The following is a 72,089-nucleotide window of genomic DNA, read 5'->3' as shown; positions in this document are numbered from 1 at the left end:
TTGCTATAATGAGCATTGGGACTGGAGTTCCATCTAGTGTCTATCTATGGTACTGCACATCCCGTTGCTCCACCATACCTATGGTTGCTAGCTCCCCACCTGGAATCCCAATCTTGTCCACACTTAAGATTCAGGCGAGATAGAAGCCAGTCCCTCTAGCTGCACCCAAAATATTCAGAACATACATTCCACTCCTTTCACTCTCCTGGGAGGAGACAGAAGTTGAGAGCTTCCTCCCAACCATGCCACACCCAGTGACTGCCATGAATTTTCCTACCTGGTTTCACGCTGGCCTGGGGTATAGGAAACTCTCAACTGGTTTCTGGGATTCTCACGAAGGCATCTGGTCCTTGTGTTGTTACATCTGTCTCTGTGGCAGAAGGAGGGTTTCCTATTCTGCCATTTTGCTGACATCATGCTCACCGTCTACCTTTTCAACAGCCATCATCTTCTGATTTGACTGCCTCACCATACCTGAATAATCATAAAACCGACACTTTCAAACAATCGGCACAGCAAGCAGGGTGGTTTGGCCTCAGGATGAAATGATGTGCCACTAGACTGCTCCAGCTTACTGACCAGTTCAGCGGAGGAACGTGCCTACACCTGCTCACATGTGCTGGGGCTTAGCACAACTATTTGTACATCGGCCAGGTGTTGCCGTGGGGTCGCCATCTTAATTTTGAAATTCAAGGGACACCTGGGTAGCTCAGCCAGTTAGGCGACTGACTTCGGATCAGGACATGATCTCACACTCTGTGAGTTCGAGCCCCACGTTGGGCTCTGTGCTGAAAGCTCAGAGCCTGGAGCCTGCTTGGATTCTGTGTCTCCCTCTCTCTCTCTGCACTGCCCCCCCCCGCCATGAATAAACATTAAAAGAATTTTTTTTTTAATTCAAACCCTGAGTCCTCCCTGAATTCTGGTCTGAGCTATGTTAATCCTCTAGCATCTAGGTGATGCTCCCGGGGAGGCACCCCTTGTTTTTGGATTGATTAGCTAATGAGTGAGGTATGACGTCCCTCCCAGCATCATGAGACAAGTCTGATCCATTGACCAGGTGGCACTGATAAGTGGGAGGACCAACCGGGTTGCTATTTCCTACACATTTCAGCCTGTCCTGTTGAGTAGAGGGAGAGTTCCCTTGAGAGGCGCTCATGAGTTGTGAGCTCCTATAGGATCAGAGACCTGGAACCTCACAAAAGGTGTTGTTCTAGGCACAAGCTCTTGTGTGATTGATGGCTTTGCTGCTGTCACAATTCATCCCCCAACCCAGTGGGATATAAGGCATGCCATTCCTGGGGTCCAGTGGCTCAGTGTTTAATGGAAAAGGAGACAGAAAACTAGTATTTGTTTATGGCTTCCCCCAAACCCTCCAGGAGGTCATCCAGTTAATGAAAGACTATTCAACACCAAATCAGTCTGCAGAGGCTCGCAATTTCTGCTTATTAGCACACAAAGGGCACACACTCTTACATTCCTGGGATAAATCCCACTGGGTCATGGTGTGTAATTACTTTTATGTGTAGCTGGGTTGGTTTGGCAGTGTGTTGTTGAGGGTGTTGGCACCTGTATGCATTAGCCATGCTGGTGTCTCATTTTCCTTTCTTGAGATGTGTTAGGTTTTAGTGTTTGAGTCATGTTGGCCTCATAAAATGAGTTGACGAGTGTTTCCCCTCTTCTTTTTCTTGTTAAAATTTGAAAAGCACTGGCCTTAATTCTTCTTTGAATGTTGGTTGGAATTCAGCAGGGAAGCCATCCATACTTGCCTTTTCATCCCTTCGCATGGGTTTCTGCAGAAGGACAGTGTTAATGGTGATGAGGTCTAGTGTATCCGTGGCTTATATTTTTAACGTTTATCTATTTTTGAGACAGAGCAAGCAGGGAAGGGGCAGAGGGAGAAGGAGACACAGAAGCCAAAGCAGGCTCCAGGCTCTGAGCTGTAGGCACAGAGCCTGACGCAGGACTCAAACTCACGAACTGTGAGATCATGACCTGAGCTGAAGTTGGACACTTAACCAGCTGAGCCACCCAGGAGCCCCTAGTGTGTCTATGTTTTATGAACTATACTTTTTGTGCCAAGTCTAGATCTCTTTGCATAGCCCTAGGTACTGACGGTTTTATCCTGTGTTTTTTTCCAAATGATTTTATGTTTTGTTGTGGTTATATTAAGTCTGATCTGTTTTGAGTTAACTTCTGAGTAAGGTGTGAAGTTTTTACAGCAGTTCATTTTCTTCCCCTAGGGATGTCCAGTTACTCAAATACCATTTGTTGCAAAAGCTATTCTTTCTCAGTTGAATTGCTTTTATACCTTTGTGCAAAGTCAGGTAGGCACTGATCTATTTGTGTTCCATTGATCTATGTGTCTGTGCCTTTGCACATACTGCCCTGTCTTAATTACTATGGCTATTCAATGGGCCTCTTTCCATGGAGAATGACTCACCTCCACTTTATTATTTTTAAGGACAAGATACAGATTCAGAGAAAATATTTGCAAAACACCTATCTGACAACAGACTACTACCTAGAATATCTAAAGACTCAACAGTAGGGATGCCTGAGTGGCTCAGTCATTAAGCATCTGACTTCGGCTCAGGTCATGATCTCAGGGTTTGTGAGTTTGAGTCCCACGTTGGATGAGCTCGAACCCTGCTTCGGGTGAACACAAGCCTTGCTTCAGGTGAGCCCTGCGTGTCTCACTCTCTCTGCCCCTCGCTCACTTGTGCCTCCCCCCCAAAAAAAAATTAATAACACAAAAACTCAACAGTAAAGAACTTCCTTTGGTATTTCTTACAGCACATATCTTCTCACAACTAATGCTCTTTGTTTCCTTTTGCCTGAAATTGTTTTTCTTCCTACTTTCATCCATGGCAGGTATTTTCGCCAGATGTAGAATTGTGGTAACAGTCTAGACCGTTCCTTTCCATCTTTTGGACTCCATGGCTTCCGATGCAAGTCCGTACAAATTCAAATTGTTGTGCCCCTGCATGAGATGCAGGTCATTTTTCCTCTACTTTCAGGATTTTCACATTTTCTTTGGTTTTCAAGAATCTGTCTGTGATGTGCTTGTGATGGTTTTCTTCATATTTATCCTACTTGGAGTTTGCTGAGCTTGGTGAGCCTGTAAAACATATGTCTTTCACCAACACAGTGTTTTTTGTTTGTTTGGTCACGTGCCCCAGGGTCTCCCGTGATTATTTCAGTTTAGCAGCTATCCATGAACTGGGGCAGGGTTTATATTTAGAATTTGATTCTCACACCTCTGTGGTTCACTCACTTGTTTACTCACTTCTAGGTTCCCCCCATTTAAATCTCTGGCTGCTTTTCATCCCTGAACTCTGATCTGTGGCACCCCTAGGCTGTTAGGGCTACAATTCCCATTCTGTTTCCTTAGCCATGACCGTGGGGCTTGGGAATGCTGTCCAAACAAATCAGCACATTCATCATCATTACCTCTTCCAATTGCAGGATTGTTTTGCTTTGTTTTGTTTTCTTAGAAGCTTTTGAGACAGTGTCTGCCTCTGGACCCTTTTCAGTAACTTTAACAGTTATGTTTTATTATATCCAGTTTTTATAATAGTTGTCTACACACAGGTATATGTGGCCATGTCGCTCCTTCGTCATCACTGGAAATATAAATGTAGATTAAAGACATAACTAGTTATGAGTGAGATCATATCTTTCCATATAGAGACGGGCCATTTTATATGTGTGCGTGTGTGTGTGTGTGAGAGAGAGAGAGAGCTGTCTGCTTATAACATGTTTCCCGCTTTTATAATTGGAATTTTAGTCTAATATCTCACAATTTTCACATTTAAATCTATGACCAATTTAGAAGCTATTCTTGTTTATGGTGTAAGGTATGAATTTCATTTTATTTTTTTTCCCAAGTGACTAGCCAGTTGTTCCAAAACTACTTACTTATTTTATATTTTTTTTACAAAAATTTTAATGATTATTTATTTTTGAGACAGAGAGAGACAGAGCATGAGCAAGGGAGGGGCAGAGAGAGAGTGAGACAGAATCAGAAGCAGGCTCCAGGCTCTGAGCTCCAATCCATCTTCTGGGGCACCTGGGTGACTCAGTTGGTTAAGCCTCCGACTTCGGCTCAGGTCATGATCTCGCAGTTCATGGGTTCAAGCCCCACACTCGGCTCTGTGCTGACAGCTACCTCAGAGCCTGGAGCCTGCTTCTGATTCTGTGTCTCCCTCTCTCTCTGACCCTCCCCTGCTCATGCTGTCTCTCTCTTTCTCTCAGAAATAAATTTAAAAAAACATTTGAAAATAAATAAATAAAAATCCATCTTCTGCCCTACTTATATCAAATTTCTCCATGTACTTGAGTCTATTTCTGGGCTTTCTACTCTACTCCACTGGTCTGTGGGTCTGTTCTTCCACTAGTACCATGTATGTTTGTAGAAGCTTTATGGTACATTTCAGTATCTGATGGGACTAGTCCCACCTCCCTGAAGCTTTTCTTTTAGTTTTGGTTATTGTTGCATTGGTGTTTTTTCATATAAACAGCACCATCAGTTTATCAAACTCATTAAAACGCTATTTGGTATTTTATTGATATTTTATTAAACATATAACATAAAGAGAACTAAAATATTTATGATATGGAGTTATCCTATTCCATCAGTCCAAGTGTACTTTTGTGTTTTGTAGGAATGTTTTAATATTTTCTTCATATAGATTTGATACATTTATTTTTAACTTTATTCCCATTTAATATTCTTTGTTGCTATTATAAATGGGGGGGGATTCTCTACTATTATTTCCTTTAGCTAGAATGAATACCATTGATTTTTTAAAAATATTCTCCTACTTTACTGATATTTAATAAAGGTAGTTTTATCATTGACTACCTAGGGTTCTCTATGTATACTACCACATGATCTGCAAATAAAGCTAAGTTCTGCTTCTTTTTGAAATTTCTTATGTCTCCAATTGATTTTTCTTCTCTAATTGCATTGGCTAATGCCTCTAGTACAATGCTAAAAAGAAGCAGAGAAGGTAGGAATCCTTTATTTGTTCCTGATTTAGAGGAACATTAGAGGCATTTAGTTTTTTCCCAGTAAGTAAAATACTAGGTTTAGGGCTAAGATATATATGTTAAGAATAATCCCAAAAGCTAAGTGGGTGGAGACAGGCATTGTGATAAGAGCCTGCTAAGACTTTGTGTCCCTGATCACCAGATCAAAATAAAAACAACATGGGAAATTATTGTAAGCCTGCGAAAGGGCCTTTAATTTGAATAGTGGACAGGACTATGGGAGGCTTCCAGCTACAATGATGCTTTCTTCCTGCTCAGCTCAGAGATTTCTTGTTCCACTCCTCATCTACACTGAGGACTGTCATGACTATCTAGGCCAGTCCTGAAGAGTGACAAATTCCTCAAGCCAGCTTAGGCACTGTAGTTTCTGAGTAACTTACTTATCTCTAACCTTGTCATAACTGACTTCCCCTTCACCCTGCTGATAGCTATGCCTTGACCAATCCTGTCTAGTGCAGCAGTGTTTAGCCTGACAATCACACTCAGAGACCACAACCTGGCTCCAAGTTCGTTAGACTGTGTACAACACTGCACGCCCACACTGGGTGCATCTCAAATGAGAGCTTTCACCCCCCCACTCCACCCCACACAAAGTGGCATACACCTTTGTAAGGGATGAGATCTAATGCATGGGTGCACCTGACATAGCATATAGGGAATCACTTCTTGAAAGAACTCAGGAATGGTGTTTCTAGGATCCCCAAGAAACAGGAAAGCTAAGGTCTCTGCTCCGCAGCATGTGTTTGTAGTTTACACTGTAGTCCACAGGCTAGCTGTGGTTTGCCATTCAGAGTGTGTCTATCACAAAAACAAAACAAAACAAAAAAGTATGTTGCTTGGTAATACAAGTGACAACGCACATTTTCATCACCCAATTACTTTCCAGGAAGATAGTGTTAGCAGGACAAGATAAAGCCAAAGTCGCTTTTGAAACCATGGGGAAATGGTTCAAGATTATTTTTAATCCCTTCTCCCCATTACGTCACATATACCATATTTTTATACTGATACATCTTTTTCACCCCTGAAAATCGTAAATTTTTGTCTTAGATTATTCTCAAAGAAAGTCACTCCCATAGAGGTGGACAACTCATAGGCCATAGTGGCTTTGTAGAAATTGGAGAAGAATAGGTGGGTCTCTCTCCAGACCCCTAACTTACATGTTGGGAATCTCCCGTACTGGGCATGGGACACAGAGCAGGAGGTGGGCTCCCATCCCAACAAGTTTTCCAGCTTTGAGAACACTCAGATAAGGGAGTCTGTGCAGTAATAAGACAGAGTCCCTGAGGGGCTTAAATATTCATAACAGAGGGAGGCACAGAGTATGGCAACAGTAGAAATATCTAAGCATTTAATTGGACATACTTTGTGAATTACTCCTGGGATGTGTTCCGGGAAGCTAAGAACCAAAGAAGTCTGTGAACTTTGATATAAATTGGCTGGGGAATTTAATACAAGACACCTGAATGTATTCAAATACTGGGACCATATAATAGGAGAGACTTCATGACCAAATATAATGCCAGATATTAATTTTCAGGAACATGAAAGTGGTATTTAGTTAAGATAATGCATGTGGGGGTTTCAGTAAAAGCATTTCAAAATTATTAAATTTATTCTTTAATTTCCATGTTACAGTGCTTCTGTTTATATTGCTTCTGCCCATTTCATTATAAATCCATGTCCACTGTACATATCTTCTTTTCATGAATGATGAGCTCTTTTGTAAATATTTTATCTTATTTTTATTTTAAGTAAGCTCTGCACCCAATGTGGGACTTGACCCCAAGATTCAGTTGCATGTTCTACCCCACTGAGCCAGCCAGGCACCCCTGGGTGATGAGCTCTTGATCAAATGATGTTTTAACAATGAGCTGTCCTACTTTCACCCATATTGTTGTAGAATGTCACATAATTCATGTAGTATTTTGCCTCAGGATGTTCTTTTCTCATCTATAAACCCAATGGTCACCCACACTTTTTTCTGACACTGGTGTTCTTCAAAAAGCCATGAATCTGATGGAAAGAGGAATCTTGATTTCAGTTTTGCTTGGAAGCAAGGGAATCACAGCCTGAAGATAGTGGAATGGTTCAGGATTAGTTGAATCCCTATGAGCTAAAGTTTGCAAGCATTTTAGGAGACTTGGAGCTTCCAGCCTGAGAAGGTCACTTTTGTGACTATACTGTCATCTTTGTGCACTACTCCATTGATCCTAGCTTTGAGGTAGTTTTAGGATTAAGAAAGATTATCCTGAGGCCAATACATCTTTCACAGCTAGTTTAATTGAAGAGCCACAATATTCCAAAATAAAAGTAGCTACACTGATTACCTGCCATTTGAGGAAATAGAGATTCAGAGAGATTTAATGACTTAATAAGGACCTCTAAATCTTTTAATAGCATAAGACCAACAAAACAAAACACAAACACAAAATAACAAACAAACAAAGCAAGGCATATCCTCCAAATAAAACATTACTGTCCTGGGGTACCCGGCTGGCTCAGTCTATAGAGCATGCAACTCTAGATCTTGGGGTCATGAGTTTAAGCCCCATGATGGTAGAGAGATTACTTAAATAAATTAAACTTTAAAAAAAATTGCTGTCCTTGTAGAGTTTAGTTCCATGTGAATATAGATTTTTGTTTTGCTTGTTGGCTGCTATATCATTAGTTCTTATAATACTGCTCTGGCACATTACAGGTGATCAGTAAATATTTGCTGTTTTCCAGATTCAATTGCTTTTTTTTTTAATCTTCACCACTATTAGGGCATTTTTGTTACAAGTAACAGAAACTCACCTGAACCAACTTAAACAAAAAGGGGGCCTTATTTTATGTTTAATGGGGTCTCTCCCAGATCCAAACGATACAAGCAAGAATTAAGAAGAAACCAAAACTAGGGCTCCACTGTCATCAGAATTATCTATTTCTTATCTCCTGTCTTCTCTGTGCATCTTCTTTATTCTTTCATATTGTACAGTCATTTCCTTTGCTTCCCCAGCAAAGGGGAATATGCTGGATTTTTAATGAACTGTTCCATATGTCAGCCAGACTGGCTGGAATCTCTTCATTTTATTTTGAAATTTTGAGTATCTCACTTGGCCCAGATTGATGAGTTATATTTCCCTGCACTAAGCAACTATGGCTATGAATGAAGCCATATTATAAAAACCTGAGTCTTACTCCACCTGTGTGGATGGGATAAGACATTGTTCATTAAGACAATAATGTAAGTATCTACTTAAACAGAACTTCTGGATCTTACCACTATTGATATCTCCCTGTAAACTGGAAGATGGTTGGCAGCATCCTCAGCCTTTACCCACTAGACTCGAGTAGCACACTCTACTCGGTTGTGACAACCAAACATATCTCTATACATTTCCAGGTGGGTCCTAGGAGACAAAACTGCCCCCATTTGAGAACAAGTATACTAAAATCACTGTCCTCAAGCCCATAGAGAATGCAAGTCCACTGGCAATAACTATATGGATTAATATTGGAAGAACATTCAAATGTTTTCAAAATGAACTACAAACAGGGGCACCTGGGTGGCTCAGTCGGTTAAGCATCCGACTTCAGCTCAGGTCATGATCTCACGGTTCATGGGTTCGAGCCCCACGTTGGGCTCTGTGCTGACAGCTCAGAGTCTGGAGCCTGCTTCAGATTCTGTGTCTCCCTCTCTCTCTCTGCCCTCCCCTGCTCACACTCTCTCTCTCTCTCTCTCAGGAATAAATAAAACATTTAAAAAAAATTTTTTTTAAATGAACTACAAACACACAAACTACCAAAACTGAATCACAAAGAAACAGAGAATCAGAGTATAACTTGTAAGGATATTGAATAAGTAATCAAAACCCTTCCAACAGAGATGCTTGGCTGGCTCGGTCAGTACAGAATGTGACTCTTTATCTCGGAGTTGTGAGTTGGAGCCCCACGTTGTGTGTAGAAATTACTTAAAAATAAAATCTTAAAGGGGCACCTGGGTGGCTCAGTCGGTTAAGCATCAGACTTCGGCTCAGGTCATGATCTCACGGTTCATGGGTTCGAGCCCCACGTTGGGCTCTGTGCTGACAGCTCAGAGCCTGGAGCCTGTTTCAAATTCTGTGTCTCCCTCTCTCTCTCTGCCCCTCCCCAGCTCATGCTCTCTCTGTCTCTGTCTCAAAAATAAATAAACGTTAAAAAAATTTTTTTAAAATAAATAAAATCTTAAAAACAAACAAAAAACAAAATACAAAAACTTCCCAACAAAGAACTCAGGACCAGATGCCTTCACTGGTCAACTGTACCAAACGTTTAAAGAAGAATTAACATCAATTCTTTTCAAACTCTTCCAAATAATTGAAAAGGAGAACCACTTTCAAATTTGTCCACAAGGTCAGCATTATCCTAATACCAATGAGGGACAAACACACTACAAGAAAACCACTCATCAATATCCCTTATGAACACGATGCAAAACTCCTCGACAAAATACTGCCAAATTTAATTCAACTGAATAGTAAAAGGATTATATACTATGACTACGTAGGATTTATAGCTGGAATGCAAGGATGGTTTAACCCACTAAAATCAATCATTGTAATAAACTGCAGTAACAAAATGAGGCGAAAAAACACATATTCATCTCAATTGATACAGGAAAGGCATTTGACAAAATTCGATATCCTTTCATGATTAAAAAAAAAAACTAAAAAACTAGGAAACCAATGAACAGAAGGAAACTACCTCAATGTAATAATGGATACATGGTTTTTTTTTTTTTACAAATAGTNCTAGAGGTTTGTCAATTTTGTTTACTTTTTCAAAAAACCAACTCTTGGTTTCATGGATCTGTTCAATTGTTTCTTTGGTCTCTGTGTTGTTTATTTCTGCTCTAATTTTTACTATTTCTCTTCTTCTACTGGGTTTAGGGCGTTCTTGTTGCTCTGCCTCTAGCTAATGGATACATGTTAAAAGCATGCAGCTATATCATATTCAGTGGAAAAGACTGAAAGCTTTTCCTCTAAGATCAGAAACAAGCAAGGATGTCCTTTTTTACCGTTTCTATTCAACATAATAATAGAAGTCCTAGCCAGAGCAGTTACGCAAGAAAAAGAAAAAAGAAATAAAAGGCATCCAAATCAGAAAGGAAAAAGACATGATCTTATATGTAGAAAACTCTAAAGATTACACACACACACACCTGTTAGAACTAATAAATGAATTCAGCGATATTGCAGTATACAAAAGATATTAGCATTCAGTCAATGGACTGAGTAAAACAGATGGCCCTCCCTAGTGTGGATGGGCATCACCTAGCTCATTGAGGACATGAATAGAACAAAAAGGTAGAGGAAAGGAGAGCCTATTCACTCTACCTGAGTGCTTGATCTGGAACATCAGTCTTCTCCTTTCTTCAGACTAAGACTTACATCATCAGCCCTCTGGTCCTCAGAATTATGCCACTGACTTTCCCAGATCCATCTTGTAGATAGCTGATTGTGGGATCAGATCATTTAAATAAACCTCTTTATGTGCAATGAGTCTCTCTTTATGTATATGTTCTGTTGGTTCTGTCCCTCTGACAGCTCTGACTACTACAGATTGCTATTACCAAAAACAGAAACAAAAAAAAACCAAAATAGTAATTGTTAGTGAGTTTTAATTTCTCTTGCCCACCGCTGGTAGAATGTTAAATGGTGCAGATGCTTTGGAAAATGCTATGGTTCCTATGGAAAATGGTAGAGTGGCTCCTCAAGAACTTAAATATAAAATTATCATATGAACTACCAATTTCACTTCGGGGCATATGCCCAAAAGAATTAAAAGTAGGAACTCTAACAGATAATTAAACATCCATGTTCATTGTAGTGTTAGTTACAGTAGTCAAAAGGTGGCAGCAACACAAGTGTCCTATCAGTGGATGCATGGATAAACACAATGTGGTCTATCCATACAATGGAATATTATTCAACCTTAAAAATAGCATTCTGACACACACTCCAACGTGGATAAACCTTAAAGATATTATGCTAAGTGAAATAAGCCAGTCACTAAAGGAAAGATATTGTATTATTCCACTTCTGTGAGGTACTAGAGTAGCTAAATTTACAGCTAAAAGTATAATGGTGGTTGCCAGGGGCTGGAGGAAGAAAGGACAATGGAGAGTTATTGTTTAATGGGTACAGAGTTTCAGATGGGGTGAAAAAGTTCTGAATATGGATGGTGGGGTTGGTTGTACAACAATGTAAAGGTAATTAGACCACTTGGCCATGCTACCTGAGTAACATTGTAAATGTACTTAATATTCCTGAACTATACACTTAAAAATGGTTCATACGGTAAATGTTATGTCATGTGTATTTTACCACAAGAAAAATCATGAACTACAAAGAAACCACTCAGTTCTAAGCCAAATGGGTCTGGTGCCTGAGGAAGTCTTACCTTTCAGAGGAAATCTCACCTTCCAGGGATTAGATACCACACTGTCTGTGTCTTCTATTGATCCTGCTTCTGATCTGATCAGGAACGTACCAGGCAGAGGCCAGGCCACAGCATGCACAGCATTGTAGACAACATAAGTACGTGCAGACATGGTCACTTCAAGATACTGTAAGGGGGCGGTGCATGTCCAAAAAAGCATTCTAGGCGTATTTGTACTGTCCCAGTGGTCCCTCCAACCTTCGAGCGCTCAAAAGCTAAGTACCAGAGAAACTCTTATGAAGAATGTTCTCTGGGTATCTAGAAGATTAGATTCTCCTGAGGAATGTCCCAAATTCAGGATGATCTTCTCTGACGAAAAAATATCACAGACCCATGAAACCCACAACCATTATGAACCGGGGGCCTCAGACTAAGGGGAGGGGACCCACAACTTTGCTCTTCTTGCGTCCTGGGCTGTGGAGGCCTCACAGTCAGCAGGGAATCTGTATCTCCATGAATGGCAACCACTGTAGCCGCTGGTTCTGCTACTCTGGTCAATGGGTTATCAAAGGCCTCCTGTGGCATCTCTCACTGACAGAGATAGTCTCTGAAAAGGCAACACAGACCCCTTTCTTGACCATTTCTCCTCTCCGATCTGAGAGAAACGATTCACCTCGCATGTCATCTGAGGCAGCAAGTCCGACCCGGATCCATCCAAAATGTAGCATCAGCTGGCCCATGGCCTGGAGCAAGGAGTCCTCTTTGGGGCCCATTGGACACGGCGATAGGTATTGGACTTTGTCACTCAAAGTGAAATCAAAGGGGAATGGGAAAGAAATAAGAGACATTTTGGGTTTTAAATAAGTAGAAATTAATTGCAATGAAATAAGTATTGCCATGAAATTTAAAAAATCCCTTCTTGGCCCTTACTATAAATAGATTTAAAATATTGTAGAATTCATTTCAAACGAGGTACAGGTAGGTTCAAAAGAGGAAAGCAATATAATCAGCCTTCCTTTCTTCCTGAAAGTCAAATGCTGAGGTACAGAATTTTCTGGCACCCCAAGTCTACCACAACACATTGTTGTAGGCTAACCTCAAGCACGGTTGAATACTAACATGCTATTTCTGCTTCTGTAAATCCGCTTGGCAAGCTTGTACTTCCCTGTTCTGGCTGACCACACCCACACCCTGTACGCAAGGTCACAGAACTCAGGGTTTGGTGGTCTTTCCTACAATCACACTGCTTCAACATGCCTAAGGAGTCCGTGAACATCGTATCACCTGGGGAAATTTGTAGAGCTCAAGAAGTGCCCCGTCTAGACAGAGGGGTGAGATGGCACCTGCAGGAACAGATGCGGACTCACCGTCTGCCTCTGGCAGCTGTAATGGTCCCATCCCTTCCAAACTGCCACCTTACAAAGCTTTTGGAGCCTTCTCAACACTGTGGTAGACATCTCTGGGCAAAGATAAGGGTCCCAGCTGATCACATCCACAGCAAATTCTAGAACCAGGCCCTGCTGGACGTGTTTGTGAAGCCACCTGCAGCAAAAGGAGAGGACTTTCAAGGAACTTTACCTTCTAATTGGAGCACATCTCATGGCCATAGTTCAGGGGGTCTCTAATGCAGGCAACAGCCTCCCCGGGACCCTTACACACATATGGGTCCACTTAATTCTCTTGATATTGCAACTTCACTTCCATGTGTTCATATGTCCTCAATAAGCTGTCAGACTCCCATAAACTAGGCAGAGTCTTTTACTATTTCAGTGAATACTAGGACATAGGATGGAACTTACACAGTGACTGAAATGGAGAATTAAAAATTCCACTTGTTAGAATGCTTGTGTACTTAGCNAAAAAAAAAAAAAAAGAATGCTTGTGTACTGCTGGTGGGAATGTAGGATGTGACAGCCCCTGTGGACACAGCATGGTGATTCCTCAAAAAATTAAATACAGAATTACCATATGATCCAGCAATTCCACTTCTGAGAATATATCCAAAAGAACTGAAAGCAGGTTCTCAAAGACATGTTTGTACACCCATGCCCATAGCAGCATTATTCACAGTGGCGAAGGTGGATGAATGGGTAAACAAAATGTGGTTACAAGGAAGCATTACTCACCTTAAAAAGAAGGAAATTCTTCTTCAGGGGCTCAGTCGGTTGGGCATCTGACTCTTGATTTCAGCTCAGGTCATGATCTCATAGTCTGTGAGATCAAGCCCCATGCAGGCTCTGTGCTGAAGGTGCATATCCTGCTTGGGATTCTCTCCCTCTCTCTCTCTGCCCCTCCCCACTCATGCACGTGCAGACACACACACACACACTCTCTCTCTCTCTCAAAATAAGTAAACATTTTTTAAAAAACAAGAAGAAAATTCTGACACATGCTAGAATATGGAATAACCTTGAGGCCATTATGCTAAGTGATATAAGCCAATCAGGAAAGAGACAAATACTGTATGATTCCACTTACATGAGATTACCCAGAGCAGTCAAATTCATAGAAAGTAGAATGGAAGTTGCCCAAGGCTGGAGAAGGGGGAATGGGAAGTTACTGTTTAACAGACACAGTTTCAGTTTTGCAAGATGAAAAGAGTTCTGGAGATGGATAGTGCTGACGGGTGTACAGTATAGAGAATGTACCCAATACTACTAAATGTCACACTTAAAACTAGTTATGATGGTGAGATTTACAGAATGTGCTTCTTACCGTGAGTTTTAGAATGTTTCCATCCTTGAACAGATATTTATAGCAGTGTTTCTTCAATGCACTACCTTCATGCACTCGTCTGAAACCATAATTTGCAGAGAGTCTGAGAGGTGCTGGTGTGATGTGGGAGGCAGAAGACCAATGGGACAGGAGAGGGGGGTGGTGAAGAACGTGGGTTCTGAAGCCTTCTGCTGCTGTGTGGATCACATGCCTGCCCTTATCAAGTCTTGTAATTTCAGTGTGCCTTTGTCTCCTCGTCTGTAAAATGGGGATAATAATAAGACTTTGACACGTGGAGATTTGGGAGAATGAAATTAGTTAATATTTCTAAGACTCTCAGAAGAGTTAGTGCCTAGTTCACAGGGACACCTAACAGTCACTCCTAGGCCCCCCTGCTGCTCATCTCTGGACTCTTATAGGGTAGTGAAGACCTTTGACTTTTATTTTACTTTTTTAATGTTTGTTTATTTTTTGAGAGAGAGAGAAGGAGAAAGAGAGAGAAAGAGCAGGGGAGGGGCAGAGAGAGGGGGAGACACAGAATCTGAAGCAGGCTCCAGGCTCCGAGCTGTCTGACATGGGGCTTGAACTCATGAACTGTGAGATCATGATCTGAGCTGAAGTCAGACGCTTAAGTAGAGCCACCCAGGCATCCCAAAACCCTTGGCTTTTAAATGTATGCTTGAGTCTTTCCTGATGATGGAACCTTATTTCCTGAACCGGGAAACCTCCTTTAGATAGGCTTCTGATGTTGTGTTTTGTTATGTACCTGCCTTCAGACACTGAGTTCCACCCTCACTGCCTACTGGCATGGTGCCCCTGTACCATCAGAGGCATCAGCCTCGCTCTCATCTGCAGGCAGAATCCTCACCCAGGTACCCGATCACCTCCACCCACGAACATGTGCTATCTCACCTGTGAAGCCAGAACATGGTAGGCACATGTGGATAGGGACCATGTTTCTTCCACGCCTCACTGTGCATCTGGGCATGCAGTGAGACTGGCATGTCGTCTGTGCTCAGTAAATAGGTTTAAATGAATAAAAGAAGGAATTTTATAAATGGAAGCAGGCTTTAGTATGGTGATCACATTCAACCTGACAACAGAGTTTCTGAGAAAAGATTATGGAGTAAAGAAGAGAGAAGTTCCAGGGTGCCTGGGTGGCTCAGTCAGGTAAACATCCGACTGTTGATTTCGGCTCAGGTCATGATCTCACAGTTCGTGGGATCGTGCCCCAAGTAGGGCTCTTCGCTCAGCATGGAGGCCGCTTGGGATTCTGGCTCTCTCTCAAAATGAATAAATAAACATTTTTTTTTTTTAAAGAAGAGAGAAGTTCAGAGTCTGGATCACACACGAGGAACATGCAATTTTGTGAAAGGGAAGAAAAATAACATTTTTACCATTAGGGGTGTTTGTCTTCCAAACTACAAAGAAAAAAAAAACTCTCGAAAACAAAAAGATGGAGTGGGGAGGAGGGGGAGGAAGGAGAGGGAAAGAAACTCTGTAGTTCACTGGGGTAGAGCATATGACTTAGGTCTAAAGTTGGCTTCCTCCTCCATACCATACATACCAAGCATACTGTAGGCTGGTGCAGGAGACGGAAGCTGTAGGAGCCAGGACATTCAAGTGAAAAGAGAAACATTCGTCAGTTGTAGTTGATCCAAGAGGAGAATGGCTTAGAGGAGTAGTGACAAAAAGAAAAGCCACCAATCTATGTATTGCTCCTTGTTTCTGCTAGTCATGTCTCAGAGAAGCACACCAGAAGATTACCCCCTAACTTCCAAGAACGTCCCGACATCCCTGCAGAATCCCACCTTGATTCCCGATGATTCTGCATTTTGCCTCTATTTCATTTTGAGGTGCCCATTGATGCTGGAGCAATTCACCACACTCCCAGTCAAAATGCCAGTTCCCTAGGGCCAACCCAGCCCTCAAAATGCCTTCTACAGAACACAGTAAGCTTTGCTTCCTTTGTTTTTTGTTTTGTTTTGTTTTAAACCCTTCATTACCTTCCACAGACCCTGCACCTTCCGCCTCCCCATCCTTTTGGCACATCACTTGGTCCTAGCTTTGTTAAGAACACATAGGCTTGGGGGCGCCTGGGTGGCTTAGTCGGTTAAGCGTCCGACTTTCGCTTAGGTCATGATCTCGCAGTTTGTGGGTTCGAGCCCCGCGTCGGGCTCTGTGCTGACTGCCAGCTCAAAGCCTGTTTCAGAGTCTGTGTCTCCCTCTCTCTCTGACCCTCCCCTGCTCACGCTGTCTCTCTCTCCTAGAAATAAATAAAAATAAAATAAAAAAAAGAACACATAGGCTTGTGGAAAGAATTCCCTCTATGTCCTCTTATCTACACAGATTTCCCTGAGTGTGCTCTTAAATGACAGCTTTCTTTTTTTTTTAAATTTTTTAATTCTTTTTAATGTTTTATTTTTGAGAGACAGAGCATGAGTTGGAGAGGGGCAGAGAGAGAAAGGGAGATACAGAATACAAAGCAGGCTCCAGGCTCTGAACTGTCAGCACAGAGCCTGACGTGGCACTTGAATCCACGAACCATGAGATCATGACCTGAGTCAAAGTCGGACGCTTAACCGACTGAACCACCCAGGCATCCCAAGACCTAAGCTTTTATAAATGATTGCCACTCTCTATTTCCATAGCCTCATCTCTTATCTTTTCCTCAACCTACAGACATATGCCTTTTAATCCAACTCAACCCAATTGAAAATATTACCTTTTTTTTTCTTTTTGGGAATCCGGGAGCACATGATTGGATTAATCACAGTCCATGGTCCAACCATACTGGAATGGGGGTCAGGGGGAGGAACAAGGATATGTAGACTCCTCTATTTGCCCTGGTTTTCTATTTGTGCCTTCAAATCAAGGTTGTTGGGGAGGAAAAGTTTTCCTATACCTTTCAAATGTTCTTGGAGCTGGAATAAGAATTGAATTGGCATGAGACAAACAGGACAAAGCCAAATTCAATTTCACATGTACAGGAACCCCACCTACATGAGAGTTTCTAAAGCAGAAAGGAAAAGTGAGGTATATGTGCCATCCTGAGCTAAGAATGGGATAGGAGCCTGAGACTTCAAAGGGGAGAAGAACAATTCACAGGACAATAAAAAGAACAGATGTTTGGTAATTAGATTTTTGCCCTGTCATACAGACAGTTCATTTAGATAAAATTTATCTCCTATAATAACTCTAATTCTGGAAAGATGGCTTGTGGCTGCCTTAACTAGCCTTGATGTTTATGCTTCCTTAAAAACTAAAAGCAACCTTCTCAACAATAGCTAAATCTTCAGGGTCCTGTGGGACCCTGCATTCAACATCGAGAAAGCTCTTAGAAGCTAACTTTACGTCTATCCCCCCTTCCTCCACAAACTTAAAAGTAAATAAGGAATCGCTCCTCACAATCCCAAGTGCAGCTCTTCCTGCCCACAGGGCCTGTGCTTTTGTTTTAATAAAATCTCCTTTCTGGGAAGCGCCTGGGTTGCTCAGTCAGTTGAGTGTCCAACTTCGGCTCAGGTCATGATCTCACGGTCCATAAGTTCAAGACCCGTGTCAGGCACTGTGCTGACAGCTTAGAGCCTAGAACCTGGTTCGGATTCTGCGTCTCCCTCTCTGCTTGTGCTGTCTCTCCAGGATTTCTATTAGGAAAGACTGAGAGAAATCAAAATCATAGAGACAGAAAGTAGAATGGTGACTGCCAGGGCTGGGTGGAGGGAGGGAAAATGGGGAGTTAGTGTTTAATGGGTACAGAATTGCAGTTTAACAAGATTAAAAGCATTATGGAGATGGACGGTGGTGATACCTGCAAAGCATAATGAATGTATTTAATTCCACTGAACTGCATATTTAAAAATGGTCAAGATGGTAAATTTTAGGTTATGTGTATTTTACTGCAATAAAAAAAATCGGAGGAAGAAAAGCAAATAAAAAAAAAAAATCAAGGTATCCTGAATTGGGCACATGACTGGATACAAAGAAGGTTCTGGGCTCCTACTTGTAATTATAACTTATAATGAGCTAAGCTGAAGAAACAAACATGTGTGTTGAGAATTGGTGAGTCATTTCTGGTTGTGGTTTCCTACACACGAAGCACTCACAGGACAGGAACTGATCCTAAATTAAAGTTCAGCATCATGGGGGCCTCTAGTGCCCAATCCCACAGGAACAGAGCAGGACCAGGCTGGCTGAGGCCTCCCTGGGGGCAGTCAGGAAATCAGGACTGTGTCTGGAAATTCCCCCTCCAGGATCTCCTTGTTGCAGCTGGGACTCCCAAAGGACACCACCCTTTCCTCACAGGCAACTTCCATCCAGCACTAATTAACCACTGGGGGCCAGCTCTTTGCAAGCAACTGAAACAACCTGCAGAGGAAAGTTGGACTTCAGCTCTGTGAATGTTGAAAGAGAGGCTCATCCCTCTTCCCGGCACATTTCCCCGGACACTGCTCTCCCCAGGGCCTTGATTTCACAGCCATTGCAATGAGATGCTTTCCAGTGTCGTGGAATCATCTCCCTCCAACTTGTGCTTCAAGTGTCTGCTCCCAGGCTATGCCAGCCCAGGGGGCTTTCCAGGAGAGCCTGGTACTGTCCCTTATGGGCTGAAGCCTTTCCCTGGGCATTGCAACCTCATAAAGACTGTTACTGTCCTGCCTGTAGTATCTTTTCTCCCTGCGCTTGAGGTCAGAAGCTAAGCTTCACACAGACTTTGTCTCTCACGTCAATCGGCCTTCAACAGATGACCTTGTTGCACCCCCTGACCTTTTGTCATATTTACCTTTTGTCAGAGGAGAGCTGGTTTTTTTTGTAAAATTGATGAACTCTAACTCCTAATAAGTCTGGTTATCTAGAACCTTTCACGTGCAAGCCATACAGAGGTAACCAGGGTCTTGCCAAACCCATTTTCAAATCAGCCCATCTTTTATTTGCTCAAAACTTCAGGCATACCATGATGACAGTCAAAAACTGCTGGTTTGGGGGGCACCTGGGTGGCTCAGTTGGTTAAGCGTCCAACTTTGGCTCAGGTAATGATCTCATGGTCCGTGGGTTCGAGCCCCACATCGGGCTCTGTGCTGACAGCTCAGAGCCTGGAGCCTGTTTCAGATTCTGTGTCTCCCTCTCTCTGACCCTCCCCTGCTTCCTCTCTGTCTCTCAAAATAAAAGACATAAAAAAAGAAAAAAAAACCTGCTGGTTCGGGCTCATTATAATTTTTAAATACGAGATATGAGTGATACATAGGCACATCCTGCCTTTGTTTTTTGATATATTTGCCAAGAAGGATATCAGACCATTTTTGTTCTTTCCTAGGTCTTTGCGTATAGACAAATAAATTACTTTTGAGCCAAGTTATGTGAGGACATTACAGGCTTCCCATAACTGATGCTCATATACCTGCTATGTCATACCTTTCAGAATTTGGTAGCCTAGGTGGCTCAGTTGGTTAAGTGCCTGACTTTGGCTCAGGTCATTATCTCACGGTTCGTGAGTTAGACACCCGCATCAGGCTTTCTACCATCAGCACAGAGCCTGCCTTAGATCCTCTGTCCCTCTTTCTCTCTGGCCTTCCCCTGCTTGTTCTCTCTCTCCCTTCCTCAAAATAAATAAATAATAAAGAAAAGCTTTAAAAAATAATTTGGTAGAAAGATCAGTTTCCTAAAATTGTAGGCAGAGACATGACATGAGGCCAGGGTTCATTTTATGTAATATCTCAACCATTTATGTGCAGGAAGCTGTCCTCTCTCCCCAACTAGAGAGAAAGCAGGTGAACACAGGCCTACACCTTTTCCACTTCTCTCTCCTGTAGGGCCTGGGACAGTCCCTGTCGTCAGCAGGTGTCCAATGAACACTGAATAAATCACATAACCAGAGAAGGAATGTTGGCATTGAGACCACGACCACCATTTTACAGTTGGTAAGGTGAGGCTACGGAGATGTGGGACACATGTGTTCCAGGCACTGCTCAGTAGGGACCCTGGTACCTCCCTCAGCACAGTCAGAGATATAATCATGGCGGCTGCCAAGATTACACCCAGGCATCGAACCATCCCATGGAGGTTAGGAAGGTGACTTCTGACCCCAGTCACCCCGGGATCACCCTAAACTCCAAGCTTAAAGAAATTGTTAACAAAAGGGTTCTAACATGGAGATTAGGAACCCAGAGCCCCAAACACTCAGCTGCAGCATGACTCAGGCCACCGCCAAAACTCTGTTTCCTGGCACTTTCCACCCCATCACATCCCAGATGGTTCTTCAACATCTTATGGCATTTTAAAAAATGTTTATTTATTTTCGAGAGAGAGAGAGAGACAGCGAGCAGGGGAGAGGTAGGGAGACAAAGACAGAGAGAGAGGGAGACAGAATCCTAAGCAAGAAGGGGAGACAGAGAATCCTAAGCAAGGCTCTGCACTGTCAGCACAGAGCCCAACACAGGGCTCGAACTCAAGATACATGAGATCATAACCTGAGCCAAAATCAAGAGTTGGATGTTTAACTGATGAGCCACCCAGGTGCCCCCATCTTGTGCCATTCTAACCAACCCTCAAAATATATATTCAGAATAATCAGAGGATAAGGTGGGTCTGCTCCAAATTAGGACTTAGATTCGTCAACTCTCCCCTCAGTCCTTGGGTGAAGGCAAAATGGGGCAGAGAGTACTGAGGAAAGACATGGCCAGGCCTCTTTAGTGAATGTGGATCTGTGGATGCTCACACTCCAGCTGGGCCTTGAGCTAACCTGGAAGATTCCCAACAGGAGAAACTCTTACATCCCTGACCTACAGCACGGATGCAATCCTCTGGAGTAGCTGATTCATTTGTGATCTACAGAACACAGCCAGATTCCCTGTGGGCTGCCTATAATCAGGAGCTTTGGGAGTGCACTCTGGTGGGGACCATAAAATCCCCACACATCCATAGAAGGGACAGTGTTCCAGCCCAGAGGATAAGAGAAGAGACTGTGCCACTCTGGACCCCAGGTATTGTCCCCACACCCCAGAGCAGTGAGATTTGAGTAGGTCACTACCCTTAAGTCCATAAGCATACTTCCCAACCTTGCTAGTCCAGGTGTCCACGGGGTGATCACACTTGCTGTCTGACCAGCCTACCACATAGGGCTGCAGAAAGGTAAGTCAGGTCATGTATGGGACCTCACCTTCCACACATGGCATGATGGTTTGCTTCATGCAACACCCCCACGCACCTACAAATAAAATCTCAGGGTCACCCTCAATTCCTAACTCGTAAAAATTGTTAATGGAAGGGTTATAAGAAGAGCAGGCTGCTTTGGGAAGGAGCGGGGACCCACCACTGAGGGTTAGTACATGGCGGGAGCATCATCACTTGCAGTGGTGCTCCAGGCAGGTCTCTCCCGTAGGTGGGAGGCTGCATCTCTTTGTTTCACCTGCCACGGTCCTGCTGCCCTTGCCCTGCTCCGGGGGAGGGGGGGGAGGAGGGAGAGGGGGGCAGTCATGGGATCTGCAGGCAGCCCCGGAGGAGAGACGTGAAGGCCAGCGCCACAACCTAGTGAAGGAATGAAGATCCGGCACAGGCAGCCAGGCGAGGCATGGGGAAGCAGGAAGGGAGAAGAGGCTCAGACACCAACCGCCCCCGGGATGTGAGGTTGGCAGATGGACACGTGGCGCCACCTCACCTTTCATCTAATGGCTCCTCCAAGTGCGGGGAGGGCCTGGCATCCAGGTTTCATTCTGTCAGCACTTTGCAGGATCTCTGATGTCGTTGTAAGGAAAGGACGTCACAGCTCTATTGAGAGCTGCCACCCACTGGCTTCCAGGTCAGACGGAAGGACCGTGCCAGGCACTTTGAGCTGCCTTCTCCCTCATCCTCCGTTGTACAGAGAAGGAAACTGAGCATGAGCAGTTTGCTCAGGAATTAAGTGCACTTCTAGACTAAAGGTGAGCCAGAGCAGGATCAGGAGGCATCAGCGTCCCTGTCTTTCCCAGCAAGTGGCAGAAATTCTAGAGAATGGGACATGGGCCTGCATGGTGCAAAGTCCTATATACACAGAACGGATTTTTGATGTTTTCATGTAAGGCTCCTGAACCAAACACTAGGCAATGTGGGGTTTTAAAGAAAATACTGAAAAGGCTCTTTCTTGTCTTACATTTCCCAGTGTCCTCCCTTACCCGCCAGGCGCCATTTTCCCTCACATCTTGCCATTTGTTTCCAACACATGTCAATTCTACTGGCTCCGACTTGGCTTTGAATGTATCAGTTTTTGAGTTTAGTAAGTGCTTTCTGGATGGCAGTAGTGTTCCCAGCAGACAGGGTCAGTTACATTCTCTGGTGGCCCCACAGGGACGAGCTGAGTGCTCCAAATGCACCTGACCAATGGTGACATAAGCAAATGGATGAAAGTCTCCTCATTTGTGCCATTTTGCTTTACTTCAATTTGTATGAAAGTAGCTGCAGATGTTTCTCAAGAATTCAGACTATACGGTACAGATCAAACCCTACAATACAAAGCATAGAACACAAATTCCCTATAGAACATGATGAGACCAAAGAACTATCCAGTGATCCAACTGTTTCCAGAAATTTCTATTATTAAAAAAATTCTGCTACATCCTGAAAACTTGTTAAAATGAGGCAAAAATTCATCTTGAGAAATGATATCTAATGTAAGATTCTGGCAAAGAAATCATTCAAGGGGCACCTGGGTGGCTCAGTCAGTTAAGCATCCAACTCTTGATTTTGGCTCAGGTCATGATCTCACAGTCTGTGAGATCGAGCCCCACGCCAGGCTCTGGATTGACAGCACGGAGCCTGCTTGGGATTCTCTCTCTCCCCTCCCTTCTCCCGCCCTGCTCATGCATACCTGCACTCACTCTCTCTCTCAAAAATAAACATTTTTTTAAAAAAAGAAATCATTCAAAGCCAAGAGGTAAATAAATTACTGACTTACCTACAAATGAAGTGGGAAATAGAGGATCAGGAGGAAAGGATGAGGGCCAGCGTGTAATGCTGATAAGGTCAGGCTAAGGTCCTGAATATTTTATTTTCTGTTCCAAATTGTAGACAGGAACTACTCTGAACCTAAAATCAAAGTAAGATTTCCATCGACTGAACTTTGTGCAAATTCTTCATCCCAGCTTTCTGAAATCCTTCAGAATTCAGACTGCCTGGGGGATAAGGAAATCTTGAGAAATGATAGCTTCTAGAAGATACTAGAGAGAACGGCACATAGAGAGTGAGTAGACATTTCCCAAGTGATTCCAGGGGCCAGAACAGAAGGCAATGATGATGACAAAAATCAGCTAACACAGGGCAGCCTGGAGAGTGGAACCACTATTAGCGCTGCCACTGTGGGAGGGCCACTTATTTTCGCTGCGTGTCCCCTGCCTCCTGTGGAAGAGGGACATTTATCAAATGACTGCAGAGGAATGCTCTGAGGGATACCAGAGCCTTCTGTTTGCAGAGCTAAGCACAAGGAGTGCTTGGCGAGTATTAGCTGTTTGCCTTCCCCATCTGATTGCTGCCAGGCAAGGAGAGTCCAATGTCTCCAGTTCTGCTAATTTTTCAAGAAGAGGTAGAATCCAGATTTTATATGAAACCCTTGATTTATAACATGTCAGCATATAGGAAATATTTTGTACAACATTAAGGGTCTAAACCAGATAAACACACCTGCAGGCTGTGTCTGGCTCACAGAGCCAGTTTGTTCCTCTGGTCTATAGTGGTCACAGGTCCTGGATCACATGGACGAGGACCACACAATTTCTCCTCCTTCATATAGTTGAGGAAATTCCTGTTGACACAGAGTCCTGGACTTGCCTATGACTCGACACTGCCTCCTTTCCACTCTGCTCACTTAGCAGCACCTTCAAGATACGCTTTAAGCCATGATTTTACTTACTAAAAGCATTCATTAGTCACAACAAAACACTTCTCCAGCACGACGTCCACATATTTCACTGGTAGATTTTGGCATGCAATACCTTTGTGAAAGTTCATTCTTTGACTACTTTGTGGAGCACTGACCACGTGCTGATGATTTTCCAGGCACAGGGCACATAACATAGAATGGCGTGGACGCGTGTGCTCAGGAGGGCAAAGCCTTGTGGGGGAAAACACACCATAAACCACTTAACTAACAAATGAGATAACCTTCCGCAGAGGTACAAAGATGATAAATCAGCCATGTGAAGGTCCGGGTGGAGAGAATGCCAGGCCAAGAGCAGCCAGTGCAAGGGTCCTGCCCAGAGGCGGGAAGGGCATGAAGTCCCGTGTGGCTGGCAGGACACGTAGTCAGATAAGCAAGTGAGAACCTTCTAAGCAGAAAGATCTGGTCAACTGAAGAGGGCATGCTGGCTGATCGAGGTCAAAGATTCAGTGATGCTGCCTCCAGCACACAGCACCTGAAGACCAACCACAGAGGTCCTCTGTAGCAAGGTAGTAGAGGCACAGCCCAGGCTCAGATTCAGATCATGGGTGCCACTTCCTAACCCTGTGGTCTTGAGCAAACTACTTACTCTGAGTCTCTGTTATTTCATCTCAAAAGTGGGAATCATACAAGTCACTGTTTTGTAGGGACTGAGGGAGATAGTGTCCATGAAGTCTTCAGCACCGTGGCACGCAGTAAAGCACTTGATAAAAAGCAGCAATTAATACAGGCACAAAATTCTGTTCACTTATCTGATTCCAAATAACCTTTGATCTGATTAAGATACAGCAGGTCCAGGCTCTGCTGGGATTTCATCTTCTCCCTCGTGTGTGGAGCCTGTTACCTCCTGAGCCACAGTGGGATGTCCAGGGGGAAGGAGAATGGGACAGGAGTCACCGAGTTCCTCCTGCTTGGCCTCACCAGTGACCCGGAGCAGCGGCAAGTCCTCTTCTGGTTCTTCCTGTGTACCTACCTGGTCACTGTGGCTGGGAACACACTCATCATCCTGGTCATCGGCTCTGACCCCCACCTGCACACCCCCATGTACTTCTTCCTTACCAATCTCTCCTTTGTTGACCTCTGCTTCACCACCAACCTGATCCCCAAGCTGCTGGTCAACCACGTAGCAGGAACATGGACAATCTCTTACCCCCACTGCCTGACCCAGATGTACTTCCTCATCTCCTTTGCTAACCTGGACACCTTTCTGCTGGCTGCCATGGCCCTGGACCGTTACGTGGCCATCTGCAAGCCCCTGCAGTACTACGCCATCATCACCCCCCAGCTCTGTCGGGGAATGACTGCGCTTATGTGGATGTGCTCTGGCCTCATCTCCCTGGTCCACACGCTCCTCATGAACAGACTGACATTCTGCTCCTGTGCCCGGGAGATCTCACACTTCTACTGTGATGCCTACCTGCTGATGAAGATCGCCTGCTCGGACACGCGTCTCAATCAGCACATGTTCCTAGGCGCCGTGGTCCTGTTTGTGGCCCCCTGTGGCCTCATTGTGGTCTCCTATAGCTGCATAGCTGCAGCTGTCCTCCAGATTCCTTCCGCCCCAGGAAGGCACAAGGCATTTTCCACATGCAGCTCCCACCTGTCTGTGGTCATCCTGTTCTATGGAACTGTCCTGGGGGTATACATTCGACCCCCCAACTCCTTCTCAGCCCAGGACACGGTGGCAACCATCATGTACACAGTGGTGACCCCTATGCTAAACCCCTTCATCTACAGCCTGAGGAACAAAGACATGAAAGAGGCTATGGGAAGACTCTTCAGCAGGAGCTCAAAATCTTCTTAGTGGTGGCGAGCACTGGGCTGATATCTGGAGAGGTCCAGGATGTCAGAAAATGGAACACGTCGGTGCCATTGACTCAACAACACCCACTTCCACGCACTGACATTATTTTTTGAGATGAAAAAGGCTAAAATTAGAGGAAATTTCTATATATTCTTCTATCTCTGAGAAACTCGGGCTCCTTCCAGCTCTTTCCTCTACCATCCCTAAGGTGTGGCTATCATCCCCATGCTTCTAAGGTGGATGCTGGGGCTCCATCCATCTCTTCCTATCCCAGGCAGGCAGGATGAGGGGAAGAAAGCCAAAAGACTTGCCACTTCGAAGGACTTTCTCAGAAGCTCTGCACAGCTTCTTCTGCTCATCTCTCAAATGTCTCCTTCCAATGCCAAGGCAGGTTGGGTAATGTAATTTTGTTATTTTTTGCTGCTGCTATTGTTTTTGTTAGGTGTAAACACACCACCACCTCCAATAAAATAGGGTTCTCTTAGAAAGGAAGAGGGGATGGATAATGGGCAGATAATTGGCAGGTGTGTGAAAGTACTCAAGACTTACTTTGCTGCATTTTATAGATATGAAGCCACTTAGTTATTTTAGGGAAATAAACCTATAATATAGGTTTTACGTGTGTTTTACACATTGATCCCCTCTGGATGGAGACTGTGTCAGGAGAAAAACCTGATAATGCTCCCACACTGCTGAGGCTGTGACATTAGCAGAAGGACCCCCAATTGTACACATCAGAGTGATGTTCCCTTGCAGGGAACAAAAATGAAAGCGTTGACATTCAGTTTGTGTGAGACTTTAACCAACTGAGCCATCTAGGAACCCAGTTTTTTTGTGAGACTTGAATTGTTCCCAAGGAGATGGATTTGATTTCATCTTGAATTTTTTTTTTTTGTGGAAAATGAATGTCAGAAGTGTGAAAAGTTAATAGAAGGAATACTCCCCAACTCCACCCCTACCCCCAACTTAGAATGGAGTCGGGAGGCCAGCAGCGGGAGCACTCACACCCTACCACTGCTGGTCAATCGCAGCCCCTACATGTTGAGCTACCGCTTTACTATCCCAATGGAAGCAAGAAAGGTTGCCCTCCTCCCCAGGCAACAGCCCAGCCAATGAGAAGTCACCATACTTCCAACTCCTAGCTGGAAGTCCCAATGGACTTTTTGTTTACAACAGCCCCTTTGAACCCCCCTTTCCTCTATAAAAGGGAGGTCCTCCCCTTTGTTCTTCCGACTGGCCTGTGGTTTCGCCATAGCTTGCTCCTCCCAGTTGCAATTCTCTACTTTCAATTAAACCCATTTTTTGCTGGTAAAATAACTGGCAGTTTTATTTTTTAAATTTAACAGGAGAAAGTTCATATTGTTCAAGCTGCACAATATTATATTGATATATTGATACATGTGTGTTAAAATAAAGCACAAAGTATTTTAAATAAATCATCAGCGTCCAATATCAACTGATCCATGTTAAGGGGCCTTGGCAGAGAACATGTTTCTAGGCTCAACATACAATTTATTGAGTGATTTGACTGCATGAGACTTCTTTACAGAAAAATTAATAAAATAAATGCCTACCACATAAGTGGAAAGATGAATGACAAGAACACGTGCAAAGTCACAGGACAGAAGGTTATCCTACACCTACACACATACACACACACACACACACACACACACACAAAATGGCCGATGATCACAACAGTAATATGCAAACATAGTCATCATCACTGAAAATCAAACAAATGGAAAAATAAAATAACCCTAATGTGCCCATTTTTTCTGACATGACGGTTTTTAAAAAGAATATGGAATATCCCCAGGGGATGCATCAGGAGCTCTACCACTGCTGATGGTAGTGTAAACGGAGACAAACTTTCTCAAGGGAAACCTGGCTCATTTTACCGAAAGGCTTAAAAACACATATACCTATGGCCCAGCAATTAATATTTTGTAATTTACCATTAAAGAAATGATTGGGGCACCTGAGTGGCTCAGTCGGTTGAGCATCTGACTTCGGTTCAGGTCATGAGCTTGTAATTCCTGAGTTCAAGCCCCACATCAGGCTCTGTCTGTCTCCCTCTCTCTACCCTTCCCCTGCTTTTGCTCTCTCTCTCTCTAATATAAAATAAAAACATTTTTAAAAAAAGCTTAAAAAATTATCTACCAAGTTGCTTAGGAGTATTCCTCAACCTATGGTTTATAATAGAAAAATCAGAAATTTTCTTAAGTGTCCATCAATTCTGGAATTATTAAATACTATTAAATCCACATCCTCAAAACCAAGACAGATCTATCTGGATATCACAAGATAGCAAGGACACAGTTTTAAAATAACAAGTTACAGGACAGCATGAGCCAATGTACATGTATATTATCATGCATAGAAAAAAACAACTGAGGGGCACCTGGGTGGCTCAGTCGGTTAAGCGTCCAGCTTCAGCTCAGGTCATGATCTCACAGTTCATGGGTTCTATCCCCACGTCAGGCTCTGTGCTGACAGCTCAGAGCCTGGAGCCTGCTTTGTATTCCGTGTCTCTGTCTCTCTCTGCCCCTCCCCAACTCATGCTCTGTTTCTGTCTCAAAAATTAACATTTTTAAAAAGTAAAAAAAAAAGAAAAAACCATCTCAACAATGTACACAATCTGGAGGATGAGTATCTCTTTTGTATAGGAATCATGGGTATTTTTCATATTTTTCCATTGTTTTTAATACCTGAAATTATGAAGGAGTATATGTATTTCTGTTATTATAAGCAGTAAAAAAAAAATCAATGAATTCATATATATATATATGAAATGACTTTCCCTTTCCAAATATATGAGCATTATAAAGGTATAGGAATTAGAAGTAGAGTCCTAGTTCAAGAATCAAAAATTGATGGACTAGAAAATGAAAAAGACCCTGGGGCCTTAGTCCATTTGGGCTGCTTTAACAAAAGTATCATAGACAGGGTGGCTTAAACAGCAAACAATTCATTTCCCAACCTGGAGGCCGGGAAGCTCAAGATCAAGGCAACAGCAGCAGATCTGGATGGTATCTGGTGAGAGGCCACTTCCTGGTTCACAGGCTGTGTCCTCACATGGTAGGAGAGCTCTCTGGGGTCTGTTTTATGAGGACCCTAAGCCCATTCATGAGTACTTCCACCCTCATGACATAATCGCCTCTTAAAGGTACCACATCCAGGGGCGCCTGGGTGGCTCAGTCAGTTCAGCGTCCAACTCGGTTTTGCCTCAGGTCATGATCTCACAGTTTGTGGGTTCCACCTGGCCTCGGGCTCTGCACTGACAGTATGGAGCCTGCTTGGGAATTCTCTGTCTCTCCCCCTCTGTTTCTCCCCCTCTCTCAAAATAAATAAACTTAAGAAAAAGGTACCACATCCAAATAGCATCCCACTGGGGATTAGGTTTCAACACGTGTCTGGGGGGGAACGCAAACAGCAGTGCAGACCAGTCGGCCCCTGACCACCACCCCCAAATTCATGTCCTCCTCACCAGCAAAACACATCCGTTCTGTCCCACCAGCCCCAAACACCACCATTAGCTCCAGATGGGAACCTGCCAAACCAAATAGGGTCTCTGCTTCCAAAAGACATGGTGGGAGAGGCCTAGGATGGACATTCCCATCACAGAAAGGACAAACAGGAAAGAAGAGAGGAGTGCCAGCTCCCAGGTAAGTCCAAAACGTGACGGATCAAACAACATTAAACTTAAGGCTGGAGAATGACCTCCACCTGCCCCCTGCACCGGGTCCAAGCCCACTAGGGTTGCACCCCCACTCACCAGCCCTCTTGTGCTTACAATTTTCCCAGGTGGCGACCGGCCTCCACCACTCTCTCTATCTGCGGTTCACACCTGCCTTTTGGCTCTCTTGGGCTGGAATCTCAGCTGCTGGCTCCGCTGGTCTGGGATCAGGATGACCCCCACCCCCACGGCTCTGCTCTAGCAGGGCGTCCACCCTGATCTCTACAATGGCCCCACCCTCATCACAGCCCTCTGAGGTGGCCCGGCTGTGGCCCTCTGCCCGGGGTCTGCCAGGCGGCCCCATGGTTGAAATCTAAGTGGAGGCAGCCATGCTCCCACAGCCGCACTGGGCACTTGGCACTGGGCACCTGCAACACTAGCAGTCCTGGGCGGGGCACCCAAACCCCCCTGGACTGCAGAGGTGGTCCCGCTCGTGCAGTCACTGTGCCCTTCAGGCCCTTGAGCTCTGGGCCTGTGAGGAGAGTGGCAGCCTTGATTTCTGAATTGCTTTCAGGGTCATCTTCCACAGCCTTGGCCTCTGCTGAGATGGCAGAGCCACACTAATATCCTTATCGAAGCCTGGCCACACCCCTAGTGTTCTCTCCCCAACAGGCTTTCCCATTTGTTTGTTTGTTTCTCATTTGTTCAGTATGAAACCTTTAAAAACTTTTTTAATGTTTGTTTATTCTTGAGAGAGAAAGGCAGAGTGTGACCAGGGGAGGGGCAGAGAGAGAGGGAGGCACAGAATCCGAAACAGGCTCCAGGCTCTGAGCTGTCAGCACAGAGTCCCATGCAGGACACAACTCACAAACTGCGAGATCACGACCAGAGCCCAAGTCGGAAGCTTAACCGACTGAGCCCCCAGATGCCCCTGTTTTCCAAACCTCTTCTTTTTTATTTAACAATTATATCTTTAAGGGATACAATCATCCTGCTTACAAGGCAAAATGTGCTAGTCCCTTCCCCAGAAAATGAGGTAAACTCCCTGAGTGATGTTTACTCAACTCTTGATATCCCGTTGCTTAAATGTTATGTTGTAGAATTAATGCTTAAATACTGACAAAGTCAATACATCTTAGGCGACAGGACAAAAGAATAAGAAAACACAGATGTTTCCTTAATATGTACATATATACAAACACATCTGTAACCAAATACGAAGGAACTACTCAGGACAAGTATAGAAGCTCTGCTCACTGGAAAGATCATCCTTCAGGGATGTCCCAGAGAGAGGCTGTAGCACGGCAGCTGTCCACTTTCAGGCAGTGCGTGCCTACCGTGCAAAATCGTCTGTAAAGCAGGCCATGATATGACAACTTACTGTATGACAAAGATGACACATCTATGGAGCGCCTGGGTGGCTCAGTCAGCTAAGGATCCGACTTCAGCTCAGGTCATGACCTCATGGTTCGTGGGTTCAAGCCCCATGTCAGGCTCTGTGCTAACAGCCAGCTCAGAGCCTGGAGCTTGCCTTCGGATTCTGTATCTCCCTCTCTCTCTGACCCTCCCCTGCTCACATGGTCTTTCTTTCAAAAATAAATAAATAAAACATTAAAAAATAAAAAGATGACACATCCAATATGCAGAAGGAAGAAGAGATTATCCATCAAAGATTCCTATCAAAATCGGCTACCAAAATTTAAGTAAAAAGTTTATTTCGGGGGTGCCTAGGTGCTCAGTTGGTTAAGCATCCAACTTCGGCTCAGGTCAGGATCTCACAGTTCGTGAATTCAAGTCCTGCTTTGGGCTCTGTGCTGAAAGCTCAGCGCCTAGAGCCTGCTTTCAGATTCTGTGTCTCCCTCTCTCTCTGTCCCTCCCCTGCTCACTCTTTGTCTCTCTGTCTCAAAAATGCATAAACGTTTTTTAAAAGTTTCATATGACAAAATTCTAGATGGATTGATAACAGAAGAGTAATTAATAAAACCAAAGAAGTCATAGAAAAATACAAGGAAAGATCTTCAGGGAAGGCCATTGTAAGCATGTCACCAAATCTGAAAGCATGAAAGAAAGGAATTGATCTAATGACACAAACATTTAAAAATGAAATGTTGGGGTGCCTGGGTGGCTCAGCTGGTTGAGTGCCGTACTCTTGATTTCAGTTCAGGTCATGATCCCAGGTTCGTGCATCAGGCTCCACACCGAGTACGGAATCTGCTTAAGATCCTCTCTCTCACCCTCTTTCGTTGACTCATGGTTTCTAAACAAACAAAAAAATAAACTAAAATAAGAATGAAATGTTTACAAAATGTTATTAACTGAAACTTTGTGTCCATTGAAAAATAATCCCATTGCTCCTCAGCCCAGCCTCTAGTAACCACAATTCTGCTTTGTCTCCATACATTTGACTACTCTAGGAACTTTATGTAAGGGGGATCACATGATACCTGTCCTCTTGTGTCTGGTTTATTTCACACAGCATGACATCTTCAGGTTCATCCACAGTATGCCACATTACAAAATTTCATTTCTTTTGAAGGCCAAAGCATGTTCCATTGTACATACATCCCACATTTTGTTTATCCATTCATCTCTTGGTGGACACATCTGAAATATCTCTACCTTTTGGCTATTGTGAATAATGCTGTTATGAACTCCAGTATACAAGTATCTTTTCTAGTCCCTACTTTCAATTCTCTGAGGCATATACCAAGAAGTGAAATTGCTGGGCCATCTGATAATTCTGCTCAATTTTTTAAAATGTTTATTTATTTTGAGAGAGTGCATGCACGCAAATTGGGGAGGGCTGAGAGAGGAAGAGAAAGAACCCCAAGCAGGCTCCACACTGTGAGTCCGGAGCCCAACATAACGCTCAATCCCACAAATCATGTAATCACGACCTGAGCCAAAATCGAGAGTCCAATGTTTAGCTGACTGAGCCACACAGGCGCCCTGTGTGTAATTTTTTGAGGAATGACCACATTTTCCACAGTGGCTGCACCATTTTCCCATTAGCACCAGCAATGCCCATAGTGTTTTGTTTTTGTTTTTTGTTTTTAAGTCAGCTTCACACCCAGCACAGAGCCCAATGCAGGGCTGGAACTCATGACCCTGAATATAAGACCTAAGCTGAGATCAAAAGTCGGACACTTAACTGACTGAGCCACCCAGACGCCCTGGTTGTAGAGTTTTTATATATTCTGGATATTAATCCCCTATCAGATATGTCATTTAAAATATATTCTCCCAGGGGCGCCTGGGCGGCTTAGTCGGTTAAGCGTCCGACTTTCGCTTAGGTCATGATCTCGCGGTTCGTGGGTTCGGGCCCCGCGTCGGGCTCTGTGCTGACTGCCAGCTCAGAGCCTGGAGCCTGTTTCAGTCTGTGACTCCCTCTCTCTCTGACCCTCCCATGCTCACGCTGTCTCTCTCTCTCTCTTAGAAATAAATCATTTTAAAAAAAATAATAAATAAATAAATAAATAAATAAAATATATTCTCCCATTCTGTAGGTTGCTTTTTTACTCTCTTGACATTGACCCTGGAAGCACAAAAGTTTAACTTTGAGCAAGTCCAATTTATTTTTTTCCCTTCACTGCCTGGGCTTTGGTGTCATACCCAAGAAATCACTGCCAAATCCAATGTCATGAAGCTTTTCTTCTATGTTTTATTCTAACAGCTTTATAATTTTAGCTCTTATTTTAGGTCTTTGAGCCATTTTGAGTTAATTTTTGTATATGATGTGAGGTATTCTTTTGCATGTGGTTATCGAGGGTCTCAGCACCATTTGATATAAAGACCGTCCTTTCTCCACTGATCTTGACACTGCTGTCAAAAATCATTTGACTCTATATGTGAGCATTTGTGTCTGGATGCTCTATGCCATTCAACTATACCACTAGCTTTATGCCATTAAAATACCGTTTTGCAGTAAGTTTTTAAACCAGGAAGTGTGAGGCTGCCTACTGTATTCCTTATGAAGGTGCTTTTGGCTATTTGAGGTCCCTTAATATGAATTTTAAGATGGACTCTTCTATTTTTGCAAAAAAAAAAAAAAATCCACTGGATGTTGACTGAATTGCACTGAATCTATAGATGACCTTGGGTTGTGCTGACAACTATAGTAAGGCTTCTGTCCACACACAGGAGATGCCTTTGCATTTATTTGTATCTTGTTTAGTTCCCTCCACCAGTGTTTTATAGTTTTCCACATACTAGTCTTCCACCCCTTTGGATACATTTGTTTCTCAGTATTTTATTCTTTTGGATGATACCCTAAGTTGAGTTTTTAATTTTTGTATTTGGATTATTCATTGTTAGTATATAGAAGTTCAACTGATTTTATATGATGATTTTCCATCCTGCAACACTGCTGAATTTTCAGTACTTCTAATAGTTTTGGTGAAATCTTTAGGGTTTTCTACATATAAGATCATCTCATATGTGAACAGAGAAAATTTCATTTCTTTCTTTCCAATCTGGATGTTATTTCTTTTTCTTGCTTCATTGCTCTGGCTAGAACTTCCAGTACCGTACTGAATAAAAGTGGCAAAAATGGGCCTCTTTGTCTTGTTCCTGATCATAGGAGAAAAGCTTTCATTTTTTCACCATTGAGCAGTGTATTTCAGCATAGAGGATGATGGTTTTTTCATATATGCCTGATTTCCTTAATGGTATTTCCTATTTTTATATTTCCTATATTCTATTTTCTATATTTTATTTCTAGTTTGTTAGCTTTTTTTCTATCATGAAAGGGTGTTGAATTTTGTCAAAAGCTTTTTATCAACTATGATAATCATGTGGGTTTTTTTCCTTTGTTCTATTAAAGTGTTATATTAACTGCTTGATTTTCATATGGTGAACCATCCTGGAATGCCACTTGGCTATAGTGTCTAATCCTTTTAACATGCTGCTGAATTTGGTCTACTATTTTACTGAGTCTTTACATTTACTCTTACAAGGAATATTCATTGGTCTGTAGTTTTCTTACACTTTTCTTACACTTTTTGGTTTTGCTATCAGGGCAATGCTAGCCTTATAAAATGAGCTTGGAAGTATTCCTTCCTTTTCATTTTTTAAAAAAACTTTGAGAAGGATTAGTATTAATTCTTTTTAATTTTTGGTGATACTCACTGGTGAAACCATTTGGTCTAGGGCTTTTCTTTGGTGGGAATTTTACTGATTCAATCTCCTTATTAGTTCCAATTCTGTTAAGATTTATTCCTTTACGATTCAGTCTTGGTAGATGTTATCTTTCTAGGGATTGGCTCATTTCATTAGGTTATCCAATTTATTGGTGAGCAATTGTTCACAGCATTCTATTATAATCCTTACGAGTAAAATCTGTAGTAATGTCCCCATTTTCATTTCTGATTTTAGTATTTGAGTCTTCTTTCTTTGTCAATATAACTAAAGGTCTGTCAATTTTACTGCTCTTTTCAAAAAACCAATTGTTGGCTACATTGATTTTCTCTCCTGTTTGTCCATTCTCTGTTTTATTTATGCCAACTCCCATCTTCATTATTTCTTTTCTTCAGCTTGCTCTGGGTTTAAATTGTTCTCCTTCCCTTAAAGCACAAAGTTGTTGATTTGAAATCTTTCTTCTTCCATTTTTTTCTTTTTGGATGTAAGTTTTTATAGTTACCAATTTCCCTGTTAGCACACCATTCCTTATAGAGCAGATGTAGGGATAATAAACACTCTTAGCTTTTGTTTATCTGGGAATATCTTAATTTCTCCCTCTCATTTTTGAAGGACTGTTTTGCTGCATATAGAAATCTCAGTTAACAGGTTTGTTTGTTTGTTGTTTTCAGCACTTTAAATATCTTTTCCCTGCCTTCTGGCCTCCAAGATTTCTTTTTCTTTCATAGTAATATCTTNTCCGTTAAGTTCCTCCTAATCCTCCTATACGTGCAAACATATGTTATCTGTCCTTCTTCTCTGCCTGACTTAATTCGCTCAGCATAACACCCTCAACTTCCATCCATGTTGCTACACATGGCCAGATTTCATTCTTTCTCATTGCCATGTAGTATTCCACTGTATAGATAAACCACAAGAGAAAGATATAAAATTAATAATCCAAGTTTCCACCTTAAGAAACTAGAAAAAAAGAGCAAATTAAGCAAAGTAAACAGAAGAAAAGAATAATAAGTAAAGCAGAATGAAGTTGAAAATAGGAAATCAATAGCAAAAACCAATAAAACCAATAGCTGGTTCTTTTTTAATGTTTTCTTAATGTTTATTAGTATTTGAGAGAGACAGTGCATGAGTAGGGGAGGGCAGAGAGAGAGGCTGAGACAGAATCTGAAGCAGGATCCAGGCTCTGTGAGCTGTCAGCACAGAGCCCGACACAGGGCTCGAACTCATGAACTGTGAGAGTGTGACCTGAGCACCTGACCCAAAGACAGATGTTTAACCTACTGAGCCACCCAAGTGCTTTCAATATCTGGTTCTTTGAAAAGATCAACTTTACCAAAAAGCCTCCAGCCAGGCTAAGAAAAAAAGAGATAGGACATGGATTACTAATATGGGATATGAAAGAAGGGACATCACCACAGAACCCAGGGACAATAAAAGTATAATAAAGGAGGGGCGCCTGCGTGGCTCAGTTGGTTGAGTGACTGACTCCAGCTCAGATCATGACCTCATGCTTCACGGGTTTGAGCCCTGCATCGGGCTTGGCTTGCTGCTATCAGTGCACAGCCTGCTTTGGATCCTCTATCCCCCTCTCTTTCTGCCCCTCCCCCTAGTCGCTTTCTATCTAAAAAAACAAACATTTCCTTAAATACTATAAAGTATTTAAAGTAAAGAATACGATAAACTCTATGCAAACTAGTTTGATAACCTAGATGAAATAAGCCAATTCATTGAAAATTACAATCAACTAAAACTCATGCAAGAAGAAACAGACAATCTGAATAGGTCTGCATTTATTGAAGAAATTGAATCAACAATTAAAAAGCTTCTAGAATAGAAAGCACCAGGCCCAGATGGGTTCTACCACACACTGAAAGAAGAAACTATACCAATTCTCTACAATCTCTGTCAGAATTAATATAGAAGCAGAAGGTATACTTATAAATGTGTTTTATGAAGACACCATTATCACAATATCAAAACCCAACAAAGAAACCAGAAGAAAACAAACTACAGACCAATATTCCTCATGAAGATCAGATATCCCAGATATGCAATTCCAGTTCAACATTTGAAAATCAATTAATGTAATCCATCATGTCAACAGGCTAAAGAAAAATCACATGAGCAAATGCATTTGACAAACTCTAATACTCATTCATGATAAAAACTATCATCAAACTAGTAACAGACTTCCTCATTTTAATAAAGAGTATCTATAAATCCCCTACAGATAATTCACTTAACGGTGAGAAACCCAAAGCTTTCCAAGGATCAAGACCAAGAGGTCTAATCTCACTACTGCTTTTCAACATTGTATTAAAAGTCATTAATACAAAAGACAAGAAAAGGAAATAAAAGGCATATAGATTGGGAAGGAATAAAACGGTCTTTGTTCACAGATGAGTGATTCACAACCTCAGGAGTTATCCCGGTGAAGTCTGAAACTGGCCCCTTATATGAAGGGCAAGGAGAGACTGAAGCCCCCTCCCCACCCCAAACTGGTAGGTGGCAGTTTTAAATTTTTTTTTAATGTTTTTTTTTTTAATTTATTTCTAGGAGAGAGAGAGAGACAGCATGAGCAGGGGAGGGTCAGAGAGAGAGGGAGTCACAGACTGAAACAGGCTCCAGGCTCCGAGCTGGCAGTCAGCACAGGGCCCGACGTGGGGCTCGAACCCACGAACCGCGAGATCATGACCTAAGCGAAAGTCGGACGCTTAACCGACTAAGCCACCCAGGCGCCCCGGTAGGTGGCAGTTTTAATAAGCAAGGTAACTTACATATAAGGCTTGTCTTGAGCAGCCACAAGACTAGTAGATCTCTGTATCCACCTGCCAGCATCTTAAAAGTTTACAGACAGGCCTTAATAGGGTTCAGTCACATATCCAAGCCAGAGGGTCTCAACAATGCACTTAAAATGGCTGCTAATATGAGAATAGTAGGCATAATGTACATTCCAATGACAGGGGAAGGAGTGAGGGTCCTCTGATTGCCTGGGTCCAGCTCATGAGTCAACTGGTGGCCATGCCCTGCCAATGACCTCCAACAATGACATGAAACTCTATATAGAAAACCCAAAAGAACTGACCAAGAAATTCCTGAAACTAATAAGCAATGAGAGCATGGCTGAAGGATACATGGTTCATATAAAAAGCCAATCAGTTCCTCTATATGAGCAATCAACAAGTAGAATTTGAAATAAAAAACACAATATCATTTACATTAACACTGCCCAATATGAAATACTTAGCTAAAATCTAATAAAATATGTACCGTATCTATATGAAGAAAACTATAAAACTCTGGAAAAAAGTGAACAAAACCAAGGGATAACTAAAACTAAATATATGGGGAAATATTTCATGTTTGTGGAGAAGGAAGACTCAATCTTGTCAAAATATCAATGCTTCCCAACTTAGTCTACAGATTCAATGAAATCCTAACCAAAATCCCAGAAAATTATTTTGTGGGTATTGATAAACTGATTCTAAAGTTTTTAAGGAGAGGCAAAAGACCCAGAATAGCCAACAAAATAATGAAGAAGAACCGAGTTGGAAGACTCATGCTCCTCACTTCAAGACTTATTAGAAACCTATAGTGATCACGTTAATACAGTGTTGGTGAAAGAACAAATAGATCAATGGAACATAACAGAGATCCCACAAAGAGACCCACATAAATACCACCAACTGATCACTAACAGGGAGCAAGGACAATACAATGGAGTGATGACGGCCCCTTCAACAAACGGTGCTGGAACATCTGGACCTCCACATGCAAAACGATGAATATAGGCACAGACCTTGCACCCTCCACAAAAATCAACTCAAAATGGATTTCACAGTATAAATGTAAAACATAAAATGATAAAACGTTACAAGATAACATAGGAGGGGTGACTGGCTGGCTCAGTCAGTGGAGTGTGTGACTCCTGATCTCGGGGTTGTGAGTTCAAGACCCACACTGGGGGTAGAGATTACTCAAAAAAATAAAATACTTAGTAAATTAATAATTAATTAGTTAATTAAAATAAAAGACAACATAAGAGAAAAATAACATGACCTTGGGTATGGTGATGACTTTTTTGATACATTATCAAAAGCGTGATTGATGAAAAAAATAATTGATAAGCTGGACTTGATTAAAATTTATTTAAAAAAATTTTTTTAATGTTTTTATTTTATTTTATTTTTTTTGAGAGTGAGAGACTGAGCATGAGCAGGGAAAGGGCACAGAGAGAGAGAGGGCAAGAGAATATGAACCAGGCTCCAGGCTCTGAGCTGCCAGCACAGAGCCCAACACAGGGCTGGAACCCAAGAACTGTAAGATCATATCCTGAGCCACAAAGCCTGACACTCAACCGACTGAGCCACCCAGGTGCCCCCTGGACTTTATTAAAGTTTGAAACTCTGCTCTGTGAAGCACACTGTCAAGAGAATGAGAAGACAAGCCACAGACTGGGAGAAAATATTTGCAAGAAAATATACAGCAACTGATAAAGGACTGTTATCCAAAATATTCAAAGAACTCTGAAAACTCAGGAGTAAGAAAACAAACGGCTGCATTAAAAAATGGGGAGGGGGTTCTGGGTGCCTCAGTCAGTTGAGCATCCAACTCTTTTTTATATAATTTTTTTAATGTTTTATTTATATTTGAGAGAGAGACAGTGTGAGCAGGGGAGGGTCAGAGAGAGAGGGAGACACAGAATTAGAAGCAGGCTTCAGGCTCTGAGCTAGCTGTCAGCACAGAGCCCGATGCGGGGTTCGAACTCATGAGCCGTGAGATCATGACCTGAGCTGAAGTGGGACCCTTAACCGACTGAGCCACCCAGGCACACCGAGTGTCCAACTCTTAAATTTCAGCTCAGGTCATGATCCCAGGATCGTGGGATCCTGCCCCATGTCAGGCTCCACACTGAGCATGACGCCTTGCTTAAGACTCCCTGTCTCTCTGTCGCTTCCCCCACTTGTGCTCCCTCTAGAAAATTTTAAAAAATAATAATTAAAACAAAACAAAACCAAACACTAGTCACCTCTCCCAGTCTCTGCAGACTGATTCTGAGCTATTAGCAGTGGATTAGCCGGCTTGCTCTCAGCCTAGGGATCACATAGAGGTGAAAACTTAGATCTCTTAGGTCTTTTCTGAACGTGCATCTCGGTGGGGCCTCCGGCTGCTTCACCAGCTGCTTTTAATGTCTTGATTTTTCTGAGAGTCTCACCCCAGCCCCTCCTGGGGGCTTTAGATGATCTATCTTGTCTGTAGCCTTCATTTCTTGCCCCAGGTATCCCTGGGACTGTGGTCTACTTACAGTTTTCATGAGCAATGTTCGCGGCTTCTCCCCACTGGAGATCCGAGTGAGGCAACACAGAGCCCGGTACTTCTGGTGTTATGCCCGAATCACGAGTCCCCAGAAACCTCCAAGGAGCCGGCACCGATGCAAGTACAAAAGGGTCTTTATTACAAGCTTGAGCAGGGGCTCACCTGTCTACTGGCACAGCAGCAGCAAAGGGAAGCCCCGAACAGTGGGGAGCAGGGTTTTTATGGGGTAAGGGCGGGGGTGTTACTGTGCACACATTGTACGTTTTGCATCATTACGTAAGCACCAATCATAATTGTACAATACCCATAGTAACAGCATAGTAACAGTTTTGACCATTCAGTATCTGCGAGGTGTCCATTACTTTTGGCGGGACCCAATCATGACTGCCGGAGACTGAAACTGCACAGATCATCCTTGATGGCAAGGCCCAGGGAAACACCTGTGTGAAAGGACTGCACAGATCATCCCCGATGACAAGGCCCAGGGAAGAGACTGCAATGCAGTCAGAAGAACCCCCGGAAGAATTCTTCTTCTCTACTTTGTACGTTTTACTCTCACTTCTGCTGTTAGTCTATTCTAGGGTTAATATGAAACCAGAATCGCCCAAAGTTCCCCCCTTTCCTCCAAAATGTAATGTACCTAAATATCATGTCTGCCCCCTCAATCAGATGTTGTCTAATAAATATTGTAGCAATTAGCAAAATTGGAGACAGTCCAGTATGCATTGGGTCTATGAGAGACCTAGAATTCATTTTCCTTGTATGAGTCTAATTGCCAGTAAGAATACATATTATGCCATAAGCAGAGACAAAAACAAGACTTACTAGTTGTGGAGGGCTTTCCCGAAAAAGTGTTAGAGAAATATTTGCCTGCTGACCTCAAGCCTGTAAGGCAACTTATGGATTGTTCTGGTCAAAGAATGAGATTGGTAAATGCAGAGACCAAATTCTAGTTGATCCACGTAAAACATTTCCATACGTCATCTATGATAAATGTTGACATTGTTCTTTCTTAGTAAGGGGTTGTGAGAGTCTGTTACCTACAACTGAGGGTACAAGTATATCCTGTTTTTGCATGCCCACTGAATTTAAACAATTAAAGGGCACTGTGATCTCATGTATTCTGGCAATATGCTTCACTTATCCTTAGATACCCTGTCATACGTAGTAAAGAATATGTAAAACTTTGTTATGACTACCTGGTTAAATTTTATTGGTTGAAGTGGAAATTACATACCATGAAATCACTGTTGCCAAGAAAACTTAGAAATGTTAAGTCCTATGACTGTACTCAAAAAATGTAAATTGTTTAAGCATGATTGTTTGAATTTGCTATATAAAACCCTAAGCTGAAAAATAAATTTGAGCAGTCCACCTGAAGAGGCTGGTTCCATGTCTTCTTTCGCCGACGCCAACCATCACTCTCCGGGCCAAACCTGGCTTGCAGAGGCTGGTCCCCTGCACATGACCTTTGAGCGTCTTTTAAAATGACCAATTATGAGGTGGCCTCAGAGAATCTACATGGGGCATATGCAAGCGGTGATTGATTGGCAAGTTTGTACAAAGTAACTACCTGCAGTTCCCAGCCCTGACTCGTCTCCAAGACTACAGGAATGTTACACGTTTCTTTTGATTGGCAGATCCGAGGGCGGTCAGAGGGTGGCTTCAGCTGAGGCTTTTCCTGGAACTGGGTCTACCTGCAGCCTGAGGTTGTTTCTAATGGAGGACTTAATTTCAGGCTCCTCACTGGCAGCCCCCAAACCTGCCAGAACCTTATAAAAAAAAAAAAAGGCTGCTCTGGTCTCTCCCTGTTGGAGAGAAGGAATTGGGAACTCCACTGCCTCCTCTCCAGACCAAGACCTGCACTGGGGATAGGGGAGGGGTGAGAAGACAAGCAAAAATGCCACAAAACCTCCCACATTCTCAAATGTGGTTTTTACTTGGAGTGTTTGGTTGCTGAAGATCTTTTACTGTTTGCCAGAGCCTTTCTAAGGCTATTTTGGCCCATTACTAGAAGGGTTTTTTTTTTAGTTTTGATTTTTTTTAATGTTTATTTATTTTTTAGAGAGACAAAGTGCAAGTGGGGAAGGGTCAGAGAGAAAGGGAGACAGAATCCCAAGCAGGCTCCAGGCTCTGAGCCATTGGCACAGAGCCTGACTCGGGGCTGGAACTCACAAACCACAAGATCATGACCTGAGCCTGTTGGACATTTAACCGACGGAGCCACGCAGGCGCCCCAACAGGTTTTTTTTTTTTTTTTTTTTAAATGTTTCCAAAGAGGATTGAGGGCTTGGAGCTTTGACTCTGTCATTTTGCTCACCTCCCTCTACTTTGACTAGAAATCATAGACCACTCAATATAGGAAAGGAAATATATAAACAAAAGAAGCAAAACTGTCATTCACATGTTTTAGAATGTTCCAAAACAACAAATTCATTACTGTAATTTATAAGGGGCTTTAGGCAGTCAGCTGTAGACAAAACCTGTACTTTACAAATAATATTTTTAAAAAGATACCTTTACAATAGCTTAAAAAGTAGGAAAGACCTAAAATTAAACTCGAAACTTTGCAACTGAAGAAAAGATGTGAAGAGTTATTTCTTAGACTGAAATAAAGGGAGGTACACTTTTAGTTAGGACACAAGGGGTAGTTCCTCAGATCAGAGGGCTGAAAGCTATCTGCAGAGGAAGAGCCCATAGGGACAAAGGCAAGGAATGAATGTGTCTGTTTTTCAGAACCAGCAGCTCCCACCAAAGAAACATACGGCCAGATGTTCCAGGATATTCCCTTGCATGAAGCAGTTTGGAGCTGAGCAACTGTGCAGAAGCCCCAAACTGCCCTAATGTTACCTTTAGCTCGTTAAAATAATACCATCTCCTCTCGATATTGGAAACAAAGGCAAAAGAAAAATAACTCAATTTCCTTACAACTTACAGCTCATTAACAGGTCGTTGGGACAAGCAGGGAGACTTTCCTCTGGGAGCTCAGCTGCCTCAATGCTGCCACTTTGCCAAGGGCAAAGGGCAATCTTAGCCAGATCCCCCCCCCCCCGCCCCNATATTCTAAGTATACCTTAACATAAAAATTCCTTTGGAAACTTCAGGTTTTACCTCCGCCCCCCAAATACATGTTAGCAACCATCCTCCAAGCATACAGCCCACTGACTTACATCTGAAGGGTCTCAAGACTGAGGTTTTATTAGATAGTAACAAATGACCTTTTCCCAACAACAGCTAGCCACCTCCAAGTCCTGGAAACCTTGCTTCCAAAATTCCTTGGAGACTTATGCTATCTCTAACACCCTCCCAACTTGAAAGTATATAATCAGTCACCTGTCACAACCCCCGTGCAGATTTCTGCCCCTGGGTTCTATTCCGTGCTTTAATAAAATCACCTTTTTGGGGCACCTGGGTGGCTCAAGTCGGTTGAGCCTCAGACTTCAGCTCAGGTCATGGTCTCACAGCTGTGAGTTCCAGTCCCGTGTCAGGCCTCCGTGGTGACAGCTCAGAGCCTAGAGCCTGCTTCAGATTCTGTGTCTCCCTCTCTCTCTCTCTGCCCTTCCCCCACTCCTGATTTGTCTCTCTCTGAAAAGAAATAAACTTAAAAAAAAAATCATCAGCACAGAGCCTGATGCAGGGCTCCAACTCACAGACTGTGAGATCATGACCTGAGCCAAAGTCAAGACACTTGACTGAGCAACCCAGGCACCCTAATAAACATTTTTAAAAATTAAAAACCAAAACAAAACACTTTTTTGCACCTAAGACGTCTCAAGAATTCTTTCTGGGCCATTGGCTCCAAACCCCAACATTTCCACATCGATGTACTCCTATGTGAGGGTTTTGGGCTTTTTTAAACATAGAACATCTGCACTACCATGTTGACAAGCTATTTATGAGCTAGGTATTCATAACTGAACCAAACTGCCTAACAAAATATGTATTAAGTTCCCTAATGTATCAAGCACTCTGCCCCTGTCCCCTAGCACACTGAATAAGAAGCTTCCTGCACTAACCCCAAATGGAGACAGTGCTTTGAGAATTATCTTCCCCTCTGCTTACCTGCTGCAAGTAGTAAAAACTTTGTTCCAACCAAGAGACTTGGACTCGTCTATTGACTCATGCACTACAATGGGGAAGAACCGTTGTGAAGGGTAAAGATACCACAGTACTGGATTGTGAGAATTAATATTGTGAAGACTTCAATTTTCCCAAGTGAATTTACAGATTCAATGAATCCATTGTCTCAGAATTTTTATTTACAAATTGGCAAATATTCATGTGAGTTGATTACAGCCAAAACACTGGAACAAAAATTCATAGGATACTTATTCTATCTTATCAAGATTTCATTTCCTACTACATTAACATGGGGGGGGGGTACCCGTGACCCTATTCCTTCCTCTAACTGCCTCCATACATAACTCAAATACTTCTGAACCTGCTCTTTCGCTTGTTCCCCTAACACTTACCTTTAAAAATGCTATATAATTGTATCCATGTATACAATTGTATACTATATAATTAATATATATAAATAATTGTATTATATATAAATAATTGTATTCTTCTGTTTGCTCCCTCCTGCCCCCAACTAAAAAAACAACAAACAAAAAACAGTTATCGAAAGCAATTAACTTAGTTTCATTCACTGACGTATTTCCAACCACTTACACTGCCATTTGGCACATACCAGGGACATGATACACTTTGGTTGAATCACTGAAGGGAAAATAGGTTTGTTCTCGATGGTTGTCTACTTGCCTTACTATCATTATACTTACTATCATAAGACACCACTCTCGGTGATTTTCAGTTTNCGACAGCCGCCGAGAACTACACTTCCCAGAATGCTTGGGTCCTCCCTTGAACTACATTCCCCAGAAGCGTTGCGGCCGTCCCTAACCCGCCTCCTTCCCCACCTCTCCGGACCTGCGCGGGACGCTGGGTATTTGCTGCCAGAGCGAACAGCTACGGGGTTTGAAGTCGGCCCAGCATCGCCCGGGGAGAAGTCCCGTATTCAGGCTGCTGTCCTCCAGGGCAACGCCGGAGCCCACGCCTGCGGAGCACGCCCGGGGAGGCGCGGTCTCCAGAGCCGCCGAGGTCCTGGCGAGGTGAGCGGCAGAGGTTCGGTGGAATGCGGGAGGGAGGACCGGGGCCTCTGAGGATGCGGCGCCGGGGCGCGGGGCACAGGCCCAAGAGGCGGGAGCAGGGCCTTTGTGGTGGCAGGAGGGCCAGGGGCCGGGCACCCCGGGATGTGTCCGCCGGCCCGGCACCGGCCGTCCCGCGCGGACGGGCCCCGGACCGCGGCAGGTCGGGCACTCGTCCCCATCGGCCCAGGCCCCGGCCACCCTCCCGCGCCCTCCCGACCGGTTCCCAGCGCGCTATCTGCCCAGCTACCGGCTGTCAGTGGACGCGAGGAGCTGTGTTTCCGCCCCTCACGGCGCCACTGCCCTCGGGGCGGCGGGCGCAGAGATGTGTTTTCCGCCAGAAGTGAGTTGTCCGCTTCCCCCCGCGGCAGAGCCTGGACGGGAACCCAGTTTTTCGGTTTCGGTGCCCGTTCCTTCAGACAGCAGCGCTCTGGCCGCCGCAGGAAAACTGATGTCCTCCCTTTCCGAAGCAGTTTTCTCCAAAAGTCTGGAAGAGATTCCTTGATAGGAGGGGAGTTGGGTGGGGAAAGCTTGCGGTGGAGAAAAGTTGTCCCATGCAGGCCGTGAGGTTGGAGCAGGTGTTCCGGAGGCGCGCGGTACGGATCCCGGTGCGCCCTCCCCGGCGGTGTGAACTGGGGCAAGGTGCTCCTTCTCTGCCCTCCCTCTCCTGATCTGTAGAATGGGGGTGCTGACAGTGGCAGCTGCGTTGCGGGACTGGACGGTGTTGGCTGTCCCTGGCATGCGGTGAAATTCAGGGAGTCGCTGCTGCTGCTGCCACGAAAGTCTACGCCCTTTTTCTCTGAGCCAGAGTGACCTCGCACTTCTCTGGTCCTGTCTGCTCCCAGCTCCTTCTGACTTCCCTCCCTGAGGGCAAGTGCGGTCATTCTCAGGGGGCGTAAGGATTTCAGAGTTGGTGCTTCTGATGGGTGGCAAGCAGAAGGGCTTCTCCCTCCTGGCTCCCTTTTTCTTCTTTCAGATCTGCCTTCCGGAGGCTCCACCCATCCTGGGGGAAGAGCCCAGAAAGAAGACATGGCTATTGGACAGAGGGAAGCAAGGCCTCGGGTGAGTTCATTGCTCCCTAAAATGTAGGAACAGGGTTTTTGTTTTTTGTTTTTTGTTTTTTAATCCTCAAACTGAAATTCTCTACTCAGTACAGTCTTCTGCAGGACCTGAAACTCAAGCCCTTTTTCCTGGTTCACCTTGTTAGATGGCGGACTGTGTAGGGAATGCTAACCTCCCTGCCAATGCATGTCTAACGTTTCTCTTTTCTTTTCCTAACAGACACTACTTTTTATTCATTAATCTCAATTCAGTGTCTGATTACTAACTTGACAGGTAAGAGGCCATGTGGGGGCAGAACAAACAAACATGCACACTTGGCAGTTCTTTTCTGGCCCTGCTTCCTTGGCTCGCCCTGGTCTTCCTCCCTACCCTTGGCTTTTTTCTTTCCACTCCTGAGTTTCCCATTATACTTTCCCTAGGTTTCTCCAACTCATCGTCTATAGCATTTTTTTTCCTCCCTCTTAACCTTGTGGATCACGTGCCTTGCTTCTGCATTCTCTTGAACACTGTTCTGCATTCTCAGAAAACTGCCATTGTCATCTTTATGGTGTGGAATGGGGGAGGGCCCATCCCGGAGGCCAGCGCATGAACAAGGAATGGCCGTGGTGGAGGGGACACAGTCGGAGAGGTCTGTTGATTGCAAGGGCAGAGAGAAGCCTCCTCGGGAAGCAGCCAGGAGGATCCTATGGGGCGTCAGTAGTGGAGAGGCAGGGTGTGAGGTGGCTAAGAAGCGGGGCTTTCCAGCCAGCCTGCCAGGTTTGAACCAGTCTCCTCGGTTGTTGTGTGCGGGCCTCAGACACAAGGCTCCTCTCTCTGCCTGTTTTCCTCACCTGGAAAGTGGGGCTCACAGCCACGCCTGCCTCACAGGGCAGGTGAGCGGATCACGTGAGTCCGTGCGCGGCAGGTGTTTACATCGGGGCCAGGCCCTTCGTGGATGGTCACCGTGTGGTAGCTATGGGAGGTGACTGATGTCCTTGCAGAAGTGCTGGGACAGATGGGCGCTGCCGTACCGTGTGTCCAGGACCCGGGAAATACGGGTCCTTCCATTACTCACCTCCATCTGGCAGTAGCAACTAATGTCGCCGGGGCACTTCTTGAGGGCTTTGCCTTTGTTCTCACTCCCGTGCCTGCGCAGCAATTATTATCCCCATTTTATACATGAGGAAACGGAGGCTCAAGGAAGCCCAGTGACCTGAATTCAAACCCCAGTGTGTCTGGCCTCTGGGTTCATGCTCGTTACTGTCCAGCCATCCTGCTGGTGCCTCCCTCAGAACTCGGGGCCGACCCAGCCCCTGCCTTACCAGAGCCCTTCCCGCTGTGACCAGAGTCCTTCCTACTGTGACCAGAGCCCTTCCCTGCTGTGACCAGAGCCCTTCCCCACTGTGACCAGAGCCCTTCTTGCTGTGACGCTGTGTTTCGGACCCATGAAACGCGCTAGTGTCTGATCTTCGGCCCAGGGCCTGCCATTGCATGTTCGAGCTGCTTTTCTCTAAGGCTCCCTCTTCCATTCCACCGGAGCCACGTTGCTGTCTTGGCCAGAATCTTCTCCATCCGTGTGTGTGAGTGAATCCACGTGGTGTTCTCTGTAACCTCACCTGCTGCCCATCTGTCAGCTGCACAGCCTTGTGTGTAGAAGTCCGTGACAGGGTGTTTAAGACCAGAGAGAATATACCGAGTGCTGGGTTAAAAGAGAACTTGAATTATTGTCCTGCCTCTGCCACTAAGAAAGTATGTGACCTGGGTCTTGACTGCCCTGGACCTTCTGGTCCTCATCTCTAAAATGAGGATTGAACTGGAAACGGCATACGATCCTGTCCAACTACACAGTTTACTTTCATTGGTTAAATCATTGCACCCAGTTTTCTTGTCTGTCAGTTTGATCATAAATTCTTATGAGGGCTAAGATTATATCTATATTAACTATTTCTAAGTTATCTTATTATACATGTTTTGACTGCTCATGTTTAAAATTTCAGAGAACAGGAACTCCTGAGTGGCTCAGTCAGTTAAAACTCCAACTTTGGCTCAGGTCATGATCTTCTGATTCGTGAGTTTGAGCCCCACGTTGGGCTCTGTGCTGACAGCCCAGAGCCTGGAGCCTGCTTTGGATTCTGTGTCTCTCTCTCTCACCCTCCCCTGCTGTGTGCTTGCTCTCTCTTTCTCTCTCTCAAAAATGAAATAAACTTAGAAAAAAAATAGGTAAAATTTCAGAAAATGAAAAATATACACATAAAGAAGAAAGTGAAACACTGTTGCCCCAGCATCTAGAGAGAGTTGCTGTCGCCCCTTTGGCACACGTCCATCAGAATCACTTTCTATTCACTTTGGTTTTACACTGATGTATGTATTTGTATGTACATAGGTCTACGTGTTTTACCATTTTAACTTTTTTATGGTGACAAAATACACATGACATTATCACCTTAGCCCTTTGTGCATTAAGTATGTTCACACTGTTGTGCAGCCATCACCACCATCCATCTCATTCTGTAAATCATCCCATTTCTTTCTTAACCCCATGAGGTTGGCGTGGAGAGGCAGGTTTGCAGAGTGGTTAAGAATGAGGCCTTGGCCATCGTCCAGATTGAAATTCTACCTCTACCCCTGAGCAGCTGAGATATTGTGATTCATAGTATGAAATATATATTTGGTCTTCATCTCTGTTCCTGGCATGAAGGAGATTGTAAGGGTTTTGGAAGCTAAATGATGAATAATAGTTGGTTTTTATTCTTGAGATAACTTGAGAGCTAGAAAGGTGAAATTGCTATGTTTTGTTGTTCCTAACAAGCCGTTTCAACCAAGCCAGAGTTGATATGAATGAGCTGACTTTTGAAAAGCCCCTGAAGATCCAATCCAATCAGAGGAGCCAACGTTGATTAGAGGGTTCGAACTTTCAGGCCCTCTATGCCAACCCAGGGGCCATTCATGCCTGCGTAATGGCCAGTGATTTGATCCGTTGTGCCTCTGTAATGAAGCCTCCATCAAAACCCAGAAGGACAGGGTTCAAGGAGCTTCTGGGTCGGTGAACGCTTGTCGATGGGGAGAATGGTGCATCCAGGGAGGGCGTGGAAGCCCACACCCTTTCCCACATACTTTGCCCTGTGCACCTCTTTGGTCTGCTCTCAGGAATATCCTTTTGGAATAAACCAGTAATCTATTAAGTAAATGTTTTCCTGCATTTACCACTTGAGCGAATTAATTAAACCTGAGGATTAGTTGTGGAAACCTCCACAATTTATAGCCATTTGGTAAGAAGCATAGATTACTCTCTGGATTTGGTATTGGCATCTAAAGTTGAGGCAGTCATGTGGGACTGAGCCCTTAACCTGTGGAATCTGGAATTGGACTCTCCCTGGGTAGATGGCGTGAGAATTGAGTTAAATCATAGGACACCTAGCTGGTGTCACACAATTGCTTGGCTTGTGGAAAACCCACAGGTCTGGTGTCAGGAGGAAAGCAGTATTGTAGTGTTGAGAGTCCTTATGCAGGGGGAGTGAGTTTTCCTCTATACCAGCTGTTTGGCTTGCACAAATTTCTTGTGCAAGATGGGGGCGATATAGTACCTGTTCTATAGAGCTGTTGTAAAGAGAAGTATTTACGCTAAAGGTTAATATAAATCTCTAAGAACAGAACTTGGTCCAAAAAAGCTTTCAATGAATGATAGCTATTTGTATTTCCATTTATTATTGTCCTCTGGCTTCAAGATAGTGTCTTAAGCTTGTTAACCTAACTTAAGCCTGCATCAGTGATTCTTTAGGTTGTACATTTTTTGCTCTCTGTAACATGATAAATACCTTGGATGTGCCTTTCTGCACACTGTTCATTGTGATACAAATATAGTAATTGATAATTTAAAAGATAGGTATTTAAAGATTTTAAATGTGCCTATTATCAAATTGTCATCAGGAAGGTTATTCTAATTAACATTCCCACTAATGTCCTTAAGTCCTCCCCACATCTCCTTATAGTGGTTAACACAGGGCCTGGTTAATACTTCATGCTGCTAAGTATAGACTTGTCACTGGCTGATTGTTCATTAAACAAGTGACCCAGAACCATGGGAACCTAGAATAACATCAGAGGCATTTCATGGGAGCCCATCTACCTCCCTCCCCACTGTCACCCTTCTCCACTCTGTGTGATGGGAGGCCCAGGGTGAGCTGGGATGGCTTGTCATTGCAGGTGTCCGTGACATTCGAGGATGTGGCTGTGCTCTTTACGCGGGAGGAGTGGAGAAAGCTGGGTCCTTCTCAGAGAAGCTTGTACCAGGAAGTGATGCTGGAGAACTATAGTAACCTGGTTTCATTGGGTAAGGAAATCTGCCCCGTGGATGAAAAATTCAGAAATTAGCATAAGTTGGATAAAAGCCCCAGGTCATCAGGAACTTCTTTTGAGGGGTACCTGGGTGGCTTAGTCGGTTGAACACCCCAACTCTTGATTTCGATTCAGGTCATGATCCCAGGGTCATGGCATCAAGCCCATGCTCAGCATAGAGCCCATTTGGGATTCTCTCTCCCTCCCTCCGCCCCCTACCCCATTCACGCTGTCTCTAAAACGAAACCGAACAGTAACAAAAAACAAAAGAACCCATCTTTAGTTGAGTTTTGCCTTAGGTTTGTGTTAGATCACCATAAATAAATCTTAAACACATTTTCCCTCTTTAGGCCTGGAATTGCCCCACATATAGAAATGAAGGAGAGGATATTGATAATCCTCCCTTTTCCTCTCTATAATTGCACATTAGAGGTTTCCTCAGAGTTCGGGTGTCATTTCACTGATGTTTCTGAGGTTTGCGCGCACCTCTCTTAACAGAGGGCTTTGTTCACTGGACCTACCATTTACCTTTCTTGCTTGGCTTTCCCAGGGGTCAGCAAGCTCTTTCTGCAAAGGGCCAGTTAGAAGATATTTTAGGCGTTGTGAACTACATTTGGTCTCTGTAACATATTCAGACTCTTTTTTTTCCTTGTCCACTGGTCTTTGCTCGGAGGGCCATACATAAACAAACAGCTGTCTAGACTTTGCCTATGATACATAGTTTCCAGACGGCTACCATCTTAGAAAGGGAGCCAGATGGGTGTTTCCTCATTTTCAACAAGCTACTTTGTTCAAAATCCTTTCCACATACCTGTTTACAAGTACTAATTGAGTCTGCACATTTAACATATTCCCTCTTCTATGGAAAGCTAATGTTACTCCATTAATCAAAGCTGAAGATTTATCGTATTTCGCTAATATACACTATTGCGTAGCCACGTCCTCCAGGTCCCCACAACATGCCCTCACATCGTGGGGCACAGCTGGAGCAGCCCCCTAGAAGCTCTTGCGCTCAGGTCTGCAATGCCTCTTTGAGTCAAAACAAAACCAAGCCTTTTGTGTGTGTGTGTGTGTCGCTCTCTCTCTCTTTTTTTTTTTTGTCTGTGAGTAGGACTCCTGTTTTCCAAACCAAAAGTGATCTCCCTGTTGCAGCAAGGAGAAGACCCCTGGAGGGTAGACAAAGAAAGTCCTGGAGGCCCCTCTCTAGGTGAGTGGCCGGGACTGAGGAGCCCGGGAACTGCTTTGGGCAGCAGACCGTTTACTAAGTGGACGGTGGGGCTTGGAGATGCTGGTGGGGGGTTTCTCAGGGGCCTCTGTCTTCCAGATGTGGTGGTGAGGGGACACTGAGGCCCCAGGTGGGAGCCGCCTCTGTGATAATTACCTCCCAAGTGAATCTCTCGGGATCTCCTCTCTTCTTTCCTGTTCTCGAGGAGGGCGGCACCTCAGGTGTTCCGTCAGCAAACAGTGTGTTTGAGGAATGGCAAAGAATCCGTTCTGCCTGAGGCTCAGGGGCTGTATGTGAGAGAAGCAGCTGAGAAAGGAGAGGGTGTCAGAAAGCTGGCAGGGGCCATGCCACCACGTGCTTTGACACGATTCTTGCAGATGGACTGTCCCATGGAGGTAAGGATTTTAAACAGAAGAATGATATGGTCTTGGTAGTTTAGAAAAATTGGCCCAATTCTGAAGCAATGTAGATGTCCTTAGATAAAGGCATGGCTTAGGAAGCTGTGGCGAGTCCCTGCCCTGGCATAGAGCACCATGCCAGACAGAAGAGCACGCTGGTGTGGCCAGAGCTCCAGGGCAGGTCACGGAGCACGATGGTGATATTCCAATTGGAAAGCACCAATTGGTGTTTAAGGAAAATTCCATGGCTGTTCGTACATATAATATGCATGGAAATGCAGAGAAAAGGGGACACACCTTAGCTGGTAGTTCCACTTGGAACGGAATCGAGACTGGGCAGGATGCAAGAGAGCTTTATTTGTATATAATCTTATTGGGTCACAGAGAATACATTCATGGGGTCCTTATATAATTTTTACTGGACCAAAGTGGGTCGGCTACTTGGCGAGGTGTAGACAGACTACACCAGGTGGAACTGCCTCACAGGGTCAACTTTATTTGTACAAACAAGGAGATCGTGGAAAATAATTCACAAAGCCATGTCTCCAGGGACAAGGGAAAGAAGGCTGCTTTTATTAGGGCTTGGGATGGATTTAGAGAAAGGGATTCTAGCACCATAGGGAGGTGAAGGTCACTCTGGCACTGCTGATTGATCTGCTCAGGTGATCGACTCAGGTGGCCTCCTCAAATGTTTCTTTTTCTGTTCCAGCAGTTTGTAAGCCTGACCACCAGGCAGAAGCTTGTAGGAGTTTAGTTCCTAAGTTCAGGGAGTTAAGGTGGCAACAACTGGAATTTAATAAGAACGGTCACCTTGGAAGCATTGTGGGGGATAGACTTAAAGTGAAGGAAAAGCTGACATGGAACCTTCCGGAGACCCCTGCAGTCATGTAGGCAAGATGCTTCTAGTGGGGTCCAGTAGGGAAGACATGGGGCCCCCTGTTAAGGGCCCCCTGTTAAGGGTGTAGCTGAGTTCTCTGTGGGATAGGTCTCACTTGAGGCGCGAGTGGAAAGCTTCGGTAGAGATGCTGGTGGACAGTTGTTTGAGGTCTGTGGGGACTCAGAAGGGACGTCAGGGAGCCCTGGGTACAAAGGTGGCAGCTGAAGCCTCGAACTGACCAGGTGGGGGCACAGAGCACAGGACAGAACCCCAGGAAACCTCACCATTTACGAGGTGGGTTAGGAAAGAAGAATCTGGCTGAGCCTGAGAAGTCATCAGAGGAGAGGAACGGGAGGCGGCTGTCATGGCAGTTGGGGACAGAGAGCTGATGGGGGAGGTCGTGGGGGTCAGGGCTCTGGAGCATCTGGGTTCAAACCCTCACCCACGGCTTCCCTGTCTCATAATAAAGGGTGAGTGAGCTCCGCGCTGCACACTGGTGATGTGACATTGACAGAAAGACCCAGGTCCTGCTGGCTGGGGGTCACAGTCGAGTGGGGACACAAGTGTTGGGGAACTGAGCACAGAGAGGGTGTGGAATGACAACTGGTTAGGACCCACAGGAAAGATGCAAAGTGCTGTGAGAACAGCAGGAGGGGGGCTGCGGGAGGAGACTGGTGGGCTGCACAGAGGCGCAGCCAGAGTGGGGCGGTGCAGCAGGAGGGGGTGGACCTAGCAGCAGGAGGGGTGAAGGTGTGGAGGGCGGGGGGCCGTGTGGGCAAAGGCTGCCAGAGGAGGCGGGATCTGAGGATGCCGAGAGAGTCCAGGCTCAGGAAGGGGCATGGGTGCTGCAGAGAACGGAAGGCAGCAGGTGCTGACGGGTGCCAGGAGACAGCAGCAGGGACCACATCCCACGGAGCCGGGGACACCCCGATGCAGGATTTGTTCTGCACGTGCAGTGCGTGAGGGGTCGGGAGTACCTGGCCACAGACCCAGGTTTACCCTCTGCAGAGATCAGCCTGCAGGCGACAGGGAGCCTGTTGGCGTGGAAGTGGGGGCTGGTCCCAGCTGTCGTCAGGTCCACACAGAGTCAGTGATGGTCCCCCACGCCATGGGTCCCACAGAGGACCTACAGGACAGGCTGACTTGTTCTCCAGCCCCGGGACCGGGGAGCCTTGTTCTCACAATAAGTTGAGGTTTTTTGATGTGGGACCCACCCTTGTATTTCTATCTTTTTAACGCTGATTTGTGAAACCAGAGTTCTGTGGAAGCTGACAGGCCAGCACAAAGTGATCAGGGAATGCAGCATCAGGGAACCAGTTGAGGGTGAGGAGGGGCCTCAGTGCCACTTTTGAGTGTGAGCCGGGTCTGACCTGAAAGGTCAGAGGAAGAGAAGAAGGAATCATTCCCTTTGCCCTGACCTCGGGAGCCTCTGATCCATGAAGGAATCTCTTGAGTGAAGTATTCGTTGGATTAAGGGGAATAGATGGTGTGACTGGAGTCCAAGCTGCCCTGAGAGGCTCTGGGGGCCCCTGGGTAGGGGGGTAGTGGTCCGGTCAGCCTCCTCCTCCAGTCTGGGGAGGTGTCCCTGAGGGCAGGCCATGGGTGGATGCCAGGGGAAGGAATGACATCACAGCTGACCAGTGTGTGCATGTCTCTGGACAGGATGATCCCCCTCCCTCTTCCCTTGGAGATGGAAGTCACGTGGGCCACCCTGGGCGTGCTGGCACGTGGCTGTGTGTCCTGCACCCCTGGGGCGCCTCAGAGCACCTCCCCCTCCCAAGGGCAGCTCACCCCCTGCGTGCACAGGCGAGGGACCTGGTGTTCACGGAAGTGCCTCAGGCTGTTCACTCTAGACCCGAACCAAAACCTTCCCCTCGAGCAGCCAAGGACGGAAAAGCCCGTGCTTCTGGGGTACGGCTCCAACGTGATTAGGCCAACTTGTACATCATGAGTTTGCTTTACACCCAAATGTGGAAATATTCCTGAAATATCAAATTTTTAAATGCAGGGATTATCCAGGTAAACAGGTACCTCCAATGAAAATATCTTCTTTCCCATCATTTTCTCTTCCTTTGTTATCTCAATGCAAGCAGCCTTGTAGGGTGGCCTGAACCTGTGCCACCTGGTCAGCCCAGGGGTCACCTGGGGCCTGCCTTCCACCCACGGAGCAGTGCCGTGGCTGCCCCTGCATAGGGGGTGGGGTTGTCTCCTAATTTGCATGAAGATGCTGCCCTCCTTAGCAGCCTAGGGACCCAGCAGGTGGTGGTTTAGAGTCCATCTCTTCGGAGGTGCAGGCAAAGCCCAGGTGCTCCATGGCCGTGTCTGGTATGTTCGGGTCAGTATTGTCCTTGTCCCCTGCCCTCCCCAACAAGACCCCTGCATGGCCCTACACCTCCCACCTGCCACCAACATCTCTTCTTGTAGCTGCCAGAATGCTCTGTTAAAAGGTAAATCAGGTCATCTCACTCCTACCTGTGCAAAACTTTGCGTGGCTTCCGTCACATGGAGCACAGTGCAGAGTCCCCAGAGTGGCCTCTGGAGCCTACATGGTCTCGCCTGGCTCCCCCTTCACCTTCCCCTCCTTCCACTCTGCCCTTCATCCAAGGACCGTAATCACTGTGGCCGCCCCGCAGGGTCAGGCCAGCCAGGCAGACTCCCACTCCTGGCCCTCTGCTCTTGTCTTTCCCTTCCCATTCTTCTTCCTGATGACCGCAGGCCCACTGTCACTTCCTTGAGGTGGTGCTTTATTGAATAGATCCAGCTCAACACTTGTTGCCCTCCCTCCACATCCTATATCCCCTTCAGCGTGCTCTGTTTTCCTCAGGGTGCTTCTCACGGCATGAGGCACATACTCATTCATATCCCTTCTCGGGATCATAAACTCCCTCTGGCGGGATTGTCTGATTGGCTCCCATTTCCCTAGTACCTAAAACAGAGTCTGGTCAGAGTAGGCTTCCAGTTAATGAAGACATGAATGACTTGGCTAGGTTGCGGGTGATAGAGACAGAAAGGAGTGAGCCCATCTCAGAGACACTTGGGAAATAAGAGAAGCAGGGCTTAGAAATGGATTTGACATGAAGATAAAGTAGGTGGGTTATGAGGGAAGCTTGGTTTCTGGCTCTTGGATGGTCAGTGGTCTCATTCACTGAGATAGTGACCCCACAAGGAGATCAGATTTGGGGGATGGTAGAAATAGATAGGGTCTTGGATGAATTAAGTTGTTTTGGGGTGACCCACTGATCCCAGGGGAGAGGTCAAATAACTTGTTAGATTTGGAGTAACACCCCTCAAAATATAGACTGTGTGTGAAATGTCAATATGGGAGACCCTGGTCAATACTGGGTAATTGAAATAGTGGGTAAGTTTGAATCAGCCTATGGACTTTGTTCTGAGTACGGTAAGAGCTAGAAAGAGCCCAGGACTCAATCTCGAGGAACTCTGGCATTGGGGCCTTCAACTGGTATGCGAAGGCATCAGGGGACAGTCTTGTAGGACTGAACCCTTAACCTGTGGGGTCTAATGTTGTCTCCAGGTAGCTCGCTGAATTGAGTTGAATTGTAGGACACTCAGGTAGTGCCTTCACCTGGGTTGTTGCGTGTTGGTAGTGTGGGAACCACCGCTCTCCCCTCCACGGGAATTGGCGCACAGCATTCAATTAGCTTATAGGCAAAAATAACTTCACGCAATAGGCAGGCCAGATCCGAGGACCCAGAGGTCATCCTGTGGGACCAAAAGGGTCGTTGGCTTCACACAAGATAGAAATCAAACTCGAACAGAGAGGAAGTGAGAGCAAAGTTTATTGAAGATACAGAGAGAGCACAGATACAGAGTGTCTGAGAGACTCAGGAAAGAAGAGTGTGTCTCATCTTTGGGGTCCAAGGTTTCTACTGAGGACAGTGGTCTGGCGTATGTGTCCTCTCAGGCAGCCAGGGACAAGTGCTCAAGTGCCCTCTGTGAGTCACTTATTCCCTGGAGCCAGGGGTCTTGGGTCAAGGTGTCTCAAGTCACTAGTCTTTGAAGTACCTGAGGACTCCACCCCGTCACCCCTTAGATGTTACTTGTTGTGCCGGAAGACTCCAAAGATAGCATTAACTCCTCGACCTTTACAAGGAGGACATAATTAAGGCACATGTGAGGCGTGGATGCACACAGAGGCAGGAAAAAAAAGCCTTTCATGGAGTCCCTTCTGTTTCCCAATCTCCGTAAGCTTAAGTGATTATGTGTACAAGTAGAGTTCTTATCTTTGAGAAGTGTGTTCTGACACAGGATGGATAAAATGACAAAGTATCTGGGATCTATCTGGCCCCTGGAAGAGATGTAGGGTGTGCAGTAGTGTATTCAGCCTGCTCTAAGAATCCCACACTGTGTGGCTTCACCAGAAATTTAGGGTGTCCTAGTTCTCGAGGCTAGAAATCCAAAGTTGAGGCATTGATGGGCCACGCTCCCCCTGAGACTCCGTGGCTCTGGGGGTGGCCCAGAACCCGTGTTCCTTGGCTTACAGCTGTGCCACTCCAGTTTCTGCTGCTTTTGTCACTTGGTGTTCTCCCTTTGTGCCTTCACACGGTCTTGTCTCTGCGTGTGCCTGGGGACACCAGTCATACTGGATGAGGACCCAGCGATCGCATCTTAACTTGATTAAATCTTCAGACCCAGTTTCCAAATAAGGCCACACTCAGAGTTACTGGAAGTTAGGACTTCAGCCTAGCCTTTTGGGGGACACTGCTCAACTCCTTAACAAGGCAATAGATGAAACAGCATCAGTGACGGCTGAAGCCAGCTTGGAAATGCACTGTGCAGCTCACTCTACTTTTTGTAGATGTTGAACATTTTCCATAATAAAAAGCTTTGAAAGTTAGAATTAGCAACAAAATTTCGAAAACAGCATTTCTTTTTCACACACGTGGAGGAGGTATATAGATGTGCATACTACCCCGTCGTGACATTCTAATTCCTAATTAGCTCTCTTTTACCTTTTTATATTTATGCCTGGCCTTGCTGTTTATCTTTGATGCTTTTATACACTGTCTGCATAGCCTCCTTTGCTTGATGCATGAGCAAGGCAGCCTTCCCAGCTTCTCATACCTTTCTAGCATCATGCCTACCAGTGGCACCTCTAGATTAACTCTATAACGCGTTCCTGTTTGGAGTGACCATGAGTGTGATCACCCATATGATGAACTCCCACCACCCACATCATGTCCTGTCCTGGAAGGTAACTTCAAGTGCTTGAATCGTGTGTGTGTGCGTGCGTGTGGTTGTGTGTGTGTGTGAGAGAGAGAGAGAGAGAGATATGGAACTGAGAATGTTTGACATTGTTCAAATCAGGAATATGTAAGTAATTAAGGAAAAGTAACAAAACATTTCGTATAGAATTCAGATGCCCTCAGGAGGATCTGTATATAGGGCATGCTAATCTGCTTGCAGAGAACACTTGTGGTACAAAAGGAAGTCTAATATATTTAGATGTGGGTAGGTATATAATTTATATCTAATACAAAGGTATGTAATATAGGGGTTCCTGGGTGGCTCAGTCAGTTAAGCGTCCGACTTCAGCTCAGGTCATGATCTCATGCAAGCCACACGTAGGGCTATGTGCCGACAGCTCAGTGCCAGGAGCCTTCTTAGGAGTCTGTGTCTCCCTCCCTTTCTGCCCCTCCCCTGCTCATGCTGTCTCTCTCTCTTTCTCAAAAATAAATAAACGTTAATTAAAATAAAAAGATATAGAATAAATATTTTAAATATTGTGTTAAGTGCTATAATAAGGGGAATGGAGGTGGAAACTCTGTCAAGAAAGGACTCTGTTAACTTCTGAACTGAATCTGAGGTACAGAAAGGAATTTGGCATGAGGGAAAGTGAGGAGGACTACAGATCAAGAAGAGTATGCACAATGAAGAGAAGGGTCATGAAAATATTTTTGGAGTCTTTCATGGCTTTGGACTCTGATCCCAGACTGCCTTTCTGAATTCATGCTCTCCCGATCACTCTTACACTCACTTTCTTTAAATAGGTTTGTTTTATTTATTTTCTCCACCCTAGTACTTCAGTTCCCATTAATTCTTCTATATTGCTTAAATCTTACATTTTTCTCTTATGTTTTCCTTTTACATTTGGCCAGATACCAAGACCTTATTTAAATACCATCAATACTTACATATATTTTCTACATTTGGTCTCAGTAGCCAAATATGATATCACGGTTTTTTCTTCCTCTCCAGGATGGAAAAGCGGTCACAAAACCACGAAGTCAACTCAAACGCAAGATTCTTCATTTCAGGAGCTGGTAATGAGAAGATCCAAAAGGAACGGACCCTGGGACTTTAAATCAGAAAAACCCTGCACTTATGAATACAGATTAGAGAAAAAGCAAGAGAAAAAAGAGAGTGTTCAGACAGTTTTAGTCACCCACAAAAAAATCCTCACTGTAGAAAGAAGCCATAAAGATACTGAATTTGGCCAAAAGTTCAGCCCAAAGTCAGTCCTTGTTAAGCAACAGATGGTTCCCAGAGAAGAAACACCACCCAAATGTGAAATGCAAGGAAACCGCTTCAAACAGAATCCGTATTTACTTAATCAACCAAAAATCAACACAGCAGAGAAACGCTATAAATGTAGTATATGTGAAAAAACCTTCATTAACACTTCGTCCCTTCGCAAGCATGAGAAAAACCATAGTGGAGAGAAATTATTTAAATGTAAAGAATGTTCAAAAGCCTTTAACCAAAGTTCAGCTCTTATTCAACATCAAATAACTCATACTGGAGAGAAACCCTACGTATGTAAAGAATGTGGGAAGGCCTTCACTCTTAGTACGTCCCTCTATAAACACCTAAGGACCCATACTGTGGAGAAATCCTATAGATGTAAAGAATGTGGTAAATCCTTCAGCAGAAGGTCCGGCCTTTTTATACATCAAAAAATCCATGCTGGAGACAATCCCCATAGATATAATCCGGGGAGGAAGGCATCTGGCCTTTCTGGGTGTCAGAGAATTCACCTCAGAAAGAAGTCCTATTTATGCAACGAATGTGGAAATGCCTTCAAGTCCAGCTCATCCCTGCGTTATCACCAGAGGATTCACACAGGAGAGAAACCTTTCAAGTGCAGTGAATGTGGGAGAGCCTTCAGTCAGAGTGCGTCTCTTATTCAGCATGAAAGAATTCACACTGGAGAAAAGCCCTATCGATGTAACGAATGTGGGAAAGGTTTCACTTCCATCTCCCGACTTAACAGACACCGAATAATTCATACCGGTGAGAAGTTTTATAACTGTAATGAATGTGGTAAAGCCTTAAGTTCCCACTCGACGCTTATCATTCACGAAAGAATTCACACTGGAGAGAAACCATGTAAATGCAAAGTGTGCGGGAAAGCCTTCCGGCAGAGTTCAGCTCTCATTCAGCACCAGAGGATGCACACCGGAGAAAGACCCTACAAATGCAACGAGTGTGGGAAGACATTCAGGTGCAACTCCTCCCTTAGTAACCATCAGAGAATTCACACAGGAGAGAAACCGTATCGATGTGAGGAATGTGGGATATCTTTTGGCCAGAGTTCAGCTCTTATTCAGCATCGCAGGATTCATACAGGAGAGAAGCCCTTTGAATGTAACACGTGTGGGAAAAGTTTCAGACAGAGCTCATCACGGATTGCCCATCAGAGGATTCATACTGGAGAGAAACCCTATGAATGTAATACATGTGGGAAACTTTTCAACCACAGGTCATCTCTTACTAATCATTATAAAATTCATATTGAAGAGAACCCCTAGAAAGTAGATTTGCATGTGTGAAAGCCTTAAACCAAAGCTCCTCAGAATACATGAGTGAAATAACAAATGTCATAGATAGGAAAAATCTTCCTGTCTAGGAAAAACACAGGCCTAATCAGATACCAGATTCCAAGGATAATCCTAGACTATGTAATAGTGAGGAAAGTAGAAAGCGTTTGTGCCTGTCAGGCACTTTTTAAAATAACCTAAAATGAAGAATTCACTACTGGAGACCCTTCAGGCATTTGTAAAATAATTATTCTCTTCCTACAGCAGTGTACGCTAAAGGTCATATGTGATTGTCATAAACATCTGGGTGAGGGGAGGTGTGCCCTGAATTTCTCATTAAAAAGACACTTCTAAATCGGTAATCTTTTTTTTTTTTACAACACTCAATAGCATATAAAAGATGTTATCAAATTATACACCTCTAGAGAAAAGGACCAAATAAAAGATTAAAAAAGAACTATAAACTACCTCTCAGGTTTCTGGGGTTTGTCCTTTTCCTGACCTGGTGTCAATTCTGTGCATGGATTTCGTTTACAAGTAGAAATAAAAGTCTGTTCTCTTCATCCTTGGTTCTTCTAGTAATTGCTGTGAATTGAGGATTTTCTAACCTATTGCACATTCTGTTCTCAGAATTTATTTGTTTTTATTTAGCTGTGAGGTCGTTCCTTATAAAAGTTTACCTGGTATACACAGAGCTGTCATCCTGGGTACATTAAATGGGAAAATAAGCAATTATTTCAAATATAAATCTGTTAAATATATATAAATTCGCAGCAGAAGGAGCTAGCCAAAAAAGTTTCATGAAATACCTGCGCCAAGAGATTGAAAGGTACGTCAGTCATTTCATGACATAAGCTGACTTGGTTTGCCCATGTGTCACACAATTTCAGGAAAACAAAAAGCAATGATAATCAACTCAGGTTATTTTTTGTTCTTTATTTTTTTACCCTTCCTTTGGGGCAGGTACTATATTGCACACTGTTAGTCTTTTTAGAAAAAAATTTAATGTTTATTTTTTGAGAGAAAGAGAGGATGTGAACGGGGAGGGGCAGAGAGAGACAGAGGATCTGAAGCAGGCTCTGTGCTGAGTGGAGAACCCGATGCAGGCCTCAAATTCACAAACCGGGAGATCGTGACCTGAGCCAAAGTCAGACACTTAACTGACGGAGCCACCCAGGTGCCACTATACACTGGTAGTCTTAAGAAAGCCACAACTCAGAGATGCCATGAATTTGGGGAAAGGAGATGGAAGGGAGTTGAGAGACAAGCAGATGAGGAAGCAAATTATGTCACAGTATGTAAATGTAGCTCTAACAAGCAAATTGATAAATTATTACAGTGCATTGTAGTACAAACATGTTAGGAATTTGCACAGGTTGAAGAAAGAAGAGATCGAACCTAGCCAAGGGAACCTGGAGACCAAGCTTTCGAGAGACAGTGTGCCTAAGCCAGACTTGGGAAGAATTGGAACTCTCCGGAGGGTGAAATGACCATTCTAAATAAGAGGAGACTACACCTGCGTAAAGGTACATGTCAGTAATAATAAGGACACCTTTGTGGAAACTCAAGTACGGAACTGATGAGTAACAGAATGATCTGTTACAAATTAGAGTCACACACCAATGCCAGAAAACAAAAGGCCTATTTGCCATGTGACAAAGTTAGAATTTTATCCTAAATTGATGGAATCAATTAAAGATACTAAAGGAAGGGCACCTGGGTGGCTCAGTTGATTTAAGTGTCTGACTCTTGGTTTTGGCTCCAATCATGATCTCATGAGTTTGCGGGATGGAGCCCTGCACTGGCTCCGCACTGATTGTGTGTGATGCCTACTCGGGATTTTCTCTCTCCCTCTCTGCCCTTCCCTCTCCTCTCCCTCAAAATACATAAACATTAAAACAAAAATTTTTTAAAGATATTAAAGGAAATTGTTCTAGCAGTGATGTGTAGAAGATGAATTTAGGGGGTTGAAGAAAGATGGACACCTAGAAATCTGGGCTGTGGTAATTCACATGATCTGTGAATGAGAGACCAAACTCACACAGGACAGATGGATAGAGAGCAGAAGGCAGATGATGTATTGAATTAAGAAGATGTGGTGTTCCCAAGCAAATAAATGAGGCTGGTGAGTGAGAAGATGCTAAGCTGACCCAGGTAGTGTTGCCAGGCATGTTGTATATATTGGATATGTCTTGTATTTAATGATTTTGTCCTGCATCCTATATTGACTTTGTCAGGCCACCCTTAATGTAATCCGTTGTGGTGGGTTTTTTTCCCCTTTCCCCCAATAATGAAAATTCAGCTCTTTTTCTGCTTCAGGAATTGGTACTTAAGTTGTTTAAACAGCAATGCTAGCTGAAATTCGTATTTCCACAAATAAAGATCTAAACAGTCCCTTATAGTCCCCTGTATTTTCGGCTGAGGGAAGACCACAAGAAGGGAGAATGGCAAGTCTTGTTTCCCATATTAATTTTTTTTTCATGTTTATTTCTGGGAGAGACAGAGTGCAAGGAGAGGCGGGGCAGAGAGGGAGACACAGAATTTGAAGCAGGCTCCAGGCTCTGAGCTGTCAGCACAGAGCCCAATGCAGGGCTTGAACTCATGAAACATGAGATGATGACCTGAGCCGAAGTCAGACGCTTAACCAGCTGAGCCACCCAGGTGCCCCTCTCGTTTCCCACATTAAAGAAAAGATAAGACTTCTCTTTACCAAAGCCTCAAGTTGTAAACCAGGAATCACTGTTAATTAGAGATGACTTTGGATCAGTCGCATGCTCTGAAGATCAGTAACAGCAGCCATGCCTCTGAAAGTGAAGAGTCAATGACAGACTCCAGCTTCTGAAAGTCAACTTGTTAGTAGACCACCCCATGCCTCTAGACAGTCAGCAAATGCCTCACTCCAGTGACCATAGAAAGTATGCCAGTCACCAACAGCCTTATTCCAGTGATCACACTAACAGTTGAAAGTCTGCTAATCTATAAACGTACTTTTGAAAATCCACCAATCCCTAGACCAAGTTTTCCAAAACCTATATAAGATCAATTCTGGCTTTCTTCAAGGAGGCTGTTCTTTCCAAATACAGCTTTTCCTTGCAGGCATGCATTAAGTTTACCTCTTCTGCATTATATGTCAAGTTCAATTTATTGTTAGCTTGCAACCATTTCAAGTTAATTGTTGAATCACAATTAGCTTATCACCTCGTCACATGAGTGGCAAAGGCACTAATGAGGCCATGAAATGATCATATTCAATATTTTCCAATTCTTACAGTGATTGCTATCGTCTGTGTCAGGATAAAATACTGCAATAATAAACATGTAATTGTTCCTTTTACTATTACAGGGATTATTAAAGATCTAAAATGCTTCATCTTATTTTAGCCCAAGATGCAAGTAATCACAAGACAGGAAAAAGTCATTTTGCTTTTGGAAGGTTTTTCTCATGAAAAAGGCTTGCTTAGAAGGCTATTGCAAGTAAAATCCCTCCTAAAGGAGACTTTGGAAATAGAAAATTTTTGCAGAATCTCACTTATTAAGTTAGGAAAATGGTACTGTTTTTGGTAGAGATAATACCAATGCAAATTTTGGTGAATGTGCTTAAGTGTAGACAGTTTATTCAAAGTTGAAATAGAGTGTCATGGATTCTATGGAAGGTGTTGGTGAGTCTGCTCATACTCTGTATTTCTGCATAATACTGCCCTTTCTATGGACCCTGAAGTAATTATATGAATTGTTGCATCTCACTTCAGCTGTTAGACATTTGAGCAGTTATAGGATTTTTGTGATTTTGCTTGCATTCAATAATCATCAAGTGTCTAGCATTGAAAAACTCGGACTTCCAGTTTCAGCTAGGACATGTAAACAACCTAAAATTATCACTTCTATTCTAACCAGAAAAGCCTGCACAAGCTGAAAATCAAGGACTCTTCTTTCTGAGAACTTAGGTTACTGGGAAAATCACAAGGCTGATCTGGAGAGACAGACCTATCCAGAGAGAGACACAGCCAAGGTCTGCTTACTGGGAGCTGAAGCTGCTGGAGACACAAACATCTGGGGACATTTAAGTGAGAGTTTAGGTGAATTGCTGAAGGTTGAGTGTGGACTAGCTTGAGAAGAAAGAACTTCTATCACCCACAGTCTTCAGAGGTCCCCCACATCTCCAACGCCATAAGCTCTAGAAATCCATTTGGATTTCCATGGTGGTGACCCGAGAAACATCCCCATGGGGCTCTAGCAAGAGAAGCATCACCATTGTTAAAAATACCTTGAGTCTTTTCCACTAAAGAACCTAAAGTTTTCTCCTGAGGAAAACTTTACCAGAGTCTTATGTTAGTGGGATTAGGACATTTCTCCCACTTTAGTGCCCTCTAACCTTTCTGTCTAAGGAGAAAATACACAACAGGGACCAGGGCTTCAAGGAAACAGATTGGAAATGCTGCAACCAGGGGAGGGATATATGGTATGGAAGCCAAAAGTTACACCACTGAAGAAACAGTTGAGTCACTCCCGGCCCTGCACACAGGCCCACTAAAACTGAGACTCAAAAATGAGATTTAATTGGGACACTTGCGTGACTCAGTTGAGCATCCAGCTAGATCTCAGTTTAGGTCTTGATCTCAAGGTCATGAGTTCAAACCCTGCATTGGGCTCCATGCTAGGTGTGAGGCCTACTTAAAAAAAATTCTTTTTAAAGATTTGAGGCATCTGGGTGGCTCAGTTGGTTAAGTGTCCAACGCTTCATTTCAGTTCAGGTCACAATCTCAAGGCTGTGAGATGAAGCCCCGTGTTGGACTCTCGGCTGAGCATGGAGCCTGCTTAAGATTCTCTTTATCCTCTCTCTCTCTCTCTGCCTCTCCCCCACTCACACTCTCTCTTAAACATAAAAATAAATAAAACCCTTTACAAAAGACATTTAATTGGAAGATTATACAATCACCCACCCACCCACAGCTTGCCACCATAGCAACAGGGCTTTGGTATAACAACACAGCAGACAGAGCTCCAAGACAGATTCCTTGAGGAGAGTTCAGGGAAGCCAAAGTCAAGAGTAGAGAAAAAATAAGATACAAGCAGAATTTGAAGCCTCTGGCACCTATGGTTGCCCAACTCCTAGCCACATTAACTAAATCTATTAGTGTATTAAAAAGAACAATATACCATGACTGAGGGAGATTTACCCAGAAGTCAAAAGTTTGTACAACATATGAAAAATGCATATTAGTATTAAACTGCAATAGTATAATGAAGGCAAAATAAACACAGATTTACAAAATCTTGATGCAGAAAAAGCATTTCACAAAACCCAACACCCTTTCATGATTAAAAACACTGACCTAGGAATAGAAGGGAATATCTTTAACATAATAAAGTACATTTATGAAAAACCCACAGCCTGCATCATACTCAATAGTGAAACACTGAAAACTTTCCCCCTAAGATTAGAAACAAAGGGGCGTGTGGGTGGTTCAGTTGGTTGTGTGTCCGACTTCAGCTCAGGTCGTGATCTCACAGTTTGTGGGTTCGAGCCCCACATTGGGCTCTGTGCAGACAGCATAGAGCCTGCTTTGTATCCTCTATCTCCCTCTTTCTGCCTCACCCCCTACTCTTTTGGGGGGCCTGGGTGGCTAAGCATCCAACTTCGGCTCAGGTCATGATCTCATGGTTCGGTTAAGCATCCAACTTCGGCTCAGGTCATGATCTCATGGTTCGGTTAAGCATCCAACTTCGGCTCAGGTCATGATCTCATGGTTCGTGAGTGTGAGTCCCACATCAGGCTCTGTGCTGACAACCAGCTCAGAGCCTGGAGCCTGTTTCAGATTCTGTGTCTCCCTCTCTCTCTGACCCTGGTCCTGCTCATTCTTTCTCTCTCTCTCTGTCAGAAATAAAACATTTTAAGAAATTAAAAATTAAAAAAAGAAACAAGACAAGAGGGCCTGCTTTTGCCACTTGCATTCAACACTGTGCTGGAAGTTGTAGCAAGAATAATTAGGAAGAAAAGAAGTAAAAGGCATCCAAATTAGAAAGGAAGAATTAAAAGTCTCTATTTGCAGAATGACAGGACTTTATATATAGAAAATCCTGAGTAATTCACACAAAAAAATCTATTAGAATTCATAAGTGAGTTCAGCAATATTTCAGGATACAAAATTAATATGCAAGAATAAGTTTTATTTCCATATGCTAGTAATGAAAAGTCTACAAAGTAAATTAAAGCAATTTAATGTATAATAGCATCAAAAAGGATAAAATACTTAAGGAGAAGTTTAACCAAGGAAGCTAAGGCTTGTACAAAGAAAATTATAAAATATTGCTGAAAGAAATTGAAGAAGATATAAGACCTAAATCAACAGAAAGACATTTGATATTCCTAGACTGGATGACATAATATTATTAAAATGGCAAATACTCCCCAAATGATCTACAAACCCAATGCAGTCATTATCAAAACACCAATGGCTTTTTTGCAGGAATGGAAAAGCAGAGTCTAAAATTCATATGCAGAGGTGCCTGGGTTGGTTAAGCACCTGACTCTTGAGTTTTGCTCATGTCATGATCTCACAGTTCGTGGGACCATGCCCTACATCGGGCTCCACACTAACAGCACAGAACCTGCTGGGGATTCCCTGTCTCCCTCTCTGCTCCTCCCCAACTTGTTCTGTCAATAAATCAACATTTTAGAAAGGAAAAGAAAAAGAAAGAAAACTCTTATGCAATTGTGAGAGACCCTACATAGTGGAAACAATTTTGAAGAAAAATTTGGAAGACTCACATTTCCCAACTATAAAACTTACTACAAAACTACAATAATCAAAACGGTATGGTATTGACATATAAACACAGATTAATAGAATCAGATTCAGAGCCCAGAAATAAACTTACATATCTATTGCAAGTGATTTTCTGACAAGGGTAACAGACCACTGAATGGGAAAGAATGGGAGTCTCTTCAATTAATGGTGCAGAGATCATAGGATGTCCACATGCAAAAGGAGGGATCTGCACCCCTACCTCACACTACATATAAAAATTAGCTCCACATGGATCAAAACATAAATGTAAATACTAAAACTGTAGAATTCTTAGAAGGAAACAGGTGGAAATCTGCTTGACCTTGAGTTAGGTAAAAGTTTCCCAGGTAGGACACAAAATACAACAAAGAAAAAATAGGTAAATAGGGCTTTGTTGAAATTAAAACTTGTGTATCAAAAGACACTAGTCAGGGCGCCTGGGTGGCTTAGTTGGTTAAGCGTCCGACTTTCGCTTAGGTCATGATCTCGCGGTTCATGGGTTCGAGCCCCACGTTGGGCTCTGTGCTGACTGCCAGCTCAGAGCCTGGAGCCTGTTTCAGTCTGTGACTCCCTCTCTCTCTGACCGTCCCCAGCTCACGCTGTCTCTCTCTCTCTCTCCTAGAAATAAATTAAAAAAAAAAATTTAAAAAAAAAAGACACTATTCAAGGGCCTCTGGCTGGCTCGGTCATGAAAACATGCATCTCTTTTTTTTTTTTTCTTTTTAGCGTTTTACTTATTTTTGAGAGCGACAGAGAGACAAAGCACAAGTGAGGGAAGGGCAGAGAGAGAGGGAGACACAGAATCTGAAGCAGGCTCCAGGCTCCAACCTGTCAGCACAGAGCCTGACATGGGGCTCGAACTCTTGAACCATGAGAGCATGACATGAGCCAAAGTCATATGCTTAGCTGACTGAGCCACCCAAGTGCCCCGAAGCATGTGACTCTTGATCTGGGGGTTGTGAGTTCAAGCCCCACGTTGGGTGTGGAGATGACTTAAAAAAAAAAAAGAAAGAAAGAAAAGAAAAGAAAAAAAGATCCTTGCAAAGCATAGATCTTCTAAACCTCCTAGTGTCTGACAGAACAGAGGGCCCAGAAATAAACCTATGCTCATGCGGTCAATCCACAACTAAGAAGTCAAGAATATACTATAGGAAAAAGACCATCTCTTCAATAAATGGTTCTAGGAAAACTAGATAGCTACATGCAAAAGAATGATCGGACCACTTTCTAACACTACACTACACACACACACACACACACACACACACACGCACACACACAAAACTCAAAATGGATTAAAGACCTAAGTCTGAGACCTGAAACCACAGAAATCCTGAATCATGGCAGTAATTTCTTTGGCACTGGCCTTTGCAACTTTTTCTAAATAGGTCTGCTTAGGCAAGGGAAACAAAAGCAAAAATAAACTATTGGGACTTCACCAAAATAAAAGCCTGTTGTACAGTGAAGTAAACTGACATCAAAACAGAAAGGGAGACTCTTTTTTTTTTTTAATACTTTTATTTATTTCTAGGAGAGAGAGAGAGACAGCGTGAGCAGGGGAGGGTCAGAGAGAGAGGGAGTCACAGACTAAAACAGGCTCCAGGCTCTGAGCTGGCAGTCAGCACAGAGCCCGATGCGGGGCCCGAACCCACGACACGCAAGATCATGACCTAAGCGAAAGTCGGACGCTTAACTGACTAAGCCACCCAGGCGCCCCAGGGAGACTCTTAAAAGGGAGAAGACATTGGTCAAGGATACATCATTAATGGGGTTAATATCCAAAATCTATAAAGAACTTCTACAACCCAACACACACACACACACACACACACACACACACACACACACACACCACATCTGATTTTCAAATGAGCAGAGGACCTGAATAGAAATTTTTCCACAGAAGGCATCCAGGTGGCCAATTGACACATGGAAAGATGGTCAACATCACTCATCATCAGAGAGTGTAAATCAAAACAACAGTGAGCTATTGCTTCACACCTGTCAGAAGGACTTGTATCAAAAAGACAAGAAATAACACATTGGCAAAGATATGGAGAAAAAGGAACCCTTATTCCTTTTATAGGAATGTAAATTGGTTATAGGAATGTAAACTGGGGGGTGCCTGGGTGGCTTAGTCGGTTAAGCGTCCGACTTTCGCTTAGGTCATGATCTCGCAGTTCGTGGGTTCGAGCCCCGCATCGGGCTCTGTGCTGACTGCCAGCTCAGAGCCTGGAGCCCGTTTCAGTCTGTGACTCCCTCTCTCTCTGACCCTCCCCTGCTCATGCTGTCTCTCTCTCTCCTAGAAATAAATAAAACATTAAAAAAAAAAAAAGGAATGTAAACTGGTACAAACACTGTGCAAAACAGTATGAAAGTTCCTCAAAAAATTCATAGAAATACCCTAGGACCCAGGGGCGCCTGGATGTCTCAGTTGGTTGAGCATCCAACCCTTGATTTAGGCTCAAGTCCTGATCTCGTGATTCAGGAAATCAAGCCCCACTTCAGGCTCTATGCTGGCAACGTGGAGCCTGCTTGGGATTCTCTCTCTCCATGTCTCTCAGCTCCTCCCCTGTGCTCATTCTTTCTCTCTCAAAATAAAAAATAAGGAAGTAACATGTGATCCAGTAAATCTACTATTTACTGAAAGAAAATGAAAATATTAATTCAAAAAGATACATGCACTCCTGTGCTTGTTGCAGCATTATTTACAAGAGCCAAGATATGAAGGCAATCCAAGTACCCATCAGAGATAAATGGATAAGGAAGATGTGGTATACATTCACAATGAAATATTACTTGGTCATAAAAAAGAACAATGAGATCTTGTCATTTGTAACAATGTGGATGGACCTAGAGGGTACGGTGAAACGCCGGACAATAACAGATACCTCATGATTCCATTTACGCGTGGACACAAGACAAACAACAAAAACAGAAACAGACCCATAAATACAGTTGGTGGTTGCCAAAGGAGAAGGATGTGGGGGGTGGTGTGGGCGAAATGGGTCAAAGGGGGTGGGAAACACAACCTGTCAGTTGTGGAATGAATAAGGCATAAGGATAAAAGGTACAGCATAGAGAATGTAGTCAGTAATATTATAATAGCATTGTACGGGGATAGATGCTAGCTCTACTTGTGGTGAGCATAGCATGACCATAGAGTTGTTGAATCACTATGCTGTACACCTAAAGCTAATGTAACATTGTGTGTGAACCATACCTCAATGAAATAAAAAAAAAAAAGATTATCTTCAAAGGTGCAACAGAAAAGGTGATTACTGTCTAACGGCAAAGAAGTCAGAAGAAAACGGAATGATGCAGAATACAGAACAGCCCCATCACTCCAAAAGTAAAGTGTGCACAATGCTGCAAGAAAATAAGTGCCACCTAAAAAGTCTAGTCTCAGCAAAATTCAAAAAAACACTATGCTTAAGAAGCAGTTGAATCAAAGGACTAAAGGAGGGTGAGGAATTTTGAAGAGGGGAAATTATGAAAGGAAAAATGAAGGCTAAAAAAAAATCATTGAAAAGACATCACTAAGGTACAAAAAATAAATAATTGGCCTAGAATTCTATACTCTTGGTTTACTATTATAAAATATATTCCAATTAGGGCCACCTGGGTGGCTCAGTCAGTTGAGTGTCCAACTCTTGATTTGAACTCAGGTCATGATCTCAGGGTGTGGGACTGAGCCCCATGTCAGGCTCTGTGCTAAGCGTGGAGCCTGCTTAAGGTTTTTTTCTCTCTCCCTCTACACCTTCCCCTGCTCATGCACGCTCTCTGAAAACTTTTCAAAAATAGTAAAGAATGTATATATGACAAGTGAATATAAAAAAAACAACAACAGGGGTGCCTAGGTGGCTCAATCAGTTGAGCATTTGACTTCAGCTCAGGTCATGGTCTCCCAGTTCATGAATTCCAGCCCTGCGTTGGGCTGTGTGCTAACAGCTCGGAGCCTGGAGGCTGCTTCGGATTCTGTCTCCCTCTCTCTCTGCCCCTCCCCTGCCCACACTCTGTCTCTCTCCTGCTCTCAAAAACAAACCAACTTTTTAAAAAAAATTTTAAGAAAATAGAATGATAAGATCATTTTGGTTAATCCAAAGGAAAACACTTAAAAACAAGAGTAATATAAGAAAGGAGTCAAAAAACAAAACAAAAACAAAAACAAAAACCTGGCTAGTATGAGCCAGATATAAACCCCATGGAAATAATGTTTAGAGACGATATTGATTAAATATTAAAAGTAAAGGCAATATTGTCAGATATTGCCACTTCCCATTGAAACACTGAAATATAAAGACTGACAAAGGTTGAGAGTAAAAGGGTAAAAAAAGATAAAACATGCAAATATTAACCCTAAAAAGAGAGGAAGACAAACTACTATCAGACAAAGTAGATAATGCAAGCAGTGTTATTTACTAGAGATCAAGAGAGGAATTTCCTAATATACCAGAGACAGTAACAATTCTCACATGAGGATTCTCCAGAA

General features: G+C 43.8%; 2 protein-coding genes across 4 annotated transcripts; both read left to right on the top strand.

The window, feature by feature from the left end:
• Positions 1 to 24,932: 24,932 nt before the first annotated feature.
• LOC144216847 (olfactory receptor 1D2-like) lies at positions 24,933 to 25,874 on the top strand. Its single transcript, XM_077746304.1, has one exon. It carries the CDS (start codon positions 24,933 to 24,935, stop codon positions 25,872 to 25,874), a length of 942 nt encoding a protein of 313 aa, XP_077602430.1.
• Positions 25,875 to 44,934: 19,060 nt separating this feature from the next.
• Positions 44,935 to 61,372, top strand: ZNF354A (zinc finger protein 354A). 3 transcript variants are annotated; one of them, XM_077746302.1, is made up of 5 exons: positions 44,935 to 45,119; positions 45,834 to 46,217; positions 50,400 to 50,526; positions 51,643 to 51,738; positions 59,248 to 61,372. In XM_077746302.1, the coding sequence occupies exons 2-5, from the start codon at positions 46,185 to 46,187 to the stop codon at positions 60,798 to 60,800; spliced, it is 1,809 nt and encodes a 602-aa protein (XP_077602428.1). In that variant the 5' UTR covers positions 44,935 to 45,119; positions 45,834 to 46,184; the 3' UTR covers positions 60,801 to 61,372. The 3 variants fall into 3 exon arrangements, with proteins under 3 accessions (XP_077602428.1, XP_077602427.1, XP_077602429.1); XM_077746301.1 differs by having other exon boundaries at positions 44,935 to 46,217; XM_077746303.1 differs by lacking the exon at positions 51,643 to 51,738 and having other exon boundaries at positions 44,935 to 46,217.
• The last annotated feature ends 10,717 nt before the right edge of the window (positions 61,373 to 72,089 follow it).

This window comes from Crocuta crocuta, unplaced genomic scaffold (assembly GCF_008692635.1).
Source record: "Crocuta crocuta isolate KB4526 unplaced genomic scaffold, BGI_CrCroc_1.0 scaffold218, whole genome shotgun sequence".
Taxonomy (NCBI): Eukaryota; Metazoa; Chordata; class Mammalia; order Carnivora; family Hyaenidae; genus Crocuta; species Crocuta crocuta.
The sequence above is the reverse complement of the archived record's forward strand: the minus strand, read 5'-3'. Positions and strand labels throughout refer to the sequence as shown.

What these genes read in the sequence shown, in the direction of transcription:
- LOC144216847 (XM_077746304.1), top strand. Translation starts at nt 24,933, where the DNA reads ATGTCCAGGGGGAAGGAGAATGGGACAGGAGTCACCGAGTTCCTCCTG.
- ZNF354A (XM_077746302.1), top strand. Translation starts at nt 46,185, where the DNA reads ATGGCTATTGGACAGAGGGAAGCAAGGCCTCGG. An exon ending in AGAGGGAAGCAAGGCCTCGG is followed by an intron (nt 46,218 to 50,399) that starts GTGAGTTCATTG and finishes TTGTCATTGCAG; the next exon opens with GTGTCCGTGACATTCGAGGA. An exon ending in TCCTGGAGGCCCCTCTCTAG is followed by an intron (nt 51,739 to 59,247) that starts GTGAGTGGCCGG and finishes CTTCCTCTCCAG; the next exon opens with GATGGAAAAGCGGTCACAAA.